Below are 72089 nucleotides of genomic sequence, written 5' to 3' on the forward strand. Positions count from 1 at the left end.
CCGCTGTTCTCATCCAATATGTGGATGACATTCTGTTGGCTGCAGACACTCCGGCCCTGGCTGGCACTGCATCTCTTTAAACACTACGCTTTTTGGCATCACAGGGCCATAAGGTATCCAAGAATAAGCTACAGTATTGTAGACAGCAAGTGACCTACCTCTGCCATCTGTTGTCTAAGGAGGGACGTACTCTCACACCTGACCGCATCCAAACAATACTACACCTTTCCTCTCCCACCACCCAAAAAGATGTTTGTGTACTAATTGGTCTCACTTCCTTTTGTCGCCAATGGATACCGAATTTTTCCTTCATAGTTAAGCCACTCCTTGCTTTGTTTACAAAAGACACACCCACACCTCTCCCTTGGACTCATGAACATGACCAAGCCTTTCAAGATTTATGCCATGCTCTTTGCTCTGCACAAGTACTGGGCACACCTAATTACTCTAAACCCTTCTGCCTCTACACCCATGAGCACTCAGGATGCACTCTCCGGCTCTTGATCCAAATTCACGGCACCAAACAATGCCCATGTGCCTACTTTTCAGCCACTCTAGACCCTGTGGCCCAAGGTCTGCCCTCTTGTCTAAGAGTGGCCGCGGCTGCACCCGTCTCCATACGACAAAGTGAGGGAATTGTCTTAGGATCCAAACTGACGGTATTTGTTCCCCACGCAGTCAACATATTTCTGAATCAGACAAAGACACAACATCTCACTAGTGCACGACTGACAGGATAGGAACTTACGTTGCTAGCACCTCATGTCACGCTAAAACAATGTACAACTTTGAACCCCGCCACACAGTGGCGTCACTAGGGTTGGTGTCACCCAGTGCGGGTAACTCATGGTGTCACCCGCTCACGACTGTACCTATGGAAGGTAAGTTCTTTTCTTAGGCATTGGCTCCCCATTCCTATCGATACAGTGGCGAACCAGAGCAAGAGCAGCTGTTGTTCGCAGCAATTGTTTTTTTTTTCAGCAAATGTTTGATGCATCAAAGATATACGTGATGGTGCATTTTGCACTAAAAAATTTCATATGCATAATTACGTCGAATTTTCTAAGATTTTGCAGAATTTCGCACACCCTTAGTAAAGAGTTCAGGGTCCCCAGGGGTCCGTCATCCGGGCCCTTCTCTCCACAAAAGACCTGAGTGCCCCTGTCTTTGCACACAGGCGTCCTGTCCCAGCAGCCCCTCCCTCTGCCTTGGACTTGCGGGGGGCGAATCCCCTCTGCTCAGCACCATCAGCTCAAATGGCCCCTCTGCACAGGCCGGTCTTAGCTCGTAGATGCACATCTCTATGCTACAGACCTGCAGAGGTCAAAGGTTTCCAGCTTCTGAGCCCTGGGTGGTCCGGGCCAACGGCCCGACAGCCCCGGACAGCACTCCCTCCATCCAAGGTCTCTCACGGGCTTTATTTTCAGGGTAGCACAAAGTATGCAAATATAATTGTATAGCAGGGGGTACATAATCAGTAAAATGGCGCCTCAAATAAATTGTGATTCAATTACAGGTGGCTACAGTAATGACAGCACAGAATAGCAAGCATGGTCCACCAAACGAGAGAAGTAACCAACAATTTCATTAAAGCACTTCTGTATGTCCCAGACACTAATCATACATAAAAGACAGCCCTTGAATTCACTCACACAACAGGATGAAGAGTCTATAAGCCCAACCAAAACACTCACAAGTACTCGAAGGCAGCAACAGCTAAAATTATGAAACGCACCATAAACAAGATGAATAATGTGACATTTGCTGGTAAGGGAGATGCAGGGGAAATGCACTTTCACGTACCACAGTCACGACCCACAAGAAGGAGGCATCCCTGGGACCCTGCAAACCCCCCACACTGGAAGTGTGGTTTGCCACAATGATGTGTCCCTCTGTAGTGCCAGGTTGAGCCAGAGTCTGTGGTTCAGGAGGGAGGTCTTGCTGCCTGCCACAGTGACTGTCGTAGTGACAGCCTGCCCTGTATTGCCAGCAGGCGCCTCGTGCTTCCGCTCCCCATAGCCCCCCCCCCCACACACACACACAGACATTAGGGACCCGCCATCCAAAATACTTCTCTATCCACTTATGGAAGCTGTGATCTGAACAGGTACAGAAAATGTGTAAGCACTCTCATTGTTGTCACGTCGGCAAGGAACAGGCACAGGAGGCTGGAAAAGCGGAGAGCAGGGCAGGAGGAGGCAGGCATGCCGAGGACAGCAGAGGACAGTCACTTGCTAGCAGCGGGAGCCCTCAGCGAGAGCGAGCAAGGGTGAGGCGTAAGGAGTGAGGAAGCTGGGTAGGGGAGTCAGCGGGGGTCAGTGACCAGGTCACGAGTCACCCCTACCTTCAACCCACCCTAGCCCAACACAGTCCAATCTGCTCCCGTACTCTCCCTCGACTAGACAATCTGATCGATCCGGCAGCTCCGAGGCCATAACTGAAATCTGTGAGTGTGTCTGCTGCTAGTCAGCAGCTGTCAAGAGTGGCACCAGGTGGACTGCGGAGGCGGCCCGGTCTAGCCTCGGGTGCAGCCTGCAGTTCACTTGGAGGCCCCACTCCCCACTGCCCCAATCCTGCATTTGAACATCACCGCTCCCCACAGCTCTCACCAGTAGAGTCCAATGCAGCAAAATGTAACCCTGGGCTCGCAACTCGAGAACCTCTAGGGACCACGAGAGGGGCTTAAATGGACTAAAGGGAGGGCTACTGCGACACAGCCACAAATACGCCACCAACTTCTCTCCCAACTATTTACAAGGCACAGGGTACCCACACATCCGACAATCGCATTACTTCCGTGCCCTACTGCCCTTACAACAAGCTCCTACAGGGCAAAGGTGAGCCTGAAACCCGGCGGATCGGTGGAGCGGAAGACTCAGTTTACACAGTGTCACTCCGTCCCTCCCCCAATGCATGGGGGTGTAGCACGCTCACCCGAGCGCTATACAAATACCCCGGGCCCTGCGATGTTGTGCTCGTTATTCGTCCCGCTCCTTTCAGACGCATCTACAGACCTTTCCCTGCCTGAAACTACCGGCAATAAAACAAACGCTGGTATTTCTGAAAACTTTAACCCACTGAGTCCCAACATCTGCGCACATTAGGAAATACATGTTTTCCTCAGATACGGTTTGCACTGGTTCTTCAGCTGGGCTTCGAGGCCCGACCGTGCAGTATAATACCCTTATCCAGGCTGGGCTCCTGGCGCCGCCATTCAGAGGACCTGCTGCTCGGCACTTGCTCACGTCCTGGTGTGGGTATTCACGGGACCTCCCCCAGCACGGGACCTCCCCCAGCACTTCCTAGTGCGGGCACTCGGAGCCACAGCACATCAATGCACAGCAGAGCAGAGAGGAGTGAGTCCCGTTTCCAGGCAGGCTGGAGCGGACACGGTGGGAGCGGAATTCACACCGAGCAGCATGACGTGTGTCAGGCAAAGGCCTACCCCAGGGGCTCACCACTTCTGACTGACCTGAGGTCACATCCCCCACCACGGCGCCACAGAGCCCGCAACACAACGACTCTGCTGAGGGCAGGCCCCGACCGAGTCTCCAGGCAGCAGAGTGCATATTGTAAGATTGTAGCATGACACGGAGAGATTTATAACCGTTACTGAGCCAGCGCTGGCAAGTGAAGTCTGCCGGGCCGGCACACGCACAGGTGTCAGATGTGCCAGAAATGCGTTAGCATCACTCCCTAACTTGGCAGGCCTGCACGGTGTCACCCCATTTGATGGTGTCACCCGGTGCGGTCCGCACCCCCCGCACCCCCCTAGTAACGCCACTGCCGCCACACTCCTGCCCACACTAGACTCAGACGCCACTGACATTCCACATGACTGCCTTTTTCGAACAGAAGAACAGACTAAGGGGCAGGTGGACTTGAAAGACATCCCTCTCACGGAGGAGGATGGGCAATTGTGGGTGGACGGGTCTTGAATTAAACTATCAAACGGTACCACATCTGCTGCCTATGCCGTCACCACTACCAATACCATTGTTGAGACTGCACGCATACCTCAGAAATCAGCACAGGCCTCAGAGCTTATAGCTCTCACCCGCGCTTGTATCCTTAGCCAGAATCTCGCTGTCACCATCTATACCGTCAGCCAGTATGCCTTTGGAGTAGCCCACAGTTTTGGTATCCTCTGGAAGGAGAGAGGGTTCTTAACATCACATGGTACGCCCATTCAGCATGGTGACTTAGTCACTGCATTGCTCCAAGCCTTGACACTGCCCAGAACATTAGCTATTGTTAAATGCATTGCACACAAGAAGGTCACAGATGAAATAGGATTAGGAAATGCCTTTGCTGATGAGACAGCCCGGGCTACTGCACAGGAAAGAACACATACCCCTATGTACATAGTAAAATCCCAAGCAGAGAAGTGGCATGACGTTAGACAACAGATCCGGGACATCCAGTCCACTGCCATCTCTGAAGAACTTCAAAATTGGGAGAAGGAGGGCAAGCTTGACGAAGAAAATTGTTGGCGATCCAAAGATGCAAAACTTTGGAAATTAGCAAATGCTTATCTCCTCTCATTGTGGAACATGACTCATTTGCCAGCACACACCAATGCTGCCACCATGACTAAAATAATGCAGGAAGTGTGGGATAACAACCAACTCCTGTCTACTGCCACCAGGCTGATCCAACAGTGTTTGGTTTGTCTCCTGTACAATGTAGGTAAAGGGACTCGGGTACCACGAGCAGGATATGCCATCCATACCTCACCCTTCAAAGTCCTGCAGATGGATTATATCCAAATGGAACGATGCAACAACCTAAAATATGTTTTGGTGGTTGTTTGCGCGTTCAGCAAATGGGTGGAGGCCTACCAGGTCAGAGACAACACTGCCCTGACTACTGCCAAGATATTATTAAAAGAGGTCTTTCCACACTATGGCCTTTGCGGAGTACTCTGGAATGACAGCGGGAGTCACTTCATTGGAGAAGTAGTCAGGCACACCTTAGCGTGATTGGGGGTTCAATAGAAATTTCATGCCGTCTTCCACCCCCAATCGGCAGGCCTGGTGGAGAGATACAATGCCACAATCATATCTAAACTAGCCAAAATAGTGGAAACTACTGGGCTCAGATGGCCAGATGAGCTACCACTGACCCTTCTATCAATAAGATCTGTCCCGCATTCCCGCACCCCATTTACTCCATATGAGATGGTCTTTGGACACCCAATGAAGATCTGGGGCGCACCACATTGTCTGATTCTCCTTGTGAATTGCTGAGTGATTATCTGTCTGTACTTACACAAACTTTGTCTTCCATTCATCAGCAGGTCCATGAAGCATTGCCTGACCGATCCACCGGGCCGGGACACACCATCCTACCCGGGGATTATGTGTTAATCAAAAACTTTGCCTACAAGAAAACATTGGAACCCCGGTGGAAGGGTCCCCTGCTAGTCCTCCTCACGACTAGAACGGCTCTACGAGTGGAGGGCAAAAATTCCTGGATACATGCCGTCATTGCCGGAGGGTCCTCAGCATCACTCAAACTGACCCCACCTTGTCTACCTACAAAGAAGTATTAACGTGTGACCCCCCTGTGTATGGCCTCCAAGACCCAGAACTGGAATTATTCAAAGATAACACCGTGCCAACTAAAGAAAGTTACAACCTCCGCCCACGCACGGCCTCTGGAGCTCCAGCGACCAGACAGGGGAGGTGAGCCAAAAGTCACAGGGCAGTAGTATTATCTGGAAGGGTGGATTGATACTCCTGGTAGCGGGGTACTGAGAAGCCTAGCCAGGAGAAGCAACCACCAGCTACCAGCTAACAGCTGTAGAGCCCAAAAGAAGACTGATTATGACTAATGACGAAACAATGGAACTTTCCAACAAGAAGATAGCATTATGTAACAAATTGCATAATAACAGGTCAATAGCTTTTACAACAGTTCTCCTCCTCACTATTATCTTCACCATTCTCTTCTGGGTCATAGAAGAAGGGGCACCAGCCAAGGATACCATATTGCCCATTGATGCCACGCCTCCTGAACCTTCTGAGGACAGATGGCAAACAGCGGAGCCATTCGCCACCTCAACATTACAGCTGGTATTTTGGCCAACAACCCTGCGGAGCTCCAAGCGGTACGCCTCGTCACTCTACAAAATTGCATGGTCCTTGATGTCATCCTAGCTGACCACGGAGGAGCATGCTACATCATCAGCACCAGCTGTTGCATGTATGTTCCGGATCATTCATCGTCTGTCTACGGGGCTATTTTCGCACTACATCGAATAGCCTCTGACCTCCATCAAGATACAGACTCATGGTCCCTTGGTTCTTGGATATGGCAACCTCTGCTGACATGGGGAAAGAAGGTTCTAATGATCATCCTGATACCTCTTGCCCTGGTTCTCTTTTGTTGCCTTTGCCTTCAATGTGGTCCCCCACTCTGTGGCCTCTGGGCAAATGCTATCAAGCCAGTCCCCGTAAATGCACAGGTCGAGAATGATAAAATAAGGACTGAACGCGAGACACAGCTATTGAGGAACATTGTAATTGACTAAAAAAAATGGTTTCGCCAATGCCAAAAGGAGGAACTGTGGAAAAGTAGATCTGTTATCTTGCCATTCACTCCGCCATTTTGTGCTATACCCTTCATGACTGACCTTCTCTCTGTATCACAAACACTCTGGGGCTCCACTTTTGACCTGCCACATTCCTGCACGGACTCTCACACCCTGTTCGTGCTTTGGCCTGCCACAAACTGACCAGCCCATGCTCAACCAGTCTGACAGGGAGTTTCCCAGATGTTTATCGTCCTCCTCACCCTGCGCACTACGCCCTGCAGGCGTCCAACGAGCTACCATCTGCAGACCTATCAGATTGAACTCTGCTTGCTGTGTAATCATTCCTCTCGCCTGTGCCCTGCAAGGGTCCCACTGCTACCATCTGTGGACTTTTAACCTCTATTTGACATATAATCATGCCTTTTTTACCTATGCCCTGCAGGGGCCCAACAGCCACCACCTGCTGATTGTATCAGACTGACCACTGCTTGTCTGTAAATTATTGGTGTTTGTTATTGTTCACCTTGCATGCACAGGGTGGGGATGAAGGGTATATAAGATGGGGAACTGAAGTACTCAGCAGACTGCCTGCTCAGACAGCTATGGGTGTCTGTTGCTGATGCTTTCTCTCTCATGAGATTGTAATAAATATCCTTTCTCTCCGTGCTACAGTGTTGGTCTCATTGTGTATTCCGGACTTGTGGACTATAGGGTGACCCTGCACCTTTGGGTGTTCCCCCAAAAGACCCTCAAATCCACAACGTGGCCAACCCTAAAAACTATAGGCCTATCTCCCAGCTACCCTTCCTGGTGAAATTTTTGGAACAACATGTCCTCAAAACACTCTCATTTTTCCTGGAGGACCACCAGCTACTCCAGGGGCGCCAGGCTGGTTTTAGGGCCCATCACAGTACTGAGCTTGTGATGCTGTCAGTACTTGACGAGCTCAGAGTTATGGCTGACAGTAAAAAAAACAGCGCCCTGATTTTATTAGATCTATCAGCGGCATTCGATACTGTCAGCCATGCACAACTGCTGGCCAGACTCACTGCCCTGGGCATCTGCGGATTGGCATACTAATGGCTCAAATCCCTTTTATCAGGTCAGTCCCAGAGAATCCAGTTGGGTGAGTTGGTGTCGGACAAGGGTATGCTTAGCTGTGGCGTCCCTCAAGGCTCGGTCCTGTCCCCACTTCTTTTTAATATATATTTGCAGCCGCTGGCAGCGGCCTTAGCCAACTTGGATTGTAGAATTTTTAACTACGCTGATGACATCCAACTCATCCTCAGTATTGATAACTCCCCCCAAGCACAGGACTTAGCACAAAACATTCTCAGATTTACAGTGAGTTGGATGACAGCAAATTTACTGAAAATCAACCCGGACAAGACAGAAGTCCTTGTTATCCCCACCAAAAGCTCCCCCTAGCTAGGTTCCACCCCCCTACCTGTGCCGGTCGTGAAGAGCCTTGGTATAATAGTAGATTCCGAGCTCTCCATGGCCTACCAGGTCACCTCTGTGGTTGGCACTTGCACAGGCCTGATACGGCAGCTGCGGAAACTTGTCCCCCTCCTTTCCACTACCTCACTTCAGATGATAGTGTCAGCCACTATTATCTCGAGGTTGGACTATGGTAATGCCTTATATATTGGCCTACTGCAGAAACTTACTAACAGACTACAGGTGGTGCTGAATGATGCGGCCAGGCTGATTTTCAGGCTCCCAAGAAGGTCTCATGCCACCCCACTGCTGTGCAAGTTGCACTGGCTCGCCATTAGGCAAAGAGCGAAATTGAGGGGGCCTCTGTATTGCCCAGAAAGCAATCTATGGCCAAGCTCCAACCTATATTAAAGAACGTCTCAAGACCAAAACCTTCCAAACTCATACAACATTCACACAGCCATATATATGTGAACAGATTTTTCTGAACACATCCATCTGATATGGTTATGTCTCCCCCTTACCCAGATATATATGCCTGTATGAATGTTGTATGAGTTTGGAAGGTTTTGGTTGAGTATGTATGGAAACTTTGTTGTATGATCATTTGTTTACATCCGAGGGCATAAGTTTAAGAGTGTACTTTTTTCATTGTATAGAATTGTATTTAGCTATTTTGTATAAATTCATGTTTTTATCCAAAAAATCTTTTATAAAAAAATGAGAAAAAATCATTCTATCACATTACTGTATGTAATTTTATAGAAAATATAAGACAAAGCAATGAAATTGTTGGAATATATACTTTCAAAGTTAAACAAAAGAAGCTAAATAAACAGTCAGGTTGAAATTAATTTCACTTTGTGTATCTTGGCTGAAATAACCATACGGCTGCTTAGCCCATATTAAATGTAACTTCATTTTGATGAAAGAAATATAGGACGCGTGAGAGCTTGCTATTCTTTTTTGGTTCTTTTACCACATCTTCCCTCCACTGCGCTGATGCCAAGTTGTTGGTGTTGAGAATGTTGGTACTTGGTGGCTGAGGGTGTCATGGAGATGGGGAGGAAAGAAGAGGTTGGATGCAGCTACGGCAGAGGAGCAGTGGTGTAATGAAAATTGAAGGGGCCTCCCTGCAAGTTGCACAGAGGGCTCCCCACTCCGGAATTAATCCAGAACTATCAGGCCTGAGTACTGTGCTGATAGGGCCCCCTGCAGCCTGGGGGCCCCATGCACCGCGGGGGGCTGTGTTACGCCCATGCGGAGGAGCATTCCCAACTGCTCTCTGAGCAGTGGAAAAAGGAAAAATAAAATGATAATAACACAATGTTAATAGCATTTTTTTTAGTACAGGCTACAGTACCAAGGTTAGGGTTGCAGTCACTGGGAGAAGGAAATATGTGTGCACCGTAATTGCTCATTACAGTTATGGGCTAGCCGACTCAGCCTGTAAAACACTTATTTAACTCCTCCTTATGTAAAACATTGACGAACAGTAAAAGTCTACCATCATATCAGTAATGGAGCTAAAGCGCCATGATGCTCCTTGGAGCGACCGTGCGCTATATAAATACCCCTCAATATCAATATCAATATCAGTTTTGCCAGCAGTCTTTGGCCGGCCAGTTACTCACAGTTAGCATTTCTCCACCTAGCAGTGTTGCCCAGCGGGCTGGGGAACAGTTCCAAGGGCCCCAGGCACTATCTGCGCGGCCAGACAAGCTGTTTAGACCAATCATGACGCTGCTGTCAAGCAGCTGACAGCGGTGTCGTGATTGGCTTAAGGGAGGCTGTGTGCTGCTGGGAGCCAGAAAGAGAAGAGGACGGAAAAGAAGCTGCAGCTGTAATCAGGTAAGTGATCTTTTTTATTTTTTTAACCTCCCTCCCCTCCCCACCTCCCCCGCTCTGTAGCAGCCGACACCGGGTGGATGGGTTGTTAAAAACGGTGCCTGCGGCAATTAAAACCATTATTAAGAGCAGTTTAAACCAAACACGTGAGTTAGTTGAGTGGGATAATGCTCGTTGCAGGGCCTTAATGCAGACAGCTCCGTGCGCCCCACTGAAGAATGGCACCCCGGGCGTGAGCCCAGCTCACCCTTACCAAATGCTGACCCTGTCAGTGGGCACAAGGTCTGTCTGTGCAAACAGCATGCAGCTCCTACCACCACAACACAGGCTCTGCTGCTTGTAATTAAACACATCAGGTATTATAACATGAAAAAAGGTCTAAGGCCAACCTCAGACCTGCCAACTCACACGATGCCAGCTCCCTTCACACGAGCATTCGGTGAGAAGCCAATATCACATGATGGCGGGAAAAAAGGAGCTGGAAACCACTGCAAAGAGTCGATGTCCAGCCTTGGTGTCAAACGTCACAGAGGGCACAACTGGGCATCCTCTCTTGACCACCAACTCTAGCGGGCCTGTTTCCCTGCTCTCTTCCAGAGGTCCACAGGCCTCACCTAGCACATTGTCCATTCACTGTTCATAGAGAATAGGAAGACATCCAACATCTTCAAGACTAAAAAAGGATAAAAAGCAAGAAAACAGAAAAATGCCGAACGAAGCGCACCGTAAATTGAAAAATGCATAAAAGAACAGAGACAATGAAGAGCTCTGGAAGAAAACATAAATTATGTCAGTGCATTTCAGGTTACCATGGTACCAAGAAAGAGTTTCCTTGTGTTTCTGGCACAGGACATCTTCGAAACCCCTACTCTATTCAATCCTCGTTTACAGCTTATTCTGCCCCCTGGCTGCCCTGCTTTCCAATTGTTCAAACAAAGATGCAGTCTGGCTTCTCGCTTCACAAGTTAGACACGAGAACGACAATAAATAAAGGGGTTCGAGGGTGCAGTGAGAGAGAGAAAGGGGTACATTACTTCTTGTGTTCATAATAGGCCTGGAAATAAAGATGTCAGTCCAATGATGTCATGTATACTGTAGCTTAGTTTTACATGAACACTTTAACACAACACAATACAAAATGAATTTGTTTTTGGCACTCTATAATATTACTACCTAACTCAATCACTAACATTTTTAATTAACACAAGAATTCCAACTGCTGCCAAGCAGCTCCCAGGGAGATGGCTGCTGAGCCACATAGGGCGCTGAAATATTTCTCAAACTCGGCTAGCGTGGATGCATGCGTGCAACAAGCACATTAACCCACTGATCTATCCTCATAGGTTTTGTACCTGAGGGCAGCAGGGTATCAGAATCCCTGGGTTAAATGAGTTTCTTGCGTCATGATTAAGACTCCCTGCTTTTTGTTTTTACAGATTTTTACAGATAAATACAGACCAAAAACCATTTGTTTTCTTGTCTGTATTTATTTTTAAATGTGGATAAAAACGGACTTTGGGTTGCTGCTTGCCTTACTCTAAATACTCTCTGCCATGATGGCCAGGCCAATAGCTGTGTGGATTTATAGGTAAGGGGTTAAGAAAGAGTAAAGAGGCTTAAACAGCAAAAGATGCATATTTTCACATAGGCGGGATGATTTATCTTCTTCAGGTATTCATATCACTGAAACCTGGCAGTCATTCCAGCATTAGTTCATATTTATTGGTAAATAAATGTGGAAATATACCAGTTTCAGCCTAATTTTTTCACAAAACCCAAAATAAATATGGATAAATACAGAATAAATTACCCAAAAATAAATATGGATAAGTACAGACGGAAATGTCAAAAAAATAAATACCATAAAACTGGGAGCACTAATCATGATACTCTGTTATTGAATATCTTTCATATAGGAAAATATGGAGTTTTGCATTCTTTACACCATTAACAGGTCTCATCACTACCTTACACATGTATTACTTACATCTAGATTAATTAATTTTGCTCTTCCTCTTCACTATCCCTCCTTGCTCCTCCCTTTCCCCATCCCCATCCCCCCTCTACTGATACTAGCCAGAGGCAAGACTACACTTGTCTCATTATAACCCTTTAACAGTATTTTGTGAATGGTGTTGACAGCATTCCAAGAATTGGCTTGGTTCTGCGCCCAGTGTCTCTAGAACTCAGATTACTGCATCATTTCTTCCTGCTTATCCCTTCTTTTGTTTCCCAGTGATAACATTTCTAACTTCATTGAGTTCCTGAAATACATGCACATCACCTCACCATGCCCCCAGATCTGTCATGGCAAATATTGCAGCTGAGATGCCCATTGTTTCCACTTGGGACTGTAAAGAACTAATTTCTTTGAAATGTTTTTTGGTACAAAAGGAAAAGTCAAAAGAAATGGAGAAGGTGTGCTGCGGGGCAGTGAGGCGGGTCGGGGGAGGGTCAAAGTGGGAGGTAGTAAACTCCAGCATACGGCTGAACGGAGTTGAGTAAATAAATAAATAAAATTAATTATAATTTGTTTTATTTATTTATTTATTTATTTACTTACCTCCGTTCGGCCGTATGCCGGAGTTTACTACCCTACACCCTGCTCCTCTCCTGCCTCATCGCCCCGCAGCGCTCCCTCGAGCAGCCACCACTGCCAGAGGATAATATGACTTTCTTGTTTAAATTTCCTTAAGTTAACAATTTCTCCTTTCACATATATTCCTGAAAAACACACAATAATAGTTCTTGATGGAGTACCTGCTTTGGGTGTTGGAAACAGAGTGCAATCTGTTCTGGATATTAATAAACACCCTGAATAAGCCTCTCTTTCTTGCCCTCATGTTTCTTCTCGTAGTAGTTGAGCCAGTAACTTCATTAGAATACACCTCTTGGCCATGTTTTCAGATACTTGGTGTATATCCACTATGTAGAAGGTATTACACTGAGATAGATTCTCCATCTCTTCACATTTTCGCTGTTTCTCCTTTAAACAGTTGCTTTGCAGTATAACTCCTTTTTTGCATGTTCAGTTCTCGTTTCTCCTCTCACTCTACAATCTAAGTTATTATTTTAATGACCAATTCCACTTTTTCAGGCAATTCACCCACCTTCCTTAAATGTTCAAACTTTTAATTAGCCTCTTTCTTAGTGGTTAATCTCAGGGCCAACTTCAATATCAGCTGCAGTAACATTGTAGCTGAGGTTTCATTTTGTTCTGGGCTTTTAGCAATTGTTTTGGATTTAACATCTTATAATTTGTGCTCTTCTTTGCTTTTTCACACTTTTTAAAGTCTTACTATTGGTTTATTCACTGCTGGATTCTTCTAAATCAGTGGTTGAAATTGAATCAGTGAATTAGTATAACGTTCTGTATCTAGAATGCTCTTGAAGAACATAGGATGCATAATAATGGGGGTCTTTGTAATTTCTTTTCTTGGGGGACAGTTTTTCCTGGTCTTGTGCATGGTGTAGCCCTTTTTTATCTGTCACATCTTTTATCCAAACCTCCTCTCTTCCATCGCCTTCCTCCTAATCTATTATTTCCATGATTTACGACCGATAGCTGCATCAGAGGTACTCCTTACTAGAGTCTAGGCTTTGGATAGGGATGAAGCTCATTTTTCCCTGTGCTTCTCCTATGTGTTTTGAACGTATGATCTACAGGAGTGCATGTGTTTGCTATCTACTCCCCACTTGCTCAGATCAGTTTTCATTGTAGATTAACCACATGAACCTACAACATTTTTCTTTCTCTCTCCCAGGTTCTCCTTAAACCGTGCATATCTCTAAACCATGCAGATTTACCTTTGAGTTATTGGTTGCACCCTCTAATTCTTTGTCTGTCAAGGTTATTTTTTTTCATGTTTTCTTTTTTTACACTTGTCATTTCTTTCTTTCCAACAACTACGTATGGCTGAAGTGCTGGAGATATTTCCAATTCTGATAACTGTGTTTTCTTAGCTTCTAAGCTTCTCCTTATAAGCCTGTTTGGAGCCCCACTTGTTCTAGAGATTAATCCCTGGCCACAACCCTTCATTACAATGTGTTGTGTTTGGGAAGATAAAGTTTCTGATGCACATTGGATAATGATTGGTTTGAACCTGTTTTAGAGGCAAGATGGCGGCCGCTACTGTGGATGCTTGAGGAGCCTGTGGACTGCTCTTCGTAGCCTCTTACCTGTGGCCGTATACACTCGTCCATGGAACGGCTTTATCGGTTGAAGTTGACATTCTTGCAGAAGTAGGAATTGTGCGGATCTGCGTGAACTCTGTGCATTATTCAGCGGGGGAATAGCGGTGGTAGCTGGCTGGCGGTGTCGGCGAGGCTGGCTGTTGGCTGTGGTGTCTCGGGTTGCAGAGCACTGCGGAGTGGAGGCGGAGCTGCGGAGTGAGCGGAGGCTGCGGAGGAGAGCGGAGTAGAGTGCCCGAGTAAAGCTGCGGTCGATTAGGAGCCTGCAGCTTGCAACTTGAGGCAGTACGAGACGTGGCTTGGTCCGGAACGGACTTTCGCAGCGGTGTGAGCTGGATTCAGTGGCGGACCCTGCATTGGCACCAAAGGGCAGAGAAGTAAAAACCAGAGGAGCGACGGCGGCAGCAGCGGTCAGTTCACCTTCTGCAGCTCCGGGGGGTTCGACCAGTGGGAGTGGAACCCCTAATATTGCCCCAAATTTAGACTCAAATGCGGCCAGAGAGACACCGGGGCAGAATAATAATGCTGAAAATAGGTGGGGGCCTGCGGTATCGGTGTTGGACTCAGGTATTTCAGGGCCAGAGCGTGGGATTCAAGAAAGCAAGAACGCGCAGCAAGACACTCTGAAGAAAGACCGCATAGTCCCCACAATATTTCAAAAGAAGCTAGCACTTAATGGTAAGGCGGCAGCGGTTCTAGTAGCCCAGGGAAATCAAGTTAATCTACCTTTGCTCAGAACGAATGGCTCTATGGCTGGTAATACTTCTGGTGGTATTACCCCTGCTGCAGAGACTAGTGTGAGCTGTGGTGCCGTGGGGGGTGCAACAGTTAATAACGTTGAAATCAATACTGAAGGCCCTTTAACTATGGGTGCTACTTCATGGGATTAGCTGGATGTGGCTAATGCACCAGAAAGAATGAATGATGCTGAATCTGCTGGGTCAGGCGGAAAATTTTATTCAATGTCGGATCTTTCAAATGTCTCAGAGAATGATGAAGATCTGGACAACGGCAATGACAATGGAAATCTGAGCATAGTTGGTGACTGGGGGGATGAAGTAGGCTCATGTCTAGGGGAAGAAGACTCTAGTCTGGAGCAATGTGCTAATCAAGAGACAGTTAAGAAAATGCAAGAACACGGGGGTAACATGTTGATGAAGATTCCTCCTGGTCAGCCAATTGTTGTTGGTAACCCCGACGAGGATAATGGGGAGATAACATTGAATACAATCTACAAGGTCATAATGGCCCGCAGGGAGGAGACAAGGGCGGAAGGCTTACGCACACAGAAGGCTGTACGTAATTTGCAAAACACGGTTCATCGCATCGCAAAGGCCTGTTCGGAGACAACTACAAGGGTTGTGGAAGTTGAGGAATGCACTTCCGGAGTGGAGGATTTGTTGGTTAAGCAACAGTCATCTATTATAGAATTAGATATTGACTGGAAACTTACAGACATGGAAAATAGACGAAGATGGAACAATCTCCGCGTTTTGGGGGTTCCTGAAAAACGGGAAAGGCAGGATGTCATACAATTTATTGTGGAAATGTTTAAGGAAGCCTTTCCGGACGTAAAAGACTGGAACTGGGACACTGTAGTTATCAGGGCCCACAAATTCCCCTTTGTCATACGCACGAAAGTGGGTGTGTCTGGGCAAGACCTTAATATGCAGCCCCGTGCAATTTTAATTTGTCTGAATAATTATCTGTTACGCAAGGCATTGTATGATCTTGCTCGGCCAGATCGGCGCTGGTCGGGCAAGGGCTGCAAATTTTTCGTCCGCCCCGATTTTTGCCCAGCTACGGTGCAGTTAAGGTGGCAGTTTCTGCAATTATTACCAGCTTTCCAAGCTAAAGGAGGGCAGGCCTTTTTGCTAAATCCAGCGAAGCTGAAAGTGATATACATGGGAAAAACTCAATTCTTTACATCTGAATTAGCTGCGCAAGAATTTCTGAAGTCTATGGGGAATTAGCTAGTAGTAGTATATGCATCAGCATGCCTTTTTATTTCTTTATTTTTGCCCTTTCAGCACACTGTTAATATGGTGTATTGTCAATATGGTAATAATATTAGGACAAAGCGAAACAAAAGGGGATGATGGACGGAGCGTTTGAGCAAATCAAACACTCACCCCCAGTCAACTGATCTGGGTTTAATCCACCACCATTCTTTAGCCCACTCAGCTACCCCATTTCAGACATGGCTATATGCAAATCAGTCTGACCCTGTGCCTCATGGGAACAGTACAGCCCGAACTGCCAAGCCATGTCTTCCATGGACCGGAAACAAGCATCCTGGGACCGGTTTCGGATTCATAATCCTCATCAGCCAGGCTATCTTGAATCCAATGGCCAAGTGAGCAAGAGACTCACGTCTGAGCATACCCTGCCACACTTAGGGCGAACAAAGCGAAACAAAAGGGGATAATGGACGGAGCATTTGAGCAAATCAAACACTCACCCCCAGTCAACTGATCTGGGTTTAATCCACCACCATTCTTTAGCCCACTCAGCCACCCCATTACATGGCTATATGCAAATCAGTCTGACCCTGTGCATCATGGGAACAGTACAGCCCGAACTGCCAAGCCATGTCTTCCATGGACCGGAAACAAGCATCCTGGGACCGGTTTCGGATTCACAATCCTCATCAGCCAGGCTATCTTGAATCCAGTGGCCAAGTGAGCAAGGGACTCACGTCTGAGCATACCCTGCCACACTTAGGGCGAACAAAGCGAAACAAAAGGGGATGATGGACGGAGCGTTTGAGCAAATCAAACACTCACCCCCAGTCAACTGATCTGGGTTTAATCCACCACCATTCTTTAGCCCGCTCAGCCACCCCATTGAAATGAAATGAAATGAAATTGGGTTTATAGAGCGCATGGCTGCCCTAGAGCGTCCCAGCGCTAACACAATTAAAAACAGACCAAATGAGGAAGAAAGTTAGGGGGCCTTGGGGAAAAGGAAAGTTTTGAGTAATTTTCTAAACTTCAAGTAGGAGGGTTCCTTCCGTAGGTCCCTGGGCAGGGCATTCCACTTTTTTGCTGCATTCAGCGAGAACCTACGACCTCCAGTGCGGGCTTTCCTCACTCTAGGTGTTATGGCCAGGTTTTCTCCATCAGATCGAAGGGCCCGAGTCGGTTTATAAGGGCAGATCAATCCCCTAAGGGCTGGAGGGCCATTACCTTGAAGGGATTTGTAGGCAATACATAGTGACTTGAAGGAGATTCGCTCCTGGATTGGGAGCCAGTGTAAAGCTCTGAGCAAGGGTTTAGCTGAAACCCATCTGGGAGCTCCCATAAGGAGCCTAGCTGCGGCGTTCTGAACCCGCTGTAAGATGTTGATCGTGGCCTGAGGTGCCGCCAGGAGGAGGGCGTTGCCATAGTCTAGTCTGGCCAAGATTAGGCCCTGAATTAGAAGTTTTCTCGATTCAAAGGGAAGAAGGGGGAGGACCTTCCTTACAGCCCGCAGTAATCCAAAGCATCCTCCTGCCACCTTCTGTGCATGGGTCATGAATGTGAGTTGGGGTTCAAACCACACCCCGAGGCTTTTAAATTTCTCCTTAGGGGATGGTAAGTCCCCCATACACGGAGGCCAATGATCAGAGGACAAGGATGGAAGTGGGTGGCCCATGACCATAACCTCGGTCTTAGCTCCATTGAGTCTGAGTTTGGAGTCAGACATCCATGAGAAGATAGCTGATAGGCATCTTGATAGGTCGGATGGGTGTCCCCTTTGTTGTGACAGCGAGACGATAAGTTGTGTGTCGTCTGCATAACTAATAGATTTGATCCCGAAGGGGGCTACTGCCTCCTCTAACAGGGCCATATAAACATTGAACAGTGTGGGGCTCAGGGAGGAGCCCTGAGGCACCCCACACTGAAGGGGGATAGGTTTGGACATTGAGCCATTCTCCCAGATCCTAAACGATCTTCTCTCGAGGAAAGACTCCAGCCATCTGAGGGCAGACATGGCTATATGCAAATCAGTCTGACCCTGTGCCTCATGGGAACAGTACAGCCCGAACTGCCAAGCCATGTCTTCCATGGACCGGAAACAAGCATCCTGGGACCGGTTTCAGATTCATAATCCTCATCAGCCAGGCTATCTTGAATCCAGTGGCCAAGTGAGCAAGGGACTCATGTCTGAGCATACCCTGCCACACTTAGGGCGAACAAAGCTAAACAAAAGGGGATGATGGACGGAGCGTTTTAGCAAATCAAACACTCACCCCCAGTCAACTGATCTGGGTTTAATCCACCACCATTCTTTAGCCCACTCAGCCACCCCATTTCAGACATGGCTATATGCAAATCAGTCTAACCCTGTGCCTCATGGGAACAGTACAGCCCGAACTGCCAAGCCATGTCTTCCATGGACCGGAAACAAGCATCCTGGGACCGGTTTCGGATTCATAATCCTCATCAGCCAGGCTATCTTGAATCCAGTGGCCAAGTGAGCAAGGAACTCACGTCTGAGCATACCCTGCCACACTTAGGGTGAACAAAGCGAAACAAAAGGGGATGATGGACGGAGTGTTTGAGCAAATCAAACACTCACCCCCAGTCAACTGATCTGGGTTTAATCCACCACCATTCTTTAGCCCACTCAGCCACCCCATTTCAGACATGGCTATATGCAAATCAGTCTGACCCTGTGCCTCATGGGAACAGTACAGCCCGAACTGCCAAGCCATGTCTTCCATGGACCGGAAACAAGCATCCTGGGACCGGTTTCGGATTCATAATCCTCATCAGCCAGGCTATCTTGAATCCAGTGGCCAAGTGAGCAAGGGACTCACGTCTGAGCATACCCTGCCACACTTAGGGCGAACAAAGCGAAACAAAAGGGGATGATGGACGGAGCGTTTGAGCAAATCAAACACTCACCCCCAGTCAACTGATCTGGGTGTAATCCACCACCATTCTTTAGCCCTGGCTGGGGGTGAGTGTTTGAGTGTTTGATTTGTTCAAACACTCCGTCCATCATCCCCTTTTGTATTGCAATAATATTAGGACACACAGCTATGTCTATGGTTTGGTTATATAATATGCAGCATGTCAGTTGTAGTTTAAGAGGAAGTGAAAGTGGTGCTGCAATTAACTACGGAGTAATGTACAGTGGTTTAGGTAATTGAAAGGGTGGCTGTATTTATGATGCTTGATTTATGACGGATGGGTCACGGGTGAGGGCTGCGGGGGGCAGTCCAGTGACACTCTCCATCGCTGAGGACATGGTCCTTACGCCTCTTTGTGGGTGGGGAGGGGGTCCAGGAGTGGGCTGGGGTTTGGGGGGGGTGGGTTGGGTGAGGTTATAGTGGGGGTCGAGGAGAAAAAGAAAAATGATTCATGAGTTTTTTTTCTGATATTTGGGGAACAGTGGCGTATGGCACAGCGGCACAATGTATGGAGTATAAATGGCGGATAAAAGTATTAGACCGGGCTCTTTGAATGTCAGGGGCCTGAACCATCTTAATAAAAGGCAGCGTGTGTCAAGCGAGCTGTAGATGCTTCAGTGTGACCTAATTTGTCTCCAAGAGACTCATATAGCATGGGCTAAGCGAAAAGTGTTAGGTGAGCTGGGGTACAACGTTTTAATATGTACGGAACAATCAATAACATCAAGGGGGTTTGCAATTATGGTTCAAAAGCATATTGTCAGTACAGACAGAACATTGACAGATAAATATGGAAGATGGGCCATAGCCGAATGTGTCAGTGGGGCATCGAATTTTACAATGTGTTCTATATATGGATCGAACTTTGATGAGATATCAGTTTTAGAGTCACTTAATATCGAATTGGCGCAATGGCCAATGCCACTCATAGTATGTGGAGATTTTAACATTCACCTTGCACCCAACTCTATCGGAAATTTGAATTATAGGTATTCTGGCAGAAAGCCAAAAGTATTTAGGGCTCTCCAATCCTTCGTCGAAGCACATGGCCTGGTTGATGTATGGGCTACCTTGAGGGGGGAGGACCCAGGTTACACTTTTTATTCATGTCCACATCAAAAGCTGGTGAGGCTGGATTATTTTTTTGCTCCAGTATGTCTTTTGAAGGATGCCCAAATTCAAGTATAGCCAAGAGCTACTTCAGACCATGGCCCTTTGGTTTTGACGCTGGCTGGCATTCGCGTTAATGCGTTGAGGCATGTAGAAGAAAAGCTTATGAAAGATATACATGGTGGATTAAGTATAGGAGACACTACAGCTGAGGTCTCTAGATGTAAGGCCAAAATAAACCTCCACTGGAGTCAAGAGGCAGCAAAGAAATTTCTAGTGAATCGACAACTGAACTATGAATACGGGGAGGCAGGTGGTCGCTGTCTGGCACAAAAGGTGAGAGCTAAGAAAGCGGCACAGCGAATTAGCTCTATTTGTGATTCAAGGGGGAACCGAATGGAAACCCAGGCTGGGATATTAACAGTATTTAAAGAATATTATGCAGCATTATGTACGGGAGTAGAATACAATCAGCAAAGCTCTGAGTCTTTGTTACAGCGCTTTTGTGACCAGAGCTTGGAGGATTCGGAGGCAGAGCAATTGGAGGCCCCTATAACTAGGGGGGAATTAGAAAGGGCTGTAAATGAATTAGCGCATGGAAAGGCTGCAGGGCCGGATAAACTGCCGTTAGAGGTTTATAAAACCTTTTTTGGGGTCCTACAGGACGACATGTTGGCGACATTTAGACAGGCTCAGGTTGGCGCATCCCCAGTAACTTGGGATGAAGCCAGCATTGTTGTATTTGGGAAGAAAGATAAACCTCCTGAGTTCCCAGCCTCATACCGCCCCATTTCTCTGCTAAATGCAGATAGTAAAATATTCTCAAAGATATTGGCCACTCGACTTGTGGAGGTTATAACGCCATTGGTATCAATTCGACAGCATGGCTTTATCACCAAACGAGGGACGACGAACCACATCAATAGAGTGATAACGCTTTTGGACTATTCTAATTGTAGAGGGGAACCATTTAGCCTCATTTTATTAGATGCCGAGAAGGCTTTCGACCGTGTCTCATGGGGCTTTCTGTGGGCGGTGATGCAACTACGAGCATTTAAACAACAATTTTTATCGGAGCTACAAACATTATATCGCAAGCCAGTTGCTAAGATCTGTAGATGGGCCTGGAGTCTGAGCAGCTTTTAATCACATGTGGTACAAGGCAGGGATGCCCCTGCTCCCCACTATTGTTTTCTCTATATATCGATCCATTTTTAAGAATGTTAGAAGATAGCTCGAGAATAACCTCAGTTAAGCTCTAGCAGGATCAGTTTAGTGTACTGGCCTACGGCGATGATGTTGCAGTTGTGACACCCAACCCAGCAAGGGCTATATGTGAAATAGAGCAACTGGCGGCACAATATGGGGTGGCATCCGGTTATAAATTGAATGCAACAAAGACTGAAATATTGTGCGCCAACATACATGCTTTTGACGATCAAAGGGTAGTCCAGGAGGTGACCTATCTAGGGTTAGGATTCGGGCTTGTCTGAGGGCTACAGTCGAGTCTAACTGGGGCCGACTGGTATCGGAGACTCGTAAGCAATTGGATAGCTGTGAATGTCTACATCTGACTATGGTGGGAAGATGTAACGTTCTTAAAATGTTAATCTTGCCGAAGATACTATATTTTGTTAGAGCTGTTCCCTTAGCGATCTCACGTGCTAACCTTGCTGTATTGCAATCAATATGTGCTAGATTTATATGGTCTCAGGGTAAAGCACGCAGAGCTATACGGTTCATGGTGTTACCTACGGCACAAGGGTGTTGGTCCGTCCCAGACTTTACGCTGTTTTATTTTGCATGTATGATGCAGCATATGAACATACTTTTGACCGGCTCTGAATCAACTATTAGAGCTGAATCCCCTGCTATTTATCAAATGCTCTTGGGCAGTGAGGCAAAAAAAAATTGTTTATTAATGTGGATTGGAGCTATTACAAACACACTCGAGTTAAGGTTCTAATTGATGCGTACAAAGTATGGACTGCTGTTAAAAAAAGATATGGTATGGATAAAGTATCCTGGCATACTCCACTAACGGCAACTACTATTTTTCCAGTAGTGTTTTGGGACCGGGTGGTGAGTAGATGGAGTGACAAAGGGGTGCGCATAGTTGGGGATTTATTCTTAGATGATGCTATGAAGTCTTTTGACCAACTAAGGGATCAATTTCATCTGCCTTGGGCTGATTTTTTTAAATATTTGCAATGGCGTGACTATTTTCTGAAAGCCTGACGGAAAATTCAAGTTAATCCTATTGTCGAAGCAGTTACTAAAAAAGTGCAGATTGGCACACTCTACACTTTACTGCTTGACACACTGGATAATGATCTAGAAGCTCAAAACTATAAATGGGATAATCGATTGGGGTGCCAGGGTATTCAATTGGAAACTTCTATAGAGCTTGCACGGCTGCTATTTATGTCTGCAAATTTATATACCCAACATTTCAAGACAATTTCTAATCTATATTACACACCCGTTAAAATATCGAAGTGGGGGAGTGTTAATGGGGGTAAGTGCTTTCGGTGTGGGACTGAAGCTGCTGATATTGTACATATTTTCTACTCATGCAGGCATTTAAACACGCTTATTGGTTACATAGAGAAGTTTATAACTGAAATACTGGGTACATCTATACGATTATCAGCTACTCAGGTCCTATTGGGGGTTGAAAAGAGATCAACAGTGGATAACTTACCTATTCAATCGGTATATTTGATTTTTCTTACCACTGCGGTTGCAAGGCTATGCATGGCATCAATGTGGTTGCTAAAGGACCCCCCTTCGTTTGAAGCCTGGAGGGCAAGATTCTTATCAATTTTTAATATGGAATATAGCCTCTATGCTTTGAAAGGCAGACGCAGGAGGAACTTTGGGCGTCAGATCTGGGGGGCCGTTATGACTTATATGGAAGCATAGAGTTTCGGCTTCTAGTATTGACTTATGCTAGCTTTTTGTGTTTGTTTAGCCATGTCTTTTTTTTCTTTCTTTCCTTTTCTTTGTGTCTTGTTTTTTCTTTTATGCCTTGACTTGCTTGTAGCAATGTTATGTTATGATGAATGTAATAGCGTGCCGCTTTGTGAACCCATGGATTTCAATAAAATAAATTAAATTTTTTTTTTAAAGGATAATGATTGGTTCAGATAACCAGGAGTTCAGATCTATAGGCAGCTGGTTAGTTCTGATCAGTAGTATGCTGGTGTCAGGGCTTTGTATTCCTCCAACTGAGCCCAGCAGCTTACTTAAAACACAATTTTATACTGGTGTGCAAGATGTCAATTAGCTGAGTTTTCAATTAAACACTTTGCTTCTAATAACTGGTGCTTGTTTCTATTAAATCTTAGTATACTTACTCCTTGTTTCAAAACACAATGAAAGTTTTCAGAATCAGCTCTGATTTTATTGAAACACTTTGGACCCAATTCACAAACTGCATTTTGTAGTGAGTAAAATACCACTACTTACTTACTACAAAATGCAATTCTCAAGCCTACTGGTGTAAATGTCCAACGGCACCTCTCCTATCATTTCTATGGGGAACTCCTCACACATGTAATTTAGGGGTTAATTACGAGGCTGTTCGGAAAGCAATCTGGCCAAATCGGTCTCTGAATGCTTTCCGACGCACCGTTTATAATGCATCCGGATGCTTCAGAATACAATTCGGTCGGACTCCCTTTAAATTCAGGGAGCCTGTGTTCCGACCGAATACACATGCTCCCATTGAAGGAAGGGGTGGCTGGGGAAAACCATGCACCCTGTGGCGGGCACCCCATGGTCCCTGCCACACTGTGCATGGTTGGAAAGAAGGGTCCCATGAGTACCCCAAGGGCCCAATTCAGAATGCCTCAGGTGAAGGGGGACCTGCTACGGGCCCCCAAAGTCAGATTCTGGCAGCCGATCCGAAACAACCGATTCAGAAGGGCAGTCCGAATCTGACATCGTAATCGCTCAGTTGGAAAGCTTCCAAGTCGTTCGGAAATGCATCCTGCAGACACACACATTTCGGCTCCAAGCGACTCAGACTTTTCTAATGCCGTCCGGTTTGGATTCGGAACCGTTTTGGAAAGTCCGAACATCGTAATAAGTCGTTCGGAAAGGTTTCTGAACCGGTGGGAAACGGGGCTTCTGAATCCGATTTGGTATACCCGAATCTGATTCTTAACCCTTCTGAACGGCATAGTAATCGACCCCTTAATCGTGAAAGTGGGAGGGACCAGAGGGAGTGCCTAAAAACTGAGGAATACATACTGCTAAATGGAAGGTATTGAGGGAGAGGTACATAGGGTTCTAGGAATGACTAAAGAGGGATTTGGGGAAGGACAGACACCCACCCACAAAAGAGTAAGGCCATTTCTATTCATATGTTACTACAGCCAAAAAGGACCCGAAACAGTAGAAAATGTACTTCAGCTCAGACTTGAATTTTTGTTTAAATATTTATTTTAAAATTAAGTTAAGTGCTTTATTTGATTCTACATCTAGATTAAATAAATATACTAAATATAAAAAATACATTTACAATAATATTTAACATAAATGTACATGTATTTACAAATTTATCTTGAAGTTTAATAAACTTTTTACATTTCCCTTATACTTTTCTATTGGGAGATCTTTACCGCAATGGTGGTGAACTCTGCCTATATGTGCAGAAGTCGTAACAGTAACTTTACACTATTAACTTCATGACACTATTAACACTGTGACATAAGAACCATTCCTCACTTTTTAGCCCATAGTATATTGCAATGGTGGGCTTGTAGTTTTGCTTTAACAGTTTATGCGTTCAAAGCCACAGAATTACATGTGGGTTACTCAATCAATCAATCAATCAATCTACTTATAAAGCGCACTCACTACTTACCCATGAGGGTCTCAAGGCCCTGAGGGAGGGGGTGCCGCTACTGCTCGAAGAGCCAGGTCTTTAGCAGTCTTCTGAAGGCGAGCAGGTCTTGGGTCTGCCGTAGGTGGGTGGGAGGGTGTTCCAGGTCTTGGCGGCGAGAAAGGAGAAGGGTCTGCCGCCGGAGGTTGCTCGTTGGATGAGGGGGACAGCGGCAAAGGCGAGGCTGGTGGATCGGAGCTGGCGGGTAGGGGTGTAGAAGCTGAGCCTGCTGTTAAGGTAGACTGGTCCGGTGTCGTGGAGTGCTTTGTGAGCGTGGGTGAGGTGCTTGAAGGTGATCCTCTTGTCGACAGGGAGCCAGTGTAGCTCTCTCAGGTGGGCGGTGATGTGGCTGCGGCGGGGGATGTTGAGGATCAGCCGGGCGGAGGCGTTTTTGGATGCGTTGTAGTCGTCACAGGTGTTTAGCCGGGATACCTGCATAGAGTGCGTTGCCGTAGTCCAGCCTGCTGCTGATGAGGGCCTGGATCACCGTTCCTCTGGTTTCGGTGGGGATCCACTTGTAGATCCTGCGGAGCATGCGGAGGGTGTTGTAGTAGGAGGTGGAGACAGCGTTGACCTGTTTTGACACGGAGAGGGAGGAGTAGAGGATGAATCCTAGGTTGCGTGCGTGGTCGGTGGGTGTAGGTGCCGGTCCTAGAGTGGTCAGCCACCATGAGTCGTCCCAGGCGGAGGGGGTGGGTCCAAGGATGACGACCTCCATCTTGTCCGAGTTCAGCTTTAGGTGGCTGCTCCTCATCCAATCTGCAACGGCCTTCATTCCCTCGTGGAGGCTGGTTTTGGCAGTGAGTGGGTCCTTGGTGAGGGAGAGGATGAGCTGGGTGTCTTGGCATAGGAGATGATGTTGAGGTTGTGTTGGCGGGCCACTTGTGCGAGGGGAGCCATGTAGATGTTGAACAGCATCGGGCTAAGGGATGAGCCCTGGGGTACTCCACAGATGATGTCGGTGGCTTCGAAAGGGTGGGAGGCGGACACTCTGGGTTCTGCCGGAGACGAAGGTCCAGTCGAGGGCCTTCTCTTGGATTCTGGCTTCATGGAGGCGAGTTTTTAGTGTGAGGTGGCAGACCGTGTCAAAGGCGGCTGACATGTCCAGGAAGATAAGGGCTGATGTATCGCTGTTGTCTAGTTGGCAACCGGATGTCGTCTGTGGCGGCGATGAGGGCTGTCTCGGCGCTGTAGTTTCGTCTGAATCCGGACTGGGATGGGTCTAAGATGTTGTTGTCCTCGAGGTGGCGGGCCTGTTGCGTGTTGACGATTTTCTCAATGACCTTCGCCGGGAACGGGAGCAGGGAGATGGGCCAGAAGTTCTTGAGATCCTTGGGGTCCGCCTTGGGCTTCTTGAGGAGGGCGCTGATGTCGGCGTGCTTCCAGCTTGTCAGGAATGTAGCTGTCTTGAAGGAGATGTTGATGACCTTCCGTAGTGAGGGGGCGATGGCTGCGTCTGCTTTGTTGAATATGTGGTGTGGGCAGGGGTCTGATGGTGAACGTGAGTGGATGGAGTTCATGACCTTGCGTGTCTCATCGTCGTTAGCGTTGGTCCAGGAGGTCAGGTGGTTGGTGCGGGTGGTGTTCGCAGAGGGGGTGGAGTCTGGCGTGGTCAGGTAGACTTGGTGTTGAAGCTGTCGTGGATGTCAGTGATCTTGCGGTGGAAGAAGGTGGCCGGTGAGTCGCACAGTTCTTGTGATGGTGGGATGTCGATGTCGTTGGCGTTGGCGCTGGGGTTGGAGAGTTCCTTCACGATGCTGAAGAGCTCTTTGCTGTTGACATTTAGTGATTGCCTAGATTGCACTGGCTCTGGTGCAGTTTTCCTCTGACACTCACTGATTGCATAGATTGCACTGACCCTGGTGCAGTTTTCCTCTGACACGTATTGATTGCCTAGATAGCAGTGGCCCTGGTAAAGTTTTCCACTGACATTCATTGGTTGCCTAGGTTGCACTGGCAATGGTGCAGTTTCCCTTTAATATTCAGTGGTTGCCTAGATTGCACTGACCCTGGTGAAGTTTTCATCTGACATTTACTGATTGCTTAGATTGCAGTGTCCCTGGTGCAGTTTTCCTCTGACATTCACTAATTGCTTAGATTGCACTGGCCCTGATGCAGTTTTCCACTGACATTTAGTGATTGCCTAGATTGCACTGGCTCTGGTGCAGTTTTCCTCTGACGCTCACTGATTGCATAGATTGCACTGGCCCTGGTGCAGTTTTCCTCTGACACTTATTCATTGCCTAGAGTGCACGGGCCCTAGTGCAGTTTTCGACTGACATTTATTGATTGCCTAGATTTCAATGGCACTGGTGGTGTTTTCCACTGTCATTCATTGATTGCCTAGATTGCAGTGGCGCTGGTTCAGTTTTCCACTGGCATTCATTGATTGCCTAGATTGCAGTGGCCCTGGTCCAGTTTTCCAGTGACATTCACTGATTGCTTAGGTTGCACTGGCCCTGGTGTAGTTTTCCTCTGACACTCACTGGTTGCTTGGATTGCACTATTCCTGGTGAAGATTTCCTCTGACACTCACTGAATGCCTAGACTGCACTGGTGCGCGTACAGTTCTGCACCGACATTCAGTGGTTGCCTAGATTGCAGTGTCCGTGGTGCAGTTTTCCTCTGACATTCATTGATTGCTTAGATTGCATTGCCCCTGGTGCAGTTTTCTACTGACATTCAGTGGTTGCCTAGATTGCATCTGCCCTGGTGCAGTTTTTCTCTGACATTCAGTGACTGCCTAGATTGCACTGACGCTGGTGCTGTTTTCCTCTGACATTCGCCGTTTTTTTAGGTCGCACTGGCTCTGGTGCAATTTTCCTCTGACATTCACTGATTGCTTAGGTTGCACTGGCCCTCGTGCAGTTTTCCTCTGACATTTACTGATTACTTAGGTTGCACTGGGCCTGGTGCAGTTTTCCTCATGACTATCACCGATTGCTTAGGTTGCACTGTCCCTGGTCCAGTTTTCCTCTGACACTCACCGATTGCCTATATTGCACTGGTGCTAGTGCAGTTTTCCTCTGACATTCACCAATTGAGTAGGTTGCACTGGCCCTGGGACATTCAATGATTGCTTAGATTGGGGGGTGGAGCTTGCCGGCGACAATGGCGGACGGGTAATCCCTTAGCTCCGCGTCACTGCCCCAGAAAAATCCTGCAATATCCTGCACCAGCTTGCACCCGGACTCCAGAGCACGGTTTCTGCTGCCCACGATACCCCGGCATCCTTCGGTGTCCTGAACCACACTCGTAGGCGCTGCTGTGTGATCCGGTAGCAGAGAGAAATCCTGCGGCGAGAGAGGCCGCGAGCCGCGCCCTCGAGTGATTTGACGGTCGGTCTGCGTGCTGCGACGTGCGGCCCTGAGAGGCAGCTGAGGCCGGTGGAGTCTGCGGCCCGGGCGCGAGGAGCACTCAGCCCAGAACATCAGGAGGGGAAGGCGCACTCCACCCACACACAGGCGGTTACACCCGGTCAGATGCTGGGCACAGTGGGCTCTCCTCTCAAGTACTGCTGAACTGCCGGTAAGGGAAGCACACCGGCACATGTCACTTGGGCCTCTGAGGCTAGACCAGACTGGGGAGAGCCACAGGAGGGAGACCTGAAGCAAGGGGGCACTCGCATGACCGCGGCAACAACCACAGGGCGCCTGTGATACTTACCTCGGGGCGTCCCTTCCCACGGTAGACACAGCGGGAACACCGATACAGCAAGCGGCAATCTGGGGGCCCGAAGACTGACCGGGCGGGCCGAAACATTGCGTCAGGTTGGCGGCGACCACAGCAGCATAACCCAAGGGTCACCAGCCTAAAACTGCTAGCCTGCGCGGCGCTGAAGCTGAGAGAGACCGACAGTCCCTCCCCCCCACCTGGCAGGCCTGGCGGTACGACGCGCTGAGGAGCAATGAGAACCGTTACGATGCTAGCGAGGGTGGTATCTATGAACCGTAAATGACGAGATTAATAGGTGTACGCATTTTCGATACGCTACTTAGAAGGGTTCGTCTTATTTACAGGTTTCTTCATTTTTACCCTCGGGTTCCATTTTAGATACGGCATCCATTTTGTTTCTTGCCCTCACGTAGTCAGCGAACAGGCAAATGTCCGCCTCATGACCCTGTGATTCCCAAGACTGGGGGATGACACGGCAGAGACAGATGGCTCCGCAGCTGGGTAATCTTCCCACGTTGGCCTATTGTTTCAGCCTTGCATGCGCTCGGCTCGAATCCTTTGATCCTGGGATTGCGCTTCCGATATTACCTCCACACTCCTTCTTCTTCTGTTGTCTGACTTCCTTGCACCTGTTCCTGTCTCTTACTCTCGTCCTTTTACAACTAGAGTGGAATGTGCATAGCAGCAGGATAATGTGCTTTTACAGTTGGGAACCGACAAATGTTACTGTGATTATGTTCCGGGTTTCCGACACCATGAATGAAGCCCTTTTAAGTTTATTGTGGGAACTGAGTTGTAACCTTTTGTTCGTTACGTTATTGAATGCTGAAAATGTGTATAAAAGGAGCGATCCACATTTACAATTTACTTCCCATGAGTTTTGCATCCCTGCAGTAATAAACGCTGATCTTTGACGCCGAAGGAAGTGTCCCGTGTCTCTGTCACTTGTGCGCCGAACAGGTATCCTACGAAGGTTTCAGGTGTTGTTCCCTGGCACCGCTGGTACTTAAAAGTCCAGTCCTTCAGTTGGCGCCCAACGTGGGCCGACATCAGCGGTACCGGTCCAAATCCTGACGATTGCGAGGAACTTCGTGTGAAATCTCCGAGGAAAAGGTGCACCCCGCTTCATCGATCCTGTTGTCGAAATAAGTGGTCCAAAGATTTTTCCCGGGAAGATTCCCGCCTCCTGACGGCTGCAACGGATCGATGCTCTGACTGTCGACCTGTTTTGGTGCCTGGCGTATTCCTTTGTATGGCGAGACGATAGACGGGCCTTCCTGGTGACGCCATCGAGCTCTCAGTTAAGTATTTGTGGGTTGCTCCCAGTCCTTAGTTGTTGGTGCTTAGTTGTTTGCATGGTTCCATTGCATTTGTGGTGCTTAGTTGTTGGTCCTTAGTTGTTATTTGACAGTTGCAATTGCCAAAAACCGAGGGTTTTGTCTTTCACGAAGATTTAGTACTTTGGTAATCCTTGAAGTTTGATACTTGGTTAGTGTGCATGATGCCTAGCCGTAGTGGTTTCATTGGTTTCTTCAAATGTTGCAACAAGGATTCTCGGTTGGAGGACTCGTGTCCGATACCTCCAGTTGGAACTCCGATATATGAGCTCTATAGTCGACATGGTGTGGGCCCTATTATATATAGTGACTATTGGGTCCGTTATACGAGAAAGGATGGTGTCCTTAGTTGGCCACCACACGGAAGTTTTGAAATGGAGATTTTAGATAATCTAGAAACTAAATTATTTAAGAAGAAAGCTAGGCCAGCTATGTTTGATTCCCTTCGGTTGTGGCGTAAAGAGGCCAAACAGAAAGAAATCAAACAGCTTAAAAAGAATCGTAAAGAAGGTATCGTCCCGATAATGCAAGTTGTACAACAATGTCAGCGAGATAAAGAAGAAAAAGAAATAGAAGTTTCTACTAGACTACATCACATGAGAATAGACAAATGTTATCCGGTATTACCAACTAGTCTTGATAAGACAGAAGAGGACTCGAAGGAGGATCCTCTGTTAGCATATTTGATGAAATCGCCACCTCCTTATGTACAGGGTGCTACAGCCCCTGTAGTTCCTCTTGTAGTTCCTCCTGTAGTTCCTCTTGTAGTTCCTCCTGTAGTTCCTCCTGTAGTTCCAGCGGCTGCTGGTCAGCCTGTTGTTGGTCCTGCGTTTGTCCTACCACCTGGTCCTATTCCTACTGCTCCTTTGCCTGTACCTCCTCAGTCAATTGTTCCTGCTACCTCAGCCGTCCCGGCTACCTCTGCTGTCCCTACGTTCACTTCTAATGTTGTTGCTCCTGTTCTTTTTTCTCCTTCTGTTCGTAATCGTATCCCTAATACTGACGCTACTCTTTACTCCCCACTTTCTGGATCGTTATTTCGACCCGATGTCTCTGAAACTCCTCAGAGGCGCAGTCAAATCCCTGGTGGAAGGGAGAGTGCCACGTTGGTAACTATGGCACGTAGATGGATAAGACACCCTGTTAACTACCCGCCGCGCGTGGTCTTTGATACGTTTTCTCAGTTTAATGAGCCCACTCAGAGATTTGTGTTTGAAGAAATGTGTAACTTTTTGAGAGAAGAATGGTACAATGATGATTTAGATAATGTACCGCCCGATATGACTGAACTTCAGAGTCAATTTTCGAACGGCATGATTGTAGGTGGAGATGTACGACGTGCATTAGAGCGATTATTAGCCTTACGGTGCACAGTGTTTTCTCGAGTGTCGTTTGATGACGATTCCGATACTCAGAGAACGAACTCTGGTCAGTATCCTATGAGAGAGGTTCCGCCAGTATACATGCCAGGTGACCCGCAAGCTAATCCTGTGATTCTGCCATACTTTCAGAGAGTTTGGATACACCTCCCATGGAAGCGATCAGAAGTTTTGCAGGTGAAACAATCTTTACCTGATCCACGCAAGAATCCGGCAGGTTATTATAAGGAGTTGTCTCAACTGGTAGACGCTACTATTATGAATCTTGCGGACATCGACATGCTGTTTGGCAATGTCGTACCACAACCGATTTGGGCGAAAATTCGCCAAGAGAATCATTTAGTTGAGTTAGGTGGTGACTGGGCTACACTAGTAGCGGCAGATGGACGACAAGTTGGTGGGGCTAAGCCTGAGCAGTTAATTACGGATCTGCCTCAGAAAATTATTACACTTATGAAAACGCTCATGCCAGCGATGAAGGTAAATTGGGATAAATTAGCAGCTTGTAAGCAAAAGAAGGACGAGAGTGTCTCCGATTTCTTTACCAGATTCGAAGATGCATTTGTCGATCATAGTGGTCAGGATATGGGCACCGAGGGAGGCCAACGGTTATTTGTTGATAAATTTGTATTGAATTTGTTGCCTGAACTAGCCAACAAATTGAAAAATTCAGAAAGTGCTTGGGCGGTTTCAACTACTGCTCAAATATTAGCGACAGCTCAATACTATGAGAATAGGGAAAAGGAAGAAAGTGATCGTTCAGACAAGAAAACGAAGGAGCTTAAAACGAAGGTTTTGTTACAGCAAGCGTGTCCTCCGCGTTCAAATCAAAATGATTCTCAACAGCAATATCGACCACAATTACAATCTTCCAGGATGCAGTCACGATCTGACTTCTCCGACTTTAGATCTACGCTTGGGTATAATCAGTGTGCATATTGTAGAAGAGAGGGCCATATAAAATATGATTGTCCAGCTTTGCGTGACCGGCTTAACGGTGTGTCGGCACGAGGGGGTGTGGTGGTCCTCAACAAGCACCCCGAGGTAGAGGCCGCGGTGCCCCTCAAAATCAAAATCATGAGCGCCCTCATACCCCATCAGACGCGAATAATTATTTTGACCAACGAAATGTGAGGTCCGATAAATCAGCACAGTATCATGTGGACGATTATTATGTCGAACATGAGATTGATGCAGGTAACCACTACTAGGACAGCCACCGACAGAGAGAGGGAGTAGTATCAGTTCCGGGTGATCAGAGTGGGCCTTACGTCGCAGTTGCTACATCTGGCGTAGTTGAGCCTTTTCTGTTAGACACTGGTGCGACGAAAAGTTCCATCATGCATTCGAAACTCCCTGGCGCACCTTTGTCCGGCTTAACAAATGTTTCCATTGGATTCTCTGGCGCCCCTGTTAGCAATCCTGTCTCTAGCCCTTTGTCCCTTACGATTGGTCCTCATGAGCTAGAGGCCCCATTGATTTTATCTACTGGTTGTGGTGAGAATCTTTTGGGCTTGGATTTGTTAAAACGGTTATATGCGACTTTGTACTGCTCTCCTGCGGGAGTGGAGCTTACATTAGGTCAGAGAGCGATCTCTCCTATGTACTTATCAATTGATAAGTTCCCACCGGAATTGAGTTCCCTTCCTGCGTCGTTATGGGCTACGGGTCCCAATGATGTAGGCTTATTGAACATCCCACCTTATGTGGTTCAGTTGAAATCGAACGTGCGTTTCCCACGTATACCACAGTATCGTATCTCTTTTGATGGTGAGCGAGCACTATTAGCGATCATTTATGACCTGATCGAAAAGGATGTCATTGAAGAAACTCGAGGCAATGTGTGTAATAGTCCTGTGTTACCGATTTTGAAACGCACAGATCCAACTAAACCTCCTGTGTACCGCTTTGTAATTGATTTACGAGAAGTAAATAAAATCGTGATTCCCCAGTTTCCTGTGGTGCCTGACATCACGGCTTTGTTGACCCTGATTCCGGCTTCTGCCTCCTGGTTCACGGTAGTCGATCTAAAGAATGCTTTCGCTGAGGAAAGCAGAGACCTATTCGGATTTTCACTGGGTGGTCGCAGTTTTAGATTTAAACGCGCACCACAGGGCTACTGTGAGAGTCCATCGATCTATAGCCAAGCACTTAAAAGTCAGCTTGATGCATTTGTGTTGCCGACAGGCGCAGCCTTAGTTCAATACGTTGACGACCTATTAGTGGCAGCTGATACAGAGGCTATTTGCAAAACCGCTACAATATCATTGTTGCAGCACCTATGTGACTTACATCACAAGGTGTCACCTTCTAAGCTACAATATTGGTGTCAAGAAGTAACCTACTTAGGTCACTTACTGTCAAAGGATGGGAGAAGGTTGACCCCAGAGAGAATTGCAGTGATTGCTCGAATGACTGTGCCAAAGACTCAGAGAGATGTACGTGCCTTTCTAGGTATTACGTCATACTGCAGACAATGGATTCCAAATGTTTCATTGTCGGCGAAACCATTGATAGCCCTTACGTGCAAGGATGTTTCATCTCCTTTGCCATGGACTGAAGAGTGTCAGAAAAGTTTTTCTGAATTGCGTGATGCGTTGTGTTCGGCTCCTGTGTTGGGTACTCCTGATTACAATAAGCCGTTCACACTTTATGTTCACGAGAGGGACGGTTGTGCGTTGAGTTTTCTGACACAACAATTTGGCGACAAACAGCGTCCATGCGCATATTTTTCTTCGACCTTAGACCCAGTAGCTAGAGCCTTGCCGAGTTGTTCGAGAGCAACAGCGGCAGCTGCGGCGTCCATTCGACAGTCCGCAGGTCTGGTCATGGATAATATGCTCACGGTGATGGTCCCGCATGCAGTCGACACTCTCTTGAACCGAACGAAAACTCAACATTTGACGAGCGCAAGGTTGTCTGGATATGAGTTGACGTTATTGGCAAGTCACATACGGATAAAACGGTGTAATGTGTTGAATCCAGCAACGTTGTTGCCGATCGAAATGGAATTAAGTGATGTAACACCACATGATTGCTATTTGAGAACGGAAGAGGAGACGAAGGGTCGTATTGACCTGAAAAACACTCCATTGGTAGATCCCGATGGTACCTTGTATGTGGATGGTTCATGTTTTAAGTTACCAAATGGTGATGTGACGACTGCGTATGCTGTAGTAACATTGAGTACGGTTGTGGAATCTGCGAGATTGAGTCAGAATTCGGCCCAAGCGGCTGAGTTGATCGCCTTGACGAGAGCTTGTGTGTTATCCAGAGGGAAGCGGGTGAATGTGTTTACAGACAGCCAGTATGCTTTTGGTGTGGCGCATAGTTTTGGTCGATTGTGGAGAGAAAGAGGATTTTTGACGTCGCATGGTACGAAGATTCAGCACGGACAGCTTGTGAATGACCTTTTGGACGCACTTACATTGCCTAAAGAGGTGGCAATAATCAAATGTAGTGCGCATCGGAAGGTGACAGATGATGTTGGTCGCGGTAATGCGTTTGCGGATGAGATTGCGAAGGAGACGGCTAGAGATCTGACAAATCGAATGTACGTTGCGAATTCAGTAAGATGGCCAGCGGAGACTAGTATGTGTGAGGACACAGTTGAGAGTGTGAAGAAGATACAGGATGAAGCTACTGAGATGGAAAAGACTCAGTGGAAAGAAAGTACGGGAAAGTTAGACGAGAATGGATGTTGGGTTGATTTGTCGGAAAAGCAGAGATGGATGTTACCAGATGCATACGTGCTTGCTGTTGTTACTATGGCTCATGGTACATCACACATTAATACGAAAGGCATATGTAAGTTGCTGTCGCCCGTATGGAAGAATGATGGAATTATTAAATGTGCGGAGAGAGTGGTTAAGAATTGCATGGTATGTTTGATGTATAATCCTGGCAAGGGCACCCCCACTCCACGTGGTCATTTTGCTCCTCCCACATGTCCCTTTGAAATTATTCAGTTAGACTTTATCCACATGGAGAGATGCAATAATTTAAAGTTCGTCTTGGTTGTAGTTTGTGCGTTCTCCAGATGGATTGAGGCTTACCCCCTAAAGGATAATACTGCCCTGTCCACAGCAAAGGTTCTACTCAAAGAGTATTTCCCCAGGTATGGAATGCCGCGGATTGTATGGTCAGATAACGGAAGTGAGTTTGTGGGAAGTGTAATGAAGAGTGTATGTCGTGGTCTTGGCATAAATCAGAAGTTTCATAGTGCTAACCACCCTCAGTCTGCGGGTTTAGTGGAAAGATATAATGGCACTCTGAAACTGAAACTTGCCAAAATCCAGGCAACGACTGGTCTATCATGGCCCGACGCTTTGCCTTTAGCTCTCTTATCGACCAGAGCGACTGTGCACTCTCGAGTAGGGCTCAGCCCATATGAGATTGTGTTCGGCCGTCCTGCGAACATTTGGGGAGTTCCGAGGCCTAAAGAATTTGACAGACTTGAATATCCAATGTTAATTGACTATCTCTATGATCTGACTGCTAAATTGAGTTTGATTCATCAACAGGTCTTTGAGGCTCTACCGACACAAACAGAGGGTCCTGGTCATCGGCTCCAACCAGGTGATTGGGTTCTTACCCGCAACTTTGGACGAAAACGAAATCTTGAGCCAAGGTTCGTGGGACCTTACCAGGTGTTGCTGGCAACGAGGACTGCGGTTCGGCTGGAAGGGAAAAAACATTGGGTGCATGCCACCCACACCAAGAAAATTCCGCTCCCATTGCCAGCAGATAGTTGGATCAGAAAAGGATTCGGCTCGTCTGAAACTTACGTCCCTCTAAATTACGTGCCGTTTAGTGACGCGCAGCTTGTAGGAGATAACACAGTAAGAACCGACACCCCTGTTGAACCATCCGAAGTTAACCCTCTCTCAGCAACATTGGAGAATTCAAGTTCTGAACAATTGCGTGGACAATCGAACACTCCTTTGCCGTCTGATCCACTGTTTGAAGAGCAGACTCGCCCCGGAAGAAGTCGATACTTTCTTCGACCGCGCTAACAGACTAATAAATCTTTTTTTTTTTTTTTTGAATCTACATCACCTCTATTGTTGCCATAAAAATTGTGGACATTACATATATATATATATATATATATATATATATATATATATATATATATATATATTGTGTACCTTTTTCCTTACAGCTAGGAGGCGTATATTGAATTCAATGAACTCTTGATTAAAAACCTTTTCATCTGGGTTAACCGTAAGGCCGTGCGGGTACTTCCTCCTGTTTAGCAGGTATCTGACACTAGGTCGATTACTTTTGTCGATTTCTGGGAACTCCTGGGGATTGATAATCGCTACTCAGAACGAAGTGCGTCAAGAACGTCACGGACGGTTTTTAGAAGATGGAGTCTTCTAAGCTGTTGGAAATTGAGAAAATGGTGGCGCAAAGATCCAAACTGCACAAGACATTTCGAAAAAAATGTTTTTTGTTACAGGTTTTTATGTTGTTCCTAACTGTTTCTATGCTGCTGGTGGGTGGAGTATATTTTGGTTTTCAATCATTGCTGCCTTCTACTTTACCTACTCCTCCTTCTCTTGATTTAAATTCTGTTTCCACTATGTCCCCACATTCCTTTCATCTTCTGCCCCAACATGAACAGGTCAGACGTGCGGAATTTATGAACAATTCTTTTGTTCAACTTCTACATCAGCATCAGTTGGTGATGAACACTACCAATTGTTGGGTATGTGGGTTAATGCCACATACCATGGATAAGGGTATCCCGTATTTTGTTCTTCCTTATAGCCCCCAGGGGTCAGCTCGAGCATTCCAGACCATGTTCCGTAGTGCACTAGATTCCTACCCCCATCGAGAGCCTCGCTCCGCAGACCTTGGTCCTGGCCCGTACCACAAGTCTTTGGCAATAGCAATTGCAGATTTAAATAGAGATATTTTTGACGCAACACTTATCCCAGAGGAAGAGGTGCGAGCTTATAAGGATCTGAGTGAGGTCGAATGATAGGCAGTTTAAAAGCTCATCTCCAATCTGGATCGTACCTCATCTCGGTCATTTCTGTCTGCAAGGTCTTGGTCGAAATCCGAGAGCTCAGCTTGGGAAGAGTTCTTGTGTTGATACTTACGTTTTACCAATGCTCTCGTCCCCTGTCTTTCTGACTGCCAAGGGTACCTATTTTGTATGTTATGATCGCGCATATACGTGGTTACCTCATGACTTCTCGGGTACCTGCTATATCGCGAATCTTTTGCCTCCAACTTTCACTGTTGCCTCAGATTATCACAAAACTAGAGTTGTGAGAGGTGTCATTAGTAAAGAAGATACTGCCGGTCAAGAAGCAGGAGATTTCTTTAAGGGTTTCCTACCGTTTTGGGGCCCTATGGTCAATAGCAGGAATCTGAGACAGTTAACTCATGTAGTGGAAGCAACTGCTAACATAACTGCAAGAGCCCTTGGTAATCTGACAGCAGAGCTTCAAGCGGATAGGCTTATGACGCTACAGAACCGTATGGTTCTAGACGTAGTACTAGCAGACAGAGGTGGTGTGTGCAAGGTCATCCATTCGAGCTGCTGCATTTTCATACCTGATAACGCTCCAACGGTTTACCAAGCCATCTCGAAGTTGCATAAAATCTCAGAGTCCATACACGTGGACGAGGGAGATTGGACGCTTCTAGGATGGTTTTGGGGTCTGATGTCAACTTGGGGTTGGAAAATTCTGATGATTATAGGGGTTGTTGTGACGTTTCTGTTCACTTGTTGTCTTTGTGTGCAGTGTGGTCCTGCCTTATGTGGCCTTTGTGCTACAACGTGTATAAGAAGGCCATCTGTTACCGGCGAGACATTGATGAATAAGATGATGTTCCAGCAACACTTGAATGATCTGATGAATATCGAAATTGATTATGATTCCGACTAGTGCTTGCCTACATGAGGGCAAAAGGAGCGTCTGAGGAGCAATGAGAACCGTTACGATGCTAGCGAGGGTGGTATCTATGAACCGTAAATGACGAGATTAATAGGTTACGCATTTTCGATACGCTACTTAGAAGGGTTCGTCTTATTTACAGGTTTCTTCATTTTTACCCTCGGGTTCCATTTTAGATACGGCATCCATTTTGTTTCTTGCCCTCACGTAGTCAGCGAACAGGCAAATGTCCGCCTCATGACCCTGTGATTCCCAAGACTGGGGGATGACACGGCAGAGACAGATGGCTCCGCAGCTGGGTAATCTTCCCATGTTGGCCTATTGTTTCGGCCTTGCATGCGCTCGGCTCGAATCCTTTGATCCTGGGATTGCGCTTCCGATATTACCTCCACACTCCTTCTTCTTCTGTTGTCTGACTTCCTTGCACCTGTTCCTGTCTCTTACTCTCGTCCTTTTACAACTAGAGTGGAATGTGCATAGCAGCAGGATAATGTGCTTTTACAGTTGGGAACCGACAAATGTTACTGTGATTATGTTCCGGGTTTCCGACACCATGAATGAAGCCCTTTTAAGTTTATTGTGGGAACTGAGTTGTAACCTTTTGTTCGTTACGTTATTGAATGCTGAAAATGTGTATAAAAGGAGCGATCCACATTTACAATTTGAAGCAGGCTCTTGGAACCTACACTCTGGTGTACTTCCCATGACTTTTGCATCCCTGCAGTAATAAACGCTGATCTTTGACGCCGAAGGAAGTGTCCCGTGTCTCTGTCACTTGTGCGCCGAACAGGTATCCTACGAAGGTTTCAGGTGTTGTTCCCTGGCACCGCTGGTACTTAAAAGTCCAGTCCTTCAGCGCAAAAAGCACAGCAGGCACAACGACCACGCCACTGCGGCCGGACCTTCTTGGGGGTCACCGGTGGTACAGCAAATGTGTTGAGGTGCTTCGAACGCCCGGGACACCAGAGAACACTCTGGAGAAAGCTCTGCGCCCGGTGCCTTGCTGGGCACTACGACGGCACTGCACTCCCAAAGTCAATTTGTCCCAGCGCCATTTTGCGGCCTAGTCAACCCGAGTAGACTGCACAGCAGGGTGTCGACATGGGGAAAGGCGATAAGACCCAAAGCAAACTCCCATTTGAACAGCGGCGCACTAAGACCTCGGACACCCCGGAGGCAGATATAACCAACTCGGTGAGCGGAGTGGGGAATACTGACTACTCGGACATCAAAAACATGCTACTGGCCATGGAAAAAGGCCTACAAGACAGCATGGCGTCGATCTGCTCCAAAATAGACTCACTCACCTACCGGACGGACCGCATGGCGGAGCGTGTAGACAAACACGCGAAACGCCTGGATATGTCCGAACGACGTGTCACTGAGGTCGAGGAGGCGCAAATGGAACTGGACACCGACCACAAGAAATTAGGGAAACTCATGCAAACACTTCAAGAGAAGACGAAAGATTTGGAGGCGCGATCGAGACGCTCTAACATACGCATCACGGGCGTTCCAGAGACGACACAAACTGGCGTTATGGAAAAATTTGTGGTGAAGCTCCTCGTCACACTGCTGGGTGGGACAATTTTTTCGCCAATGTTCATAGTGGAACGCGCGCTTTGTTCGCTTGGCCCACGACCTCGCCCAGGGGCCCCGCCGCGTCCCATCATCGCCAAGCTCCTCAATTACAGAGACAGAGACGCTGCTCTCCTGGCAGCTAGAGACAAGAAGACATTGCAGTTTGAGGGCTCTGTAATCTCCCTTTATCCTGACTTCACGGCAAGAGTGCAAGAGGCACGTGAACACTTTGCCCCATATAAGAGACAACTTCGAGAACTTAGACTGGATTATGCCATGCTGTATCCGGCAAAACTACGAGTTAACCAGCAGGGGCACTCCCATTTCTTTTCGGACCCTAAAGCACTCCAGCAGGCGCTGAAAGGATGGTCCAAGGCACGCCGCACGGACTCCGACAGCCAGGTGGACTGTGAGGATCGACGAAGACAGCTAGATGAGCAAGAATAGGGCGACCCCACAGCCGACATGCGTAGACGTCGGTCTCTGCAAGATTACAATGGCAGCATGGACTGGGCCAGTTTCGATGGGGCCATTGAACCCGACTGCCGTCACGCCCTGGGGGCGAAGGGCCAGCGGGGCACCCCGGCCGGAGCCTTGATTCCTTGATGGAACTGTTTATTCGTGAGATCCAACTGAACTGTGAGTCTTGGAGTGGAGTGCCCAGAGGTGCTGTTATTTGCTAGTTTGCCCATGCAGATGCTAGGGTCGCGCAGTAGGCGAGAGACAATTGCTGAGCGGCGCCCTTCGGGCACGAGCGATATTCTAGACAATCAATGTTGGTAAATACATGTAAGCTGATGTAATTGCTGGGTGCAGCGAGGACTTGGAGAGGGGTTGTCGGCAGGTACTGAAACCAACACACTAGTTTGCTGCCCGGCAACCTTGGCCCCCGTGCACAATGTGCCTTGAATGCCCGAAAGGGGATTTGACAGTTGGGGACTCAGTTGGGGAAAAGCGGGGAGGGGGACATTCATGCGAGGCCTTGTTGGGGTTGATCTGCTGTGGGAGGGGGGACGTGGGGTTCTTGGGGCGGGACAGTTTGAGGGGTGAAGGGGGGTATGGTATTTGACTCTAGACATACTACAGATTTTGGGCGCAAAAAAGACAATCACTCTTAATGTGTACCTGCGGTACCTTAATGACTGACATGGCCAATGCAAGCAACGCTGTACACACACCCAAACTCAGAGCTCTCACTTGGAATGTGCGAAGCCTGAATGACCACCGCAAAGTTAGGAAGGTCATTAGCTATTTACAGCGCCAACAAATAGACGTCGCTCTGCTTCAGGAGACCCACCTCCCCATGACCAGAAGAATGTTACACTGCAGAGGGCTAGAGGATAATATAACGGCGGCAGAGTTCACGTCGCGTGCCCGGGGGGTGCTCACCTGGGTTAACCCGAAATCGGGCCTCTCCCTACACCCACTGCGTGCAGACACAGAGGGTAGATTTGTCATCTCCAGGTGCACAGGACCCAACATTGATGTGGTGGTAATCAACTCCTATGGCCCCAACTTTGATTCCCCAGACTTTTTTCAAACCCTAGCTGCCATATCCAAGCAGTATGACACTGACCGTATTCTATGGGGTGGGGACTTTAACCTGGTCCTAGACCCCGCTCTGGAAAGATCGGCCGGCCCTCCCCGCCGCCCCTCGATGGCTGCCTTGGCGCTGAGAAGCATCAACACGTGTATGAGCCTTGTGGACGTGTGGCGGCACAGACACCCAGAGCGAGGGGGGTAAACCCACTACTCCGCATACCATGAGATCCATACCAGAATAGAATACTGGCTGGCATCAGCCTCCATGCTGGGGCGGATTAGGGACTGCAGGGTACTTCCCAGGACTCTCTCAGATCACTCACCAGTGCTCTTGGTGCTGGACATTCCAGGCAAAGCCATCCCGCCTTTCACATGGAGATTCCCTCCCTCCTCTCTCCTAGACCCGGTATTTAGAGGAGAACTCGCGGAAGCAATAGACGTATTCTTTGAGACCAACGTGGGTTCGGTAGACAGCTTCCAGGTAGTCTGGGAAACATTTAAAGTATATATCAGAGGCATAGCAATGTCCAAACACTTCGGAGTACTCAAGTCCATTAGGCAGAGACTGACGGACCTTGAGCGACGTATTGCAGCCCTAGAGGACACACAGAGCAGACAGACGGACAGTACGGTAGGTGAAGAGATCAAGATTCTCCTCGCTGAGTATCATGAGGAAGCAGACAGACAAGTGACACATATGGGAAAGTACGCAACAGCGAGAACGTATGGGGAGGGTGAAAGGCCCAGCTCAGTCCTAGCCAGGGTCATCAGCGGGAAAAGGGGCAACAACAAATTTCTGAGATAAAATCGGAGGACGGGGAGGTGCTGACGGAGGAAGCAGACATAGCTAGAGTCTTTACGGCATACTATGCTGAACTATACAAGTCCAAAAGTGGAGACCTTGGGGAAGACATTACTGATTACCTGGACCACATTGATATACCCACGCTAACCAACACGCACAGGGAATTCCTGATACTCCCGATAGAGAATGACGAAATCACGGAAGCTCTGACAGGTATGCGCTCTGGCAGTGCACCGGGGGCTGATGGCCTCACTGTAGGGTTCTACAAGGCCGGATAAACTACTCCCGCACCTCTCCACGCTCTTCGATGATATTTGCGTGGAGGGCAGTATGCCACAATCCATGAGGGAGGTGCTGCTGGTCGCGATACCAAATCCAGGCAAACCACGAGACGAACGCAGCTCGTATAGGCCTCTTTCCCTACTGAATTTAGACACCAAACTGTTTACTAAAGTACTAGCTAATCGACTGGCGCTTCTGACGCCTCGGCTGGTGGCCCCTGAACAGGCCGGTTTCATTCCCAGCAGGAACTTGATATATAACATCCGCATGGTCCTGGGAACGATGCAACACGTAAGGCAGGATAGGAAAGCACTAGCTGTATTCCTAGATATGGAAAAAGCTTTCAACTCAGTGGAATGGCCATTCATGCGCTTAGTGCTGCAACGGAGGGGCCTGGAGCTACCATTCCTTCAGATGATAGGGGCGCTGTACAACTGCCCGAGGGCTAGGCTCCGACTGGGTAACTTGGTGACCAGCGACTTTCCCATCAGTAGAGGCACCAGAAAGGGGTGCCCGATTTCGCCCCTATTATACGCCCTGGTTGCCGAACCATTAGCCTGCGCACTCCGAGAGTATCATGGCAATGAAGGCATAGGCTTCCCCACATACAAGATATTGGTGTCTATGTACACCGGCGACACTTTGCTGTACGTCCGAGACCCTGAAAACAATTTAACCTCCGTGCTGAGAGAGGTGGTTCGCTTTGGCACCTTATCGGGCCTGAAGGTTAACTGGTCAAAGTCGCTAGCATTCCCCTTAACTCCTATCACACAGAACATTGTAATGGAATATCCACTGCAATGGACTACTGATACAGTCAGGTACTTAGGAATACAACTTCATACCGATGCTGAGATATTATTTAGAGCAAACTATGGCACGGCCTTCAGCAGGCTGGAGGACGACGTGAAGCATGGTGTAGGTTCCCACTCTCCCTACTGGGACGAATATCCATAATGAAGATGGTAGTGTTGCCCAGATTCCTGTTTCTGTTTATGACACTCCCGATAGTATTCCCTAAATCCTTTTTCAAACAATTAACTCAACTCATGATCACACTGGCTTGGGCAGGAAAGCAACCCCAGGCCAAGTGGACACTACTCACATTACCTTACAGCATGGGGGGGCTCAGTGCCCCGGACTTAGAGCTATATTATAGAGTGGCGCAGGCTGTGCACATACATACCTGGCTTCACGGCGATGGCAGTGTTCCACATGTCCGAATGGAAACACTCATTGCTAGCCCTCTCTTGCTCCCATCCACGATCTTCCAGTCGGTGGATCGCAGAACCGGCATATTGGACTCATTTGCTGCTACCAACCATGCATGGCACAACCTTCTACAACTGCGGGGGGCGCCCTGCTATACACCCCAATAATGCCGATAGATTGGGCCAGATGGCTGTCCCCTATCAAAGAGAAAGGAGTTGTCCTTGAACTACACAATATAGACATTAAAGTGGCAGGAGATCTATTCCAAGATGGGATAGCCAAGGCTTGGGGGCAAGCGACAAATAACAGAGCGGATGCACCACTGCTGACCCGCTTCCAGTTCCACAGGGTGCGACGCGCGCTTACAGAATTGCTGGGTGAGGATATGGCTGAGCCACCTGAGGTTTCGGAACTCACGTATGTCATTAAGGCTGAGACTCCTTAGCAATTGCTGTCTAACTTATATAAAATTTCACAGGCGCACAGGGAACACACATACACAAAGGCACGTCTAGCTTGGCAAACTGACCTACAGATAGTGATCGATGATGACATGTGGCGATACTGCTGACCCAACACTAGGAAGCTATCCCTTAATGGCAGACACCGGCTAGTACACTTCAAGGTCTTAAACAGGGTATATTACACACCGGCGCGGCTGCGTAGGTACGGCCTACGTGACACTGCAGACTGTGAGAGATGCCATGCCCCGAACGCAGATTTCCTGCACCTGGCATGGCAATGCCCGAAAATATGGGAATTCTGGGATAAGGTCTTTACGGAGATAAGTAGAATAGTGGAAATAGAACTTACGCCTGACCCTGCGTTAGCACTCCTGGGATATACCAAGAAGCTCCCAAGGGCCACACGGTGATTAGTGGACATGGGGCTGCTCATGGCTAGGAGGGTGGTGGCCTGCTGCTGGATGAGAGGCCCTGTGCCTACACTTAAGCGCTGGGCACAATATATGCTATACTGCTGTACACAGTCTGAGAACTACAGCGAGCTGTTGCCTCCTACTAGTCGTCCGAAAAACTTCTGGGGGTTATACCAAACATACCTTACCAGCAGTAGCGAAACTCCTACCACAGAGGACGACCAGGGAGTCTAGGCCGTGACTGCGTGAGGGGGATTGATATACTGGCGCGCCGGGCAGAGACTGCATTAGTGTTGTTCTGGGGGGGATTCCCTCTGGGGAAGAGGGGTTGTGTCAACCATTGGCGTGCATGCTTGCAGATTTAGTATGATCGCCGCCTGCCCATCTAAGGGTTGTTGGCTAAATGGATGTGTATTCACCTGACAGGGGATTGTCACACTGTTGCTCATACAGTATTTGTAATTAAAGTCAGACCAGGGGGAGGGGGGATTGTTGAATTGTAATGCTTTATGCGCTGTAAACTCAATAAACACATTCAAAAATTTTAAAAATTAAAATTATTGCTTAGATTGCATTGCCCCAGGTGCAGTTTTCCTCTGACATTCAGTGACTGCCTAGATTGCACTGGCCCTGGTGCAGTTTTCCTCTGACATTCACTGATTGCTTAGATTGCACTGGCCCTGGTGCAGTTTTCCTCTGACATTCACCGATTGCTTAGATTGCACTGGCCCTGGTGCTGTTTTCCTCTGACATTCACTGATTGCTTAGTTTGCACTGGCTCTGGTGCAATTTTCCTCTGACATTTACTGATTGCTTAGGTTGCACTGGTCCTCGTACAGTTTTCCTCTGACATTCACTGATTGTTTAGGTTGCACTGGGCCTGGTGCAGTTTTCCTCATGACTATCACCGATTGCTTAGGTTGCACTGGCCCTGGTCCAGTTTTCCTCTAACACTCACCGATTGCCTATATTGCACTGTTGCTGGTGCAGTTTTCCTCTGACATTCACCAATTGTGTAGGTTGCACTGGCCTGGGACATTCAATGATTGCTTAGATTGCATTGCCCCAGGTGCAGTTTAACTCTGACATTCAGTGACTGCCTAGATTGCACTGGCCCTGGTGCAGTTTTCCTCTGACATTCACCGATTGGTTAGATTGCACTGGCCCTGGTGCAGTTTTCCTCTGACATTCACTGGTTGCTTGGATTGCACTGGCCCTGGTGCTGTTTTCCTCTGACATTCACTGATTGCTTAGGTTGCACTGGCTCTGGTGCAATTTTCCTCTGACATTCACTGATTGCTTAGGTTGAACTGGCCTCGTACAGTTTTCCTCTGACATTCACTGATTGTTTAGGTTGCACTGGCCCTGGTCCAGTTTTCCTCTGACACTCACTGATTGCCTATATTGCACTGTTGCTGGTGCAGTTTTCCTCTAACATTCAGCAATTGTGTAGGTTGCACTGGCCCTGTGGCAGTTTTCCTCTGACACTCACTGATTGTTTAGGTTGCACTGGCCCTTGTGTAGTTTTCCACTGACATTCACTGATTGCTTAGATTGCAACGGCCTGGCGCTGGTAATTTTCCTCTGACATTCACTGAATTTTTTAGGTTGCACTGGCCCTCGTGCAGTTGTCCTCTGACACTCACTGACTGCTTAGGTTGCACGGGCACTGGTGCAGTTTTCCTCTGACACTCACTAAGTGCTTAGGTTGCACTGGCCCTGGTGCAGTTTTCCTCTGACACTCACCAATTGGTTAGGTTGCACTGGCCCTGGCGCAGTGTTCCTCTGACACTCACTGCCTGCTTAGGTTGCACTGGCCCTGGTGCAGTGATCCTCTGACAATCACCGATTACTTAGGTTGCACTGGTCGTGGTGCAGTTTTCCTTCCTCTGATACTCACTGATTACTTAAGTTGCACTGGCCCTGGTGCAGTTTTCCTCTGATATTCACTGATTGCTTAGGTTGTACTGGCCCTGGTGCCGTTTATCCTCTGATATTCACTTATTGCTTAGGTTGCACTGGCCCTGGTGCAGTTTTCCTCTGCCATTCACTGATTGCATAGGTTGCACTGGCCCTGGTGCAGTTTTCCTGTGATATTCACTGATTGCTTAGGTTGCACTGGCCCTGGTGCAGTTTTCCTCTGCCATTCACTGATTGCATAGGTTGCACTGGCCCTGGTGCAGTTTTCATTGGCATTCACGTATTGCTTAGGTTGCACTGGCCCTGGTGCAGTTTTCCTCTGATATTCACTGATTGCTTAGGTTTCACTGGCTTTCGTGCAGTTTTCCTCTGCCATTCACTGATTGCATAGGTTGCGCTGGCCCTGGTGCAGTTTTCCTCTGATATTCACTGATTGCTTAGGTTGTACTGGCCCTGATGCAGTTTCCCTCTGATATTCACTGATTGCTTAGATTGCACTGGCCCTGGTGCAGTTTTCCTCTGCCATTCACTGATTGCATAGGTTGCACTGGCCCAGGTGCAGTTTTCCTCTGATATTCACTGATTGTTTAGGTTGCACTGGCCCTGGTGCAGTTTTCCTCTGCCATTCACTGATTGCTTAGGTTGCACTGGCCCTGGTGCAGTTTTCCTCTGCCATTCACTGATTGCATAGGTTGCACTGGCCCTGGGGCGGTTTTCCTCTGCCATTCACTGATTGCATAGGTTGCACTGGCCCTGGGGCGGTTTTCCTCTGCCATTCACTGATTGCTTAGGTTTCACTGGCCCTGGTGCAGTTTTCCTCTGCCATTCATTGATTGTTTAGGTTGCACGGGCGGTTTTCCTCTGACACGCACTGATAGCCTAGATTTCACTGATGCTGGTGCAGTTCTGCACTGACAATCACAAGTTACGGGACCAATTAAAAAAGGCATTTAATACCACGCAAAAGAATACTACACAAGTACTGTTTGACGTACTCTTACAAGCCTCGATGAATTATCCCCAAAACATCTGAAATGGGAATAAAAGAGGAATATTCAGATAATATGCATATACTGTTGGAACAAATAGAAACAGCTGTGCCATTTTTTGCACTTTCACTAACATGGAGTTGGATGTTTTGTGCCAGGTTAGCAAGGGTACGTAAGAGTAGGTAAAAGAGCACTCCTGTCGTAGTCTTTTATGTACTCCTAAAAGCCTCTGTGAATCGGCCTAATAGACTGTTCTTGTGTCGATGGAGGTGTGCACTAGCTTTTCAGCAAATACACAGGTCACACTGGTGTACTGTTACATCACTATTATTTTCACGACTAGCGGTGGTAAGAGGAAGGCGGACGTTCAAGGCCAAATTAGCAAAGGTTTGTAGGAGTATGTAAAAGAGTCTTACTCCTGCAGCGCTCTAAATATTCATCGAAGTCTCTGTTAATTGGCCCCGAGGCTACATTTCTGCTTTCAGTGCAGGTTTGTACTAACATTTCCTCAAATACGCAGCGAGTGCTGGAAATGGAAGTACAGAGGTGCACGTACTCACTAGTTTGCTGCGGAGAAGTGCCAGGACTCCCCCATTAAACTACTGCTGAAATGTAGAGAGGTGCAGGTACCGAGTACTGAGCACGAACTGCACCTTTTCCCCTTTGACCACATTGTGCGATCCTGGGGATTTCTCCACGTCTGACTTTTCTGCCAAATTTCCGTCCACCTAGAAGCCAGCTGAACTCTGTATTAAGCACTATATTAAACGTAGACATTCGTATTTATAAAAGTATAAGATAACGACGAGGTTAACCACACGTGAGAAAAGACGGTACAGATTGTGAGAATACACGAGTTCGTGTGCACAGAAGCCGCAGGTGCACGAGGTGAGAGCCAGGTGTGTGAACCTGAGCCGAGGGCTCCTCTTGCCCGCGCGCCGCGCACGTCCTTCTTTCCTGGCACGCGCTCTCCTCCTGCCGCGCGCCGCGCCTCGAGCGGGCCTCGTGCTACGGCTCCGGTTTACGAGCCGGGCTACGTGCCGCGGCTGGTGTCTGCAACAAGTGTGGCATTGTTCAAAGGTAGTGTTCAGGCCCGTTGTGCAGTGGATGGAAACAAGGGCGGGAGCTGGGGAAGCGGATCACCGGGCCCGCGGCCCAGGCTCCAGCGCCAAGAGGTGACTGGAGCAAGAGAGGCGCCTCCGCCCCGCGAGGCAGGAAAACCTCTGCAAGGTGAGGGCTGGGAGACTCGGGATGTTAGACGCCCAGACATCTCATCTGCGGTACTACACAGGGCACAAGTCCTGAAAAAAGAAGTGGGGGACTATCCTAGTTAGGCATTTTGCAAGTGACATCACGGTGCGTGACATCACAGCACGTGGCATCATGGCGCATTACAACACACGTGACGTCACAGGAATTTACATCACCGGAAGTGACATCACAAGCCGTGACTTTACAGGAAGTGGCATCACAAGAAGTGGCATCAAAGCTTAAGCCGTCACATATATGTTTAGCAAGTCTATCATATGTAAGTTTGAGCGCATTGCGAGGATAATAGCACAGTGAGCTATGGAAGATGATATGTGACCCCTACACATTGTAAACACCCAGACTCGTGCCTGGTTCTATACAAATCTTTAATTCCATGACAGCACTCAGCAATGATAGGGGTTACTATTATTTGCACCCAACGTTACCCTTAGGTCTGGTGATAGCTAATACATTTGTGATTTTAGTGTGTGTGCATGCGTATGGGAACATATATATTTTTTAATGCACCGCCTGTAGTCAAACAAACCACGAAGGACCAGGCGCAGACACTTTTTAATCCCCAATATTTTATTTCAGCATGAAAAGTCTGCCATTTGGGTTTCGGTCACTCAGTGACCTTGATCACATAGGCGGGGCACTATCATGAAAGACTTTAAATACTGGCCACGTGTCAACACAACAATGAAAAAACTACGATCTTTAGTCTTTAGCCTGCCTGCGGGCCTTCACACACTACATCCAATGCTTCCAGGATAGATCATACTACGAACATAGACTGTATTAATCAGATACGCATCAACATACATGACCTATCGTTCTCACCCTCTTCCGGATCACCTTCATGTGTAAGTGTAGCTCCAAGCAGCGACACAAATGCAACTAATGCAAAAAGAACAATTGATGGACGGAATGCTGATCAATGTCAAACATTTACCCCAGTACAGAGACCTAGGCCTAAATCCTTTGTTTTTTTGCACACCCTGCTATTCCAGTTTAGACCCAGCTTGACCATGCCCCCCATGGGAGCAGTCCAGCCCGAAATGTCACGCCAGGTCCTCCCTGGACCGGAAACAAGCATCCTGGGCCGGTTTCAGGATATCACCCCTCATCAGCCAGGCTAGCTTGACTCTAGTGGCATGGTGAGCAAGGGACCTACGTCTGGGCATACTCTTCTCACTTTTAGCAAAAAATGAAATAAGAACAAATGATGGACGTAATTCTGAAACAATGTCAAACATTCACCCCCAATACAGAGATCTGGGCCTAAATCCATCGATTTCTGCACACTATGCCATTCGAGTTTATACCCAACCATATGCAAATCAGTCTTGACCCTGCTGCCCATGGGAGCAGTCCAGCTGAATCTGCCATACCAGGTCATCCCTGGACTGGAAACAAGCATCCTGGGACCTGTTTGAGGGCATCACCCCTCTTCAGCCAGGCTGGCTTGACTCCAGTGGCATGGTGAGCACAGGACCCATGTCTGGGCATACCCTTCCTACTTAGTGCGACATATGCAAAAAGAAGCTAGCCTTGCTGATCATGGGTGATACCCCGAACTCTGTCCCAGGATGTTCGTATTCTGTCCAGGGAGGACCTGTCCTGGCAGTTCGGGCTGGACTGTTTCCATGAGGAGCAGGTTCAAGACTGATTTGCATATGGCTGGGTCCAAACAGGGGTAGCTTAGTGAGCAGAAGAACGATGATGGATTCAACCCAGATGTGTGACTGGGGGTGAGCATCTGAAAAGTTTCAGCGCTCCGTCCATCAGCTTATTATGTTTGCTACCCAGGCCCACTAAGCTGGCATTGACCACAAGCTTGGTGTGTATGATCAGGCAGAAATATGCTAATCTTTAGCTTCCTGGATTTTGGCATGAAATGCAGCATGACAGTTCCGAGGCCAGTTGAAGAGTGACCTCTTTTTTATAAGCTCTCTCAGCACTAACAGCTTGCAAGTCCTAAAAATGAGTGGAGGCCTGGCAGATGATCTGGTGGAACTGCTTCAGTCACAGCTGATACCTTGTTGGAGTCATGATGCATGCCAATATTTGAAAAGTTGTGACCATAACATTTCAGAGAGGATGTTCAAAACTGACATTTGTCTTTGTTTAATGTAAGATGAGCATCCTAAAATGCTTTCTTTAGATTTTACAAATACTAGAATATCACCCCTATAATTGAGACAATTGGGTATGCCTTGGATGACTTCCCTCATCTCCTCATACAATTCCTCAGCCACCGAGGGCAATGCCAGAGCTGAGGCGTTTAAAGAGCTACAACTGACAACGAGCTGTGATATAACTTGAACTTTCTTCCCCAACTGAGGATATCCTTTATTGAGGTCTAGGCTAGAGAACATACAGGCGACATTCAGCTGATACATCATGTCGTGAAATCGGTGTGTGAGATGTTTGCGTTGAATTGCTTGATTTGGTTGACGCGTGTCCACACAGATGCAGATCTTTACACCTGCGGTCCTTTCGATGATATCATGTTCTAGGAGCTTCTGAAACTCTTGTTTCACATGTTTCTGTACACAGAATGGAATGCTGCAAGAGCGTTGAGCCACTGGTTTTACATTCTCATTAATGTGCATTCAAATATGATGAGCTTTCAGTTTGGCAGTGTGTAGGAACAGGTCAGGAAATAACTCTATATCCAACATCTGGCATAGCACCTTCAGAAGTCCTAGTTTCACAGCTTATTGGCTGCATGAAAGACAACTAACGCAAGCAGCGGTGTCCGCAACAAAAATGTCAGCCTGGAGAGAGCAGGAGTCATGGGTAATCAGAGACTGAATGCACCCATGCACTCGAGACAATTTTTGGATCCATAACAATAAATGCGCACATATGTCCCCTGAAGAGAAGACTTGACTGACAAGCTGGCAAAGTCGTTGTTGACCTTGACATTTCTAGTGGAGCCAGTGTCCATCAATGTTGAGGATGAGCTCTGCCAGCTCTTCATCGTCTTTTATCTTGACAGTACCTCTTCTTTGGAAGACATTGTCCCTGTTTGAGTTTTTAGAGTCTGTTGATGCTGATGCACTTTCATTTTGTTGTGCACTTGTGATGTGGACGTGGTCATGACTGACTTCTTTGCCTTGTGCTTGCCATGACTCCTGCAAACAGTCTGAATGTGCCATATTTTGTCACAAGAGTGGCACATGCTTGGTATTGCATGGCATGCGCCTTTGTGCGAGAGTCGGAAACCACAGCGCGAGAACAGCTGTTGACAGTGGATATCTGGAATCTGCAGTTCTTCGATGCAAAGTACATTTTCTTCCACTTCAAGTTTCTTTGGAGCCTGCTCATATGACTTCCGCTTGATATGCCATAGTTTTGGATGCACATGCAATGAGAAGGATGTCTTCAAGCGTCCTATGTTTCTGTAGCAGCTTCTGTCTGAAAGTAGCTATACACATCCGGTAGTGATGTGAGATCTGAGTGTCCAGAACACCGCAGCCAGACTGATCCTCTTCATCCCCCGTCATAGTCACATCACCCAGCACCTGCGTGATCTCCACTGGCTTCTAGTCAAAAGAAGAATAACCATCAAACTCCTCACCCACGTGTACAAGGCCCTTCACAACACCGGACCCGCATACTTGAACAGTCGCCTCTCATTCCAGGCACCCAGAATACACCTGCAATCAGCTCACCTCTCTCTGGCCACCATCCCTCAGATCAACAAGACTAGAATGGGAGGAAAGTCCTTCATCTACCTTGCAGCCAAAGCCTGGAGCACCCTACCCATCCACCTTTGGCAATTTCGCACATTGTCCCAGTTCAGGAAGGACCTCAAGACCTGGCTCTTCGGATGACACCAGCATATTGCGGAGCCGCCCCTCCTCCCCCCAGTGCCTTGAGACCCTCATGGGTGAGTATCTGCGCTTTACCAACCCCTAATTGATTGATTGATTGAGGGCTACTTCCCTATTGTAGTTGCCTAACTCACAGTACTGCCCATGCCCCTTCAAAATTGCCATCTGTCTAACCTTGTCTTACCTTGGTTCTGCACGTCAAATGAAGCAGTGTTCAGAATCAAGACTTCTTTTGGCCTAAATATATTTCATCAAACTATTTTTCATACTGGCCCACACAGTGCATTAGTGCTTTTCATTCAATCAGCACCACAGGAGCCAAGGTTATTGTGCCAGTTAGACTGAAGGGCTCTGGCACTCCCAAGAAATGGTGATGGTAGAAGGTAAAGCTGATTGTACAGGTGCACAATGTGATCTACTTGTGATCTACCAATAACTGCAGTGATTGGCTTGTCTTCTTTGGACGACGGACAAGCCATGGTGTGAGCTATATTGACGATGTGTCAGTAGTGCAGTGCCAGGACTTTGTTATCTGTGTTTTGTGCCTACCTCGTCGCCAATATAGTATCTCTCGCCCAAAGCTTAGTACAGCTTAGAGTCACCATATGAACTTGTTTGGCAGACAAGCAATGACGATGCTAAACAACTGGATGGATTTATTGAGAGTTGACAGTAGCTGCATGTATCTATCACAATCCTTACCACAATCCTTGTCATATAGATTAACATAAGGCCTACATGCATCAGTCCCACTATATGACTTTTGCCTCTCTGGTTTCTTCACGCATCATGCGGGGGAGTGACGCAACCAGAAGCCAGGCATCCTCCCAAACTACAAGCCCTTTGCCTAGCTTTGTTCAGAGATAAGCTGGGTGACAGCAAAAGGGTCTACCTGTATCTTCAGAGCTGTGTTTATGTAAATTAATGTTATCATTTGGACACAGTAGCAGTTATTTGTGTTTAAATAATTTGTTTTTGTATAATACCAAGCACGGCGTTCACAATCAGCTGCAGACCTTGTTACCTATAAACAATACACTAGTCACCTTCTCTGGGGCTGCTTCGATGACAATTTTTACCTCTTACTCAACAATTGCCTTTGACTGTTTTTCTGACTTTAGTTTAGGGATTCGAGAAGATTCGTGACTTTATTGCAGAAAACATTGTAACTGTGTGCAGGAAATGTTGCTAACTTCACAAAGTTGCATGCTTTCGCTCTGTAGCAATGTCATTTTCAAAATCTTAGATTTTGCGGGTACGTATGTATGTAGTGGGATAAATGGGTGCAGTAGTAGATATACTTTATGAAAAAGTGTAATTAATTTCTTCCACAAACCTCTCCTGCTTCATGTCGCCAACTGCAAAAAAAAAGAAAAAAATGTAAAAAAAAAATGAAAACATACAATTGCTGTACCCCGCCACAGCACCTCACAAAATATATATATATAACATTAAGAAATTAAGTGTAGATTAGAGGGTGTCAGCTGTGGTGAACGACCAAAATATAGGATCCAAAATATAGATTGGACAGAATATCGAATTACCAAAATATTGTTAGTCAGAATATCGAGTTTGGGGTAGGAAATATCGATTTCCATAATATTGATTTTTTTTTAGTGTTATGTATGGTAGTATATGTGTTAAAATTATGTATTAATTTTGTAATGTATGTTGAAATGTATGAATGTTATGTAATTTAATTTTTGCGTAATTTAATTCCGTAGCGGGTTGTGGGTTTATAGGGGAATAGGGTGGGAAGTAATTTAATTATAGTAAAGTAAACATTATTTTTATTTATATGTATTGATAATTATTTGATTGATAATTCATTATTAATTGTTAATAATTTTGTATTAATTGTTAATTTTTATTAATTAGCAATTCATTTTTATTAATTGACAAATTGATAATTATGTTAATTGTATTATTTATTTGGAGCGGGTTGTGGGTTTATAGGAGAATAGGGTGGGAAGTAATTTAATTGTAATAAAGTTAATTTTTATTTTATTTATATGTATTAATAATTGCTTGATAATTCATTATTAATTGGTAATTAATTTCTATTAATTGGTACTTCATTTTTATTAATTGGTAATTAATTTTAATTAATTTATTATTGGTATTGATAATTAATTTAATCTTCTTTTAATATTAAATCATTACTTTCCCTACTGTTGCACTCTCAGGAGTGGGAATAGTAATATTTACCCCTACGGTATCCAGTGTTTTCCCTACTGTTGCACTCACTGGAGTGGGAATAGTAATTTTTACCCTCCCTCTATCCAACACTTTCCCTACTGTTGCACTCACTGGAGTGGGAATAGTAATTTTTACCCCCCGCTATGCAACGCTTTCCCTACTGTTGCACTCACTGGAGTGGTAATAGTAATTTTTTACCCTCCCGCTATCCAACGCTTTCCCTACTGTTACACTCACTGGAGTGGGAATAGTCATTTTTACCCCTTCGCTATCCAATACTTTGCCTACTGTTGCACTCACTGGAGTGGGAATAGTAATTTTTACCCTCCCGCTATCCAACGCTTTCCCTACTGTTGCACTCACTGGAGTGGGAATAGTAATTGTTACACTCTCACTATCCACCAAAATCTCTACTTTTTTTATATTACATTTATTATTTATACATTTTAAGCGTTTTTTACATATTTTAAGTATGTTTTATTTAACTGTTTTTAATATTTAATTACTTTTGTATTATTTTTAATACATTTTAAAAATTCGATATTTTAGTTAACTATATTTTAGCATTCTAAATTTTAGATTCTATATTTTAGTACTTACCTGTTTGTAGATAGGGATTCTATATTCTGTACTTCGATATTTTGAAGTCGATATTTTGGGCATTCTATATTATGTCCCTCGATATTTAGTCACTGAACCGTCAGTGGTAGCCACCCATGAGGCAGACCCAGAAGTTGAAGTGGCAGTGTTGGTCCAACCATGTCATGTCATTGTTATGACCCATTTCAAGAGAAGGAAAACTTCACAATTTGCACCCACAATTGCAGGTCAGTTGCAACGAGGCCCTATTAGTTGCAGCAAATGAAATTGGCAATCTGTGTTTCGTGAGAAAGATCCTTTAAAAATGTTTTTTTGGGGCAAAATAAATGTGCAACCTATTTGCTACAAAAGTGGTGTGTGGCTTTCCTGACTACAACTTGGTTTGCAAAAAATGTAATTCGCTAAAATGGTTGTTGTTGGACTTGGCCCTTTGTGCAGGGTTATCCCCAAACTTTTTGCTTCTTCCTCCTATTTTTCTCCTGACCTGTTGTTGTTGGCTGTAGGACACTAGGCACTTTACCGCTGTTAATTAGTGCAAAAAATGCATATACTCTCTGTGTAAATTGTGAACATGATTGGTTATCCATGATTGGCATATTTGATTTACTGATAAGCCCCTAGTAAAGTGCACTGAGTGTGCCAGGGCATGTCAATCAAATGTCACTAGTGGGCCTGCAGCACTGATTGTGCCACCCACATGAGTAGCCCTGAAAAGGTATCTCAGACCTGCCACTGCAGTGTCAGGCCATAACCTTTCCTTTTCTTACATATAAAGCACCCCTATGGTAGACCCAAGGTACCCCCCTGTGCAGGGTGCAGTGTAAGTGAAAGGTAGGACATGTACTGGTGAGTGTGACATGTCCTGATAGTGAAATACTGCTAATTTCACTTTTCACTATTGAAAGGCTATCTGTCCCATAGGATAGAATGGGAGTTTATTGGGAGAGGAGGTGGCTTAACGCATAGCGCGGTCAACCTCGAATCTGGGGTACTAGGTTTGAGTCTCGGCAATGACGCTGAACATCCTGTGATTCTGGGCAAATTACTTAAACTCCATGTGCCGAACAAAATAAATAAAAAATATAACTTCCCATTAGGACAAGATAGAAAGATGGAGTTTGGTATGACTGAACTAAGAATATAAAAATGCATCTTTTATTAAAGATGATTTTTATATTGTGTGTTTGAAAATACCACTTTTAGAAAGTGGGTATTTGTTTGCTTAGCCATCCTGTGTGCCTCTGATGGTTTGTGGAATGACTGTCTGGCTTTTGAATGACAAGGGCTGGGGATGTGCTTTCAGTCATACGGCCACCGGGGGAGGTGTTGATGTTTGTCCTGCCTTCCTGGATGAGTCAGGGCTCGGCTAAATAAACATGGACTGCATTTAGAGTATGGGGGGAAATTTCTTTCACATCTGAATGGGCCTAGTCTGCCTGACCTGATTTTGGCTGGGCAAAGAGATTCTCTGCCACCAGAGAACAAAGGAATTTGTGCTATAAAAAGTGGGGCCCAGACCCTTGAACTATAGATTACTGCTGAACTAAGGAACCTGCCAGGAAGAAGTACCTGGAAAGCTGGAGGAGGAGTACTGCCCCTGTGCAGTGTGCTGTTGGGGTTGGCCTGCAGTTGGTGCTTCTATCTTGGGCAGGGAATGGACTGCACTGTGCTTTCATCATCCTGCTGTTAGAGTTTTCCCCAAGAGCTTGAAGTAGAGCTTGCCCCCTGTTGGAAGTCTCTGGAATAGAAAAGAATTCAATGACTACTTCTGGAATCAAGAGGAACCTTTGCCAAGGAGAGGAGCTGGGGAAACTGGAGGAGGATTACTGCCTCTTTGCTGTGTGCTGTCTGGGGTTGGCCTGCAGTAGCTGTTTCTGCCAAGGAATTTGCTGTGTGCTGTGTCCCCCTGCTTGAGGAAGATCTCCAAGGGCTTGAGTAGAGCTTGTGTCCTGTTCTGAAGTCTCAGGGACCCAAAGACTTCACCCCCAACTCCTTTGAACTTCCTTGCTGTGAGTTCTGAACTGCCAAGAGGTGCCTGTGACTGTGGTGGGCCCATGGAGTTTGTTCCTGCTGTCGGGAGCTGGAAAATCAATGCAACTACAAGAAAATCGACATATCACTCTTCTTGCGGCTGTTTTCCCGATGCAGCACAGCTGTCCGAGAAGAACCTCCACGCATTACCGCTCTGCTGCCGAAACCGACGCAGCGCGTGTCGCCGCAGCAAGAACCGATGCATCTCTGCGGCTTTGTGAATTTTGTCACACCTACAGGTACTTTGAGAGAAATCACGCATCCATAGTTTTCTATGGACCCAGTTGCCTAAAACCTTTTTAATGTCATATTCTTAATACTTGCATGTTGAATTTTTGTCGTTTTGGTCTTGTTGAGTTTAGATAAAGATATTTTATTTTTCTAAACTGGTGTGGTGTCCACTTGTGGTGTTATCACTGTATTACTGTGTGTTTTGAGTACAAATACTTTACACATTGCCTTTGGGATAGGCCTGTTTGCTCGTACCAAGCTACCCAGGGGGTGAGCAGGGGTTATCAAAAGTGTGTATCTCCTTTACCCCAACTAGAAGCAAGGGTCCCTATTTGGACAAAGGTACCTACCTCTGCCAACTAGAGAGCCCCAACAGTCGTGCATGAAAAAATATATGTTTGGGTGAAGCGGAAGGAAAAGAGGAAACTCAAACTTCAGGACAGATGGATTTAGTAACGTCACAAAGCTGTATGGGAGGAAATACATCTGCAAATAACACATTTTAATTAGATTTCTTTGAAGATTTGAAAATAGGGTCAACTGTGTACCTTGCACTACAGGCTGTGAAACTTGACATGCCACACTTGTGATATTCATAGTGGTCACTTAATCCATAGAGTATGGTATGTCCTATGGGCAATATATTGGAATAGAGTCCCTATCCATTTTAGAACATTTGTGGCCATTCTTAACAACCTATACAGTTTTGCTCCTGTTATCTAAGTTACTTGAGAAATTAATAAGAAAAGAGCCGTGTGATTTACTCCTGTAATCTAGAAAGAAACAAATGTTGTTACGCAACACTTCCATGACATGTGAAGGCACATGTTAGACATGTCAACTTTATGATCATGCCAAGTATGGTGAAAGAGTTATCACATCTACATGCTTCACTGACAAGGTAAAATGATATTTTTCATTAAAACCTGTTTTTATTTCCAGCGATCCTGTGGTTCGCTGACCTGCTTCCAGACTGGAATGAAATGAAACCACAGGGTATTACAAAACAAAGAAAGGGGCTCTGGTGTCTCTTTACATGCTGTAAATCAATGTACGAAACTTTATATTCTGGCATTCCTTGCAGTTAGCATGTAGCATATGTGGTCAGACAATGATCTGTCTGTCAGTGCTGTTGTAATTTTGAGATATATATATATTTTTAAATAATACTAGACGCCGGTTAGCACTAACACTGTGACTTTATTGCCTGGATACACGTGCATATATGCATTTTCAAATGTATACAAATAAATTAACAATTGTTTCAAAGAAAATGTAAACTCATCTATAATTATTTTTCTGTAGCTGTTTTAAATTCAGTTGTATTTTTCTTCCCATAATTATTATTATTTCTAGTGTGCTCTTTGGCCGAAAAAAAAGATCCGGACACTACAGGGACGGGTCGAGCAACTCCTTTCTGGTGAATCTCTATTTTGGAAGACCCATTCTCACCAAAACAACATATGGGAGCAGTGAGCAAATCCAGAGTGTGGTCTGCAACAAAGCATTTATTTTAAAGAAAGGACACATAGAAATAGAAAACAGACCAGAGTATAAGAAAGGAGCAGAAGAGGCCTATGGAGAAAAAGAGATAAATAAGAAGAAAGTTAAGCAGGCATAGGGATGGAGGGCCAGCTGCAAAGAAAACGTTTGGAAGGAGGGAAATTTTAAGAGTAGAAAAATAAATGGGAGCGGGTGGGAGGAAATGGAGAAACAGGGATGGGGCGGAGGACTTAAAAGAAGCAACATGGATGTGGACGGGTGAGAGGGGAAAAGAAACAAAAACAAATATTACCTGAATCACAGCGCCAGCAGTGGAAGGGCATTAATATGTTTCAAGCAATCAGTACTTGGTCTATGCTCCTGTAGAAAGAAGAGGAAGTGAAGAAAGCTGACACTACCCAATAGGAAGGAAGCTAATGAGCGTGATAATGATGCGTACGAATGGCATTCAATGGGCAGGCTCCATGCCCCTTATTCAAGTCAATATCTCTTGCAAGCAAGAGCGCTTGCACTAGCGCACATGCACTCACGCAGGCGAGACCTAACAATGTAGGGATAAACCATTTAGAGAGGGCATAGGAGCACAGTGGACTCCACCTGCCCGACATCAAACAGAAACAAGCATTTACAAAGCTGTTCGCCTGACTTTAATGTGCTAAAGCTTGCAAACAGCATTTGTACTTGCCATTGTTTGCCTGCATGTGGGTAATAGCATAATGGTTTTACAGAATTGTCTGGATCTGTCAGCAACATCATCTAAAGTAAACCATGCGTCCCCTTAAAACCAGAGTGAAGGCACATTTGAGAGCTCTAGAACGTTGTTATACAAGCCCCCCTTATTTCACCATTTTGATGAACAGCCCAGAAAATGAGATACTAAAGCACATTTCATGGTATCTTTGATGCTGAAGCAAATATAGGAGGAGATGTCAGGGAACAGAGGAGTACTAAGAAATAGGCATTCTTGATCAGTTTACTTAAGACTTTAGACAAAGGATTACATTGTGATTGGATGCTTTAGATATAGTTTTAAAAGCTCTGATTTTCCACTTGTGATGTATGATGCTGTGATTGCTTATCTCTGTGTATTTACACTAGCTCTGAATGTTAAATATGTTGTCGGGGTCTGAGAGCCTGCAGTGTATTAGTGGCTTAAACCCTTCGCTGCGGGGTGTTTTCCCCCCGCTGTGCTCATGACGAGCTCAGCTCGTCATGAGGCACAGTGCAGCTGCACTCATGACGAGCTGAGCTCGTCACAGCTACACCCGTTTTCGAACGTTCAGCACAGCGGGGAAATTATCCCCGCGTGCGAACGTTCCAACGGCCGTGAGGAGCTCAGCTCGTCATGAGTGCAGCTATCGTCATGAGCATAGAAGAGGTTAAGATATGTAATGTTCTACCACAGTCTGGTAGCCAATTCTCCTAGGCAGCTGCAATAAGTTACCGGATTTAGATTTTTTTGACCAACTATTTGAGTGTTTTGATTTTCATTTTGAATCTCTTTTTATTGAGGTTTTTGTGGCATTTGATCATTTTATACATCCATACGAAAAACAACTTTCATCAAATAGGTACATTTAGCTGGATCTCAAGTTATGTGCTACACGTTAGTACATGGCTGGTGTTTAGTTAAAGTACCAAAACAATGAGGCAGGTCTTGCATAGAGTCACAGTGTTTAGTCGCGTAGAGTCACAGCATGTACTCCCATAAAGTAACAGCATGTACTCACATAGAGTCAAAGTGTGTACTCACATAGAGTCACAGCTTGTACTTGCGTAGAGTCACAGCGTGCACTCACATAGAGCGACCGCCGGCGGCAGATCATTCTCCCAACTCGCCGCCAAGACATGGAACACCCTCCCCATCCATCTGCGGCAGACCCAGGACCTGCTGACCTTCACGAGACTGCTCAAGACCTGGCTGTTCGAGCAGTAGCAACACCCTCCCACCCCAGCGCCTTGAGACCGTCACGGGTGAGTAGTGCGCTTTACGAATGCATGATTGATTGAGTCACAGCCTGTACTTGCATAGAGTCAGAGCGTGCACCCGCATAGAGTCACAGCGAGTACTTGGGTAGAGTCACAGTGCGTACTCGCTTAGAGTCAGAGCGTGCACCCACATAGAGTCACAGTGTGTACTCTCATAGAGTCACAGCATGTACTCGCTTAGAGTCAAAGTGTGTGCTCACATAGAGTCACAGCATGCACTCGCATAGAGTCACAGCGTGAACTCGCATAGAGTCACAGCATGTACTTGCATAGTCACAGCATACACTCGCATAGAGTGACAGTGCGTACTCACTTAGAATCAGAGCGTGCACCCGCATAGAGTCACAGAGTGTACTCGCTTATAGTCAAAGTGTGTGCTCACATAGTCACAGAGTTTACTCGCGTAGAGTCACAGCGTGTACTCCCATAGAGTCACAACGTGTACTCCCATAGAGCGCAATGTGTACTCGCATAAAATCGCAGTGTGCACTTGCATAGAGTCACAGCGTGAACTCGCATAGAGTCACAGCGTGTACTCCTATAGAGTCACAACGTGTACTTGCATAGAGTCACAGTGTGTACTTGCATAAAGTCACAGCGTGAACTTGAATAGAGTCACAGCTTGTACTCGCGCAAAGTCACAGCGTGTACTCGCATAGAGTCACAGTATGTACTTGCATAGAGTCACAATGCATACTCGTATAGAGTCACAGAGCGTACTCGCAGTCACATTGCGTACTCGCATAGAGTCAAAGTGTGTAACTCGCATAGAGTTACAGTATGTACTCGCATAGAGTCACAGTGTGTACTCGCGTAGAGTCACAGTGTGTATTGTGCTCTCCGTATGAGTCGAAGCTGAGCCTGTTATGACATAGAGCCATATTGCTAAGTTATTAAGGAAGTGAACCTCTAAAAGGAAAAAACTGTAAGGGAGGGGGACACCTAAACAGCAGCACGAGTAAGAGCAGTAATGATAGCTACAGGTGATTCATGTACAGGTGAGGGGTGATATGGGACGTAGCCGCAAGTGGCGTACTTTCTGCCCTCTCATTCCACTACACTCATGTCAATTTGCTAACAGTTGTATGTGGTGGGGTTAAATGACCAGTAGCAGTGTCTCCCCCTGGGTCGGAGGCCGAAGCCAGCGGGCCAGGCGCTGGGTGATACAACAGTCATTTGCTAGTCTTTCATAGGGGGGATGCACCCCCGCACCAATTCTTGGAACTGTGTGAATAAGGTGTCGCTGCTATGGGCCTCTTACGGAGGCGCTGAGCTTCCTCATAGTGTAGGGTGATACTCTCTGCTTCTCCCCTGTGGAGGATCTCTTTGTGTCATAGTGTGACCGCTGGAGGCTGGTTGGCTGTCCAATGTAGTTTTAAGGGTCCGTTTGGCTAACAATAGGGCTTGGATCATGAATCACGCCTTCACTTGGTAATTTTTCCCACATTTGTAGATTTACAGGTCTGTTGCTGTCCATGTGTTCAGGTAAGTCAGCTCGGTAACAGTGAAAAGAGCATCATGTCTGGCAGTTGTGTGCTAGGGTGAGAGATGACCACAGCATGTGTTGTAGATTGTCAGCATTGGACTGACATCTAGGGCATGTGAGGTTGGCCGCCTGGAATATTTGATTTAGCTTAGATGGTGTTAGATAGGCACTATGTAATGTATTGTATGTTTTTTTAAACCTTGCATTATGGGAGACGCGTTGTTGGGGCTCCAGTGCTGTGTTCCATTCAGAATTGCGTAATGGGCGTGCAATGCATTCTCCCATGCCTGTCTGGGGGCTGTCAAAGAGAGTTAGACCCCTGCATGCTCCCTGATGGCCTAGTACAGCCATGTAATTTCAATGGAGCCCGGAGCTTTTGGCATATAGGGTTTGTATGACAGCATGGGGGGGTGTTGTTTGTCTACCATGTGCCATAAGGAGAAACAACCTTTACAACCCAGTCATTACATTGCAACATCCTTTACATGGCATGTCATTACAACGCAGCCATTACATTGCATGTCCTACAACGCATGTCATTACAATGCATATCACTACAACGCAGGCATTACATTGCAAGTCATTACAATCCATACCATTACAACACATAGTACCCTTACACTATCCAAATCTTTCCCTAAGGTTGCACTCACTGGAGTTAGAATAGCAATTTTTACCTCTACACTATCCAATACTTAACCTACTGGTGCACTCACTGGAGTTAGAATAGTAATTATTACCCCTTTACTATCCAACACTTACCTTTAATGCAATGTAATGGTATGCATTGTAATGGTATGCGATGTAAAGGTATAATGCGATGTAATGAATGCGTTGTAAAGGTAGTTTCTGAAAATGTGATGTAATGGCATGCTATGTAAAAGAATGCGTTGTAAAGGAGGTTGCGATGTAAAAACTGCGTTGTAAGTAAAGGCATGCATTGTAAATGTATGCATTGTAGCATCATACATTCACCATAAGAGGTGGCACTTAGCCAGTAGTTGGCCGTGGAAAAGGAATTGACTGGCAGGAAATCATAATCTTGCCTAAGTTAGTCAAATGTTAATAAGTGGTGGTCTTGCAATAGATTGCCTACTGTATTGATGGATTTATCATGCCAGGTAGATAAGTCTTCAGCAGTAAAGGACCTGGGAAATCTCTGCAGGCCCAGAATTAATCCTGGGACCATATTGTTAGACATGGCACGTCAGTTGGAAAATCCGGGCTAGGTACTTACAAGCTACCCGGACATGCAGTGACCATGAGCATTGTAGTATAATAGCGGACAGTAGGAGCTGATGGAGGATGTCGGGATAAGGGTCCATCTCCAGTGTTACCACCTGCTAGCCAGTAGGATATCCACTGAAGTTGGGCCGCGAGGTAGTACGATTCAAAGGAGTGGGCTCCTAAGCCACCCTGTCCCACCTGCAACTGTAGTTTGCTTAGGGGTATTCAGTGCCGCTTGTCATCTCGGGTCAACTCCCCAAGCATCAAATCCAGCTCCTGGAAAAAATACCTGGGTCGGTAGCCCTCTACATTTACAAAGCAGTACAATAATTGAGGACGGTCAATCATTTTGATTAGGGCTATTTTGCCCATGATAGCTAGAAGAAGACGCTTCCAGAACTTGGTCGGGGACGTTACAGCCATGAGTGCCCATTTCAGGTCACCCTCAAACAAGTGTTGCTGTGAGTGGTATAATCGGATGCTTAAGTAACGAACCGTGTCCCCTGCCCAGGTCTGTATAACACTCCTGAGGTTGTACGCCTGGGCGTAGGGGGAAGACACACAACTTTATCCAGTTCACTCGCAAGCCTGATGCTTTTTCAAAATCTTGGAGGGCCGCGTATATCGCTTTGGTGCTGATACTCTCTAGGTATATTAGCAGGATATTGGCGTATAATGATACAGCATGGTTCATGCCATCCAGCGGGATGCATAGCCAATGGTTCCATGGCGATGGTGAAGAGTATGGGGGATAGGAGGCTACCTTGGGGAGTGTCATGACCCGCCGGAAATGGAGTGCATATTAAGTGGCCAATTTGGACACAAGAGGATGGGCTGGCATACAACAGTTTGGTGTATGCTAGGAGACCCCTACCAATTCTGAGTTTTGCCAGCACCTTACAAAGGTAGTCCCAGGACAGCATATCAAACGCCTTCTGTAGGTCATGTATCAAGCACGATTCGTGAGGGAACTGCAGCAATGCCTGATCCATCACATGGAAAAGTCTTCTAAGATTAATCAATGTGCTGCGACCAGAGACAAACCAGTTGAGTGTTTTGATTTTAATAATCATGAAATGTGTAAAGAATTCTGGCAGTGGCAGCATCTATGCTCCTTTGAGAAATGGTAAATTCCACCCCTCCTAGTCAGCGGGGATTGCACAGTTTAAATTCTAAAACTCAGTGTAATCTGCAATTTTAGCCAACTGGTTGAACTCAGGTGAACCAGCCTTTCAACTCCCAGAATGCATCGGGTTGTTAAATATGCACAACTGGAACAAGGCTTGACATGATGCCAGCTTACACGAAGATGTGTGTTTTAATTTTGAGAAATTAAAGTTTGCCAACTTTAAAAAGTTGTTTATAAAACTTTACCAATTTAAAAAATTGGCCAAGTTTGAAAAACATAGCCAGCAAAAAAGAAACAAAAAATGAGGCATGGAAAGAAGCAACACCTTTTTGAGAGACATCTTCAACACACCGCAGCTCGGAAACACAGGGTCGTATCATGACTCCGGGGCCGTTTCACAGAACTAATCTGAGATAAAATTTTAAATTTACTACTTTTGGTATTCACAGAAGGCATTTAGTAGTAGTAAAGTTAGGACTCCTAACTTTACTACTACTAAACTGAGATAAAAACCTAACTTTACGACTTTCGGTATTCACAAAAGGCATTTAGTTGTAGTAAAGTTAGGACTCCTAACTTTACTACTAGTAAACTAAGACAAAAACCTAACTTTACGACTTTCAGCATTCACAAAAGGCATTTAGTTGTAGAAAAGTTAGGACTCCTAACTTTACTACTACTAAATGCCTTCAGTGAATACCAAAAGAAGTAAGTTTAGGATTTTATCTAAGATTAGTTCTGTGAATCGGCACCTCCATGCGGAAGTTCAACCATCAAAGGAGACCAGACCCTGGCGGCTGCTAGTTCAAGAACTTTAACAAGTACTAATTCTTTGGAAACTGGCACCCTGCCCTCTTGGCATCATGACCCGGAAATTCACCAATACACAGGAATTCCACTTCTCCCCAGCTTCCGGTACCTGTGTTCATTGTGGGTTCGGTGTCTGCACGAGGCACCTGTGCCAACTGAAGCCAGTTCTGATGCTTTAATGTAAAGGGCTTCTCAGGCCTGCGGGCAAGATCTGCACATTGTAAGTGCCTCTGTACATACAGTGTATTTAAATAAACAACTTAAAGGAATAAGAACACATATCAGCTAATCATTTTGTGTTATATTTCCTAACCTCATGGTATCATGGTTTATATCTCCAGAATGCTAGAAACGTGCTTTCTTAATGCTTTCATAAATAACCTTTCTTCGATATGTAGTTATCTAAAATTTAAAATTGTAAATTCTTTGTATCAGTTGATTTGTGGGATCTACTGCAGATTTGTCAAAAGCTTTTGCACAGTGCATGCCAATGGCATAGGTATGGTCTTTAATATGGTAGCTGTGGCTCTCACAAGGCATCCCCCCATCCCCCCATATACAACTATTCATCTGCTTTATTAAAAGAATAGCACTTTCTAAAGTTATCTAAGGATTTCTGACATTTCTCCCTTGACACACCTTGGCGTAACAAAATCATACCTGGCTGATGGTTGAATTCAATATCTAGAAAAATGAAGAGCTTTTCTACAAGATAGATGAAATTGCAGCACCAGGTAAAATAACAGTTTGCCATTCAGGAACTCCCCCTCCCCTACCAACAAGGTTATTGGGTGCACTCAGGTGCCCCCATGTGACTTCCTGTAGTAGTGACACAAGGCAACTGACTGCAGTGGCCTTAATGGAGAAACAGCCCCATGTAAGCGCGTTTGTCTTCAGTTCAGTCCTAAATGAGTGGTCGTGAGTGGGTTAGCCTTAATTAAGACCTGATCTTTGAAAGTGACTTTAATCATGCACATACTCGTCGGCCTCGTCCGACTCCCATCAATGACGACACTTTAACAAGACATAGCCACTAGAGATTTCTTCGGCTTCCGATTTATTACTCAGAAATATGCTGCACCTGAGAACACGGGTTTTCCAACTGAATGGATTCTCTTTGATTGCACCATGTGGGAAAACACTCACCACGGAGCGGAATACCCTGCTCGGAAAAGAGTCAGAACCAGGGGCCAAAGAAAACATGGCGTCTTGCGCAGCAGAGGACGCTCATTCATGTTGTGATGGGGAAGTGAGATGTTTGACTTTGCAGGAAGTGCATGCTTGGAAACTGAATGGAAAAGTCAACTATGATGCTGCAGTATGAATCACAGAGGGTCTTTCAGCCACTCGGGGATGCTGAGTTGGCAGTTTTTCGTGAGGTGAGTTGGGCACACTTTGGAAAGATTTCACAAATGTGCTCATTCTGCACGGGACTGATTTAGACCTGGACTTAGGTGCAATTACAAAAACCGTAAATCCTGAATGGGAAGATCAACCATAGTTAAATCGCAGATGGAGAGGACCCTTTCACTAATGTTTGTATCTTTCCAGGGTCCAAGGCCCTCTGTCAGCGCTCCGTTGCTCAGGTGCTAAAGTTGCACTGTAAAAAAATAAAAAATAAAATATATATATATATATATATATTTTTTAAACAAAGCATCCTCGAATGAAAGCGCACTCCAACACCAGCAATATTACGAGGCAGAACTACATTTATTTATGTGCAAGGTTGGTTCTATAGCCTTACGCGTTTCGGGCTCCTGTCCCCTTGGTCACAGGCAACAGGACATGCAATGGGGCGGATTTAATTAAACAAGCATTTTCAGCACGTGACTTCTAAGAGATCTTCAATTGGCCACATTTAATTACAGCGTAGTGCTGCATACTGGTAACGAAAGTCCATGATATTTTAGTAATATTTGAAATGTCTTGCTCACAGTGTTACCTATAGCTCCGCTCTATATATATACTGCTTTCCCCAATGAGGAAAGACCAGGTAGGGCTTTAATGACCTGGGGGTCCATTTACCTGCTTTTGGGAATCCTTCCCCAGGGAACGCGGGCAGGCCACCCTCACCCACCATAACCCCATGGATCACTGATCCACAACATCATGAGTAAAACCTGTTGTGCATAAAGCAGTCGCTAAACACTAGTTACACCAGTGAAGCAGATCCCGGCAGACACGTTTGAGACCCGCTGCATCTTTTACTTCATGTGTTCTACGGCCTCCTGATTGTTTGACTCAAAGTGATCCCCAAGTAGACCCCTTTACTCCTCGATCCTAAGGATAGAGAGGCAGAACAGTCGAAGGCTTATCCAGGGAGTTAGTGTGGGTTAGCAACGCAGAGCTCCATAAACCAGAGAGCAACCCTTTATAACTCAATGCTCTGTCCAGTGATTTTATTTTTAAATTACACTCATCTAAATGCAAAATTACAAATGTACACAATAAAAGTCAGACCTCCCTAGCCTCTCCTGAGCCACAGATCTGGGTCAGAAGGTCTCTCAGTGTTGCACAATGTATATACTAGGGTCACCTCAAGGATTTCGGGGGCCCTGGGTACGACATACTTTAAGGACCCATGGCTGGAACAGCATTGCATTATGTTACCCATTTTCTGCTAATTTTGCCCCGTGATGCCAATCATTATTGAATAATACATTGAAGGTTGAGATGAATAAAGAGACAGATGTGAAACAGAGAGGAAGTTCAATTTCCCAGGGGGTCCTTGGGAGGTGGGGGCCCAGAGCAGTTGCTCACTTTGCCCATGCCTTAAAATGCCTCTGATAAATACTCTTCCTATCCTCTTTGTTACAAAGTCACAATGTAAACCCCCTTCCTACTGGATTTGATATAGGGTCTTTGTTAACGCCATCTCTATCAGATATCAGCAATGGATCTACTTCATAGGCAGGTTCTACTTCAGAGGCCACAACCTCTGCCCGATCCATTGCCGCTAACTAAGATCAACAAATGGACAGAGTCAAAGCCCTGTGGCCACGTTACTACTGGATCAAAAACAAGCACACACACCCTTAGCACCTGACCCACAAGGTAGCAAGGCACAGCAGGCCAGATGTCTGGCTGTGACCTTGCAGCTCTTCAGGTGATGTGGAATCGCCATAATCCACAAGGACACCCTCAGGGTCTTGACCAGCACTGACGACACCCTTAGCACCGCCGAACACCTGCACTTCCAGATCCACACCAATCCCAACACGACCCTCAGAGGAACTCTCGTCTACAGACCCCCTGGACTCCGGCCTCAGTTCAACAACTCCATCGCCGATTTCGTCAGCATGCACGCCCTTGCCTCCACAGACTCCTCGGAGACCTGAACTTCCACCTCGAGAACAACAACGACACTAACTCCACCATCCTGATTGACAATCTCGCCAACCTCGGACTCAGACAGCTGGTCACATCGCCCACCCACTCCGCCGGCTACACGCTTGATCCCATCTTCTCCTCAAGTCCCCACATCACCTTCAGCCACACCACCCAACTCCACTGGACCGACCATCGCTGCATCCACTTCACCTGCCGGAAACCCACCACGCACCACAGCACCCAACAGATCCGCCGCCGCAGCTGGAGCGAAATCACCGAAGACCAGCTAAACATCCCCCTCGTCCAAAGCCCACCTGCCGACCCCACTGACGCCGACACTGCCGCCCGCAACCTCAGACGCTGGATCGACAACTGCGCGAACACCCTCGCCCGATCAAGAAACCCTCCAACAGACACACCAACAAGAAAGCCAGCTGGTTCACCGCAGACCTCCAAGCCTGGAAGCAAACCTGCCATACACCAGAGAAGAAATGGCACCACGAACAGACACCAGACAGCTACACAGCCCACAAGAACGCCATCCGCAGACACCATCAGATCCGCCAAAAGGGCCTCTTTCAAGGACCTACTCAACAACAATGCGCACAATAGCAAAGAGCTCTTTAACATCGTGAAGGAACTCTCCAACCCCAGCTCCAACATCAACGACATCCCACCATCACAAGACCTGTGCGACTCCCTCCCCACCTTCTTCCATCACAAGATCGCATACATCCACAACAGCTTCTACAACTTGGCCACCCCAACAACAACCGACACCTCAGACCCCGTGGCCATCACCCACATTGTTCCCCATCTCACCTGGACCAACATCAACGATGACGACACAATCAAAATCATGAACACCATCCACTCCAGCTCTCCGTCAGACCCATGCCCACACCACATCTTCAACAAAGCAAGCCCACCATCGCACCCCATCTCCGCAAGGCCATCAACATCTCCTTCGAGACCGCGACCTTTCCAGAGAGCTGGAAGAATGCCGAAATCAACGCATTACTGAATAAACCCAAGGAGGATCCAAGGGACCTCAAGAATTTCCGGCCCATCTCCCTGCAACCGTTCCCGGCGAAGGTCATCGAGAAGACCGCCAACAGACTGCTGACCTGCTACCTCGAGGAGAACAACATCCTGGACCCGTCCCAGTTCGGGTTCTGCAGCAACCACAGTACTGAGACTGCCCTCATCGCTACCACCGATGACATCAGGGCCCTGCTGGACAACTGCAAAACCGCGGCCCTCATCCTTCTGGACCTATCAGCCGCCTTCCACACTGTCTGGCACCGCACCCTACGCAGACGCCTCCACGAAGCAGGAATCCAAGACAAGGCTCTGGAATGGACCACCTCCTTCCTTTCCGGCAGAACCAAGAGCATCCGCCTCCCCCCTTTCTGCTCTGAAGCCTCCGAGATCTTATGTGGCATACCCCAAGGATCATTCCTCAGCCCGACACTGTTCAATGTCTACATGTCACTGTTCACCCACGTCGCCCGACTGCACGACCTCAACATCATCTCCTACGCCGACGCCGCCCAGCTGATCATCTCCCTCACCAAGGACCCTCTCACCGCCAAAACCAACCTCCAGGAAGGAATGAAAGCCATCACAGAATGGATGAAGAACAGCCATCTGAAGCTGAACTCGGACAAGACAGAGGTCCTCATCCTCGGCTCCACCCCCTCAGCCTGGGACGACTCCTGGTGGCCATCCGCATTGGGAGCAGCACCAACACCCACGACCACGCATGCAACCTGGGGTTTATCCTCGACTCAACACTCTCCATGACCATGCAAGTCAATGCTGTCTCATCCTCCTTCTTCAACACCGTCAGCATGCTCCGCAAGATCTACAGGTGGATCCCCACCGAAACAAGAAGAACTGTCACCCAGGCCCTCCTCAGCAGTCACCTGGACTACGGAAATGCCCTCTACGCAGGAGGCTCAGCCAAACTCCTGAAACGTCTACAACGCATATAGAACGCCTCTGCTCACCTTTTCCTCGACACCCTGCGCCACAGCCACATAACACCACACCTGAGAGAACTGCACTGGCTTCCCGTCAACAAGAGGATCACCTTCAAGCTCCTCACCCACGCACACAAGGCGCTCTACAACACCGGACCAGCATACCTCAACAGACGACTCTCCTTCTACACCCAGAACCGACAGCTCCGCTCCACTGACCTCGCCCTCGCCACCGTCCCCCACATCCGAAGAGTGACCACTGGCAGCAGATCGTTCTGTCACCTCGCCGCCAAGACCTGGAACACCCTCCCCATCCCCCTACGGCAGACCCAGGACCTACTAACCTTCAGGAGACTCCTCAAGACCTGGCTATTCGAGCAGTAGCAGCACCCCTCCTCCCCCCCACCAGCGCCTTGAGATCCTCACGGGTGAGTAGTGTGGTCGACATATGTACTGATTGATTGATGTGGGGAGTGGTCCATGTTGCCAGAGAAAGGACCTTGTCTGCAGTCATGCTCAACAATGCCAACACTGATTTCCCCAGACAAGACTGACCACCCTTGGCTGAACACCCAGATGACTTACCAGCCATCTGCATTACTCTGAGTCTTCCTTGTCACTCGCCTAACAGCGTGAGGTTGAGTCCAGATAAATCCCAGGCAATGCAATTGCCTCAACCTACCTTTAATGTATTTCCTCGAATTTATGGCTTTTTCAGAGCGTATGCATTGTATTTGTTCTCTGTTATCATGTGTTCTTATGATTCCTCTCTTTACTACCAAAACACGAGCATGTGTAGACATAAGACAAATGTGTGGGTGGGCATGAACAAGAGTAGGGGGTGGCAAGGTGAGAGACGTGGGGAGACACAAACTAACGCGGGGATAGCAAAGTGATGTAACTATGGAAAAAGGTACGTGGGAAATATGTGACCTGCAGATGGGAGACATGGTTGTGCAGATCTCAAAATATGGGACAGAGGTTGATGTGTACATTCGAGTTCAAAATGTGGAGTTGAACAAAAATGGGTAAGACGTAC

The sequence above is a fragment of the Lissotriton helveticus genome, chromosome 6 (genome assembly GCF_964261635.1).
Source record: "Lissotriton helveticus chromosome 6, aLisHel1.1, whole genome shotgun sequence".
Taxonomy (NCBI): domain Eukaryota; kingdom Metazoa; phylum Chordata; class Amphibia; order Caudata; family Salamandridae; genus Lissotriton; species Lissotriton helveticus.